This window comes from Lynx rufus, unplaced genomic scaffold, assembly GCF_022079265.1.
Source record: "Lynx rufus isolate CCGP_SWC_20201006 ecotype Redwood Valley unplaced genomic scaffold, mLynRuf1.p SCAF_5, whole genome shotgun sequence".
Taxonomy (NCBI): domain Eukaryota; kingdom Metazoa; phylum Chordata; class Mammalia; order Carnivora; family Felidae; genus Lynx; species Lynx rufus.
Genome location: NW_025814867.1, coordinates 46,285,900 through 46,340,203, shown reverse-complemented (window position 1 = coordinate 46,340,203; position 54,304 = coordinate 46,285,900). Strand labels below are relative to the sequence as shown.

General features: G+C 36.8%; 1 protein-coding gene and 1 pseudogene across 1 annotated transcript; one reads left to right on the top strand and one right to left on the bottom strand.

The window, feature by feature from the left end:
* Positions 1-12,756: 12,756 nt before the first annotated feature.
* AADACL2 (arylacetamide deacetylase like 2) lies at positions 12,757-46,746 on the bottom strand. The gene is made up of 5 exons (XM_047100021.1): positions 46,609-46,746; positions 42,255-42,477; positions 28,205-28,274; positions 26,215-26,386; positions 12,757-13,359 (listed from the first exon to the last, which is right to left on the bottom strand). Exons 1-5 carry the CDS (start codon positions 46,744-46,746, stop codon positions 12,757-12,759), a joined length of 1,206 nt encoding a protein of 401 aa, XP_046955977.1.
* Positions 21,763-23,978, top strand: LOC124526490 (dynamin-3-like; annotated as a pseudogene).
* Positions 46,747-54,304: the final 7,558 nt, after the last annotated feature.

Here is a 54,304-nt window from a genome sequence, read left to right as displayed (position 1 = left end):
ATAAAGAAACAAGATCCATCTATTTGCTGTTTACAAGTGACCCACTTGAGACCTAAAGACACCTTCAATTTGAAAACAAGGGGATGGAGAACCATCTATCATGCTAATGGTCAACAAAAGAAAGCCAGAGTGGGCATACTTATATCAGACAATCTAGACTTGAAAATAAAGACTGTATCAAGAGATGCAGAAGGGCACTATATCATAATCAAGGGGTCTATCCACCAAGAAGACCTAACAATTGGAGACATTTATGCACTAAATGGGATAGCACCCAAATATATATATATCAACTAATCAGAAACATGAAAAACTCATCGATAGTAATAACATAATAGTAGGAGACTTCAACACCCCACTCACAGAAATGGACAGATCATCTATTCAAAAAATCAACAAGGAAACAATGGCTTTGAATGACACACTGGACCAGATGGACTTAACAGATATATTCAGAATATTTCATTCTAAAGCAGCAGAATGTACATTCTTCTCCAGTGAGCATGAAACGTTCTTCAGAATAGACCACATACTGGGACACAAATCAGCCCTAAGTAAGTACAAAAAGATCGAGATCATACCGTGCATATTTTCAGACCACAACGCTATGAAACTCAAAATCAACCACAAGAAAAAATTTGGAAAGGTCACAAATACTTGGAGACTGAAGAACATCCTACTAAAGAGTGAATGGGCGAACCAAACAGTTAAAGAGGAAATTAAAAAATATATGGAAGTCAATTAAAATGATAACACCACAACCCAAAACCTCTGGGACGCAGCAAAGGCGGTCATAAGAGCGAAGTATATAGCAATCCAGGCCTTACTAAAGAAGGAAGAAAGATCTCAGATACACAACCTAACCTTACGCCTTAAGGAGCTGGAAAAAGCATAGCAAATAAAACCCCAAACCGGCAGAAGACACGAAAAAATAAAGATTAGAGCAGAAATTAATGCTATCAAAACCAAAAAAAAAAAAAAAAAAACAGTAGAACAGATCGATGAAACCAGAAGCTAGTTCTTTGAAAGAATTACCAAAATTGATAAATCACTAGCCAGTCTGAACAAAAAGAAAAAGGAAAGGACCCAAATAAATAAAATCAAGAATGAAAGACCAGAGATCACAATCAACACAGCAGAAATAAAAACAATAATAAGAGAATAATATGAGCAATTTTATGCCAATAAAGTGGGTAATCTCGAAGAAATGGGCAAAATCCTAGAAACATATACACTACCAAAACTGAAACAGGAAGAAATGGAAAATTTTAAGAGACCCATCACCAGTAAGGAAATTAAATTAGTAATCAAAAATCTGCCAAAAAACAAGAGTCCAAGGCCAGGTGGCTTTCCAGGGGAATTCTACCAAACATTTAAGGAAGAGTTAACACCTATTCTCTTGAAGCTATTCCAAAAAATAGAAATGGAAGGGAAACTTCCAAACACTTTCTATGAAGACAGCATTACCTTGAATCCAAAACCAGACAGAGACCACACTAAAAAGGAGAACTATAGACCAATTTCTCTGATGAACATGGATGCAAAAATCCTCAACAAGATATTAACCAACTGGATCCAACAAAACATTAAAAAAAATTATTCATCACGACCAAACGGATTATACCTGGGATGCAGGGCTGCTTCAATATCTGCAAAACAATTAACATGATTGATCACATCAATAAAAGAAAGGACAAGAACCATATGATCCACTCAATAGATGCAGAGAAAGCATTTGACAAAATACAGCATCCTTTCGTGATAAAAATCCTCAAGAAAGTAGGATGGAAAGAGCATACCTCGAGATCCTAAAAGTCATATATGAACGACCCAACGCTAATATCATCCTCAGTGGGGAAAAACTGATAGCTTTCCCCCAAAGGTCAGGAACAAGACAGGGATCTCCACTCTTGCCACTGTTACTCAACATAGGATTGGAAGTCTTAGCCTCTGCAATCAGACAACACAAAGAAATAAAACGCATCCAAATTGACCAGGAGGAGGCCAAACTTTCACTCTTCTCAGAAGACATGATAGTCTATATGGAAAACCCAAAAGATTCCACCAAAAAACTGCTAGAACTGATTCATGAATTCAGCAAAGTTGCAGGATATAAAATCAACACACAGATATCGGTTGCATTACTATACACCAACAATGAAGTGACAGAAAGAGAAATCAAGGAATCGATCCCATTTAGAGTTGCACAAAAAAACCATAAAATACCTAGGAATAAATCTAACCAAAGAAGTGAAAAATCTATACACTGAACATTATAGAAAGTTTATGAAAGAAATTGAAGAAGACACAAAAAAATGGAAAAAGATTCCATGCTCCTAGATCGGAAGAACAAATATTGTTAAAATGTCAATACTACCAAAAGCAATCTACATATTCAGCGCAATCCCTATCAAAGTAACAGCAGCATTCTTCACAGAGCTAGAACAAATAATCCTAAAATTTGTATGGAACCAGAAAAGACCCCGAATAGCCAAAGCAATCTTGAAAAAGAAAACCAAAGCAGGAGGCATCACAATCCTCGACTTCATGCTATACTACAAAGTGGTAATTATCAAGACGGTATGATACTGGCATAAGAAGAGACACTCAGATCAATGGAACAGAATAGAGAACCCAGAAATGGACCCACAAAGGTATGGCCAACTAATCTTTGACAAAGCAGGAAAGAATATCCAATGGAATAAAGACAGTCTCTTCAGCAAGTGGGATTGGGAAAACTGGACAGAGACATGCAGAAGAATGCACCTGGACCACTTTCTTACACCATATACAAAAATAAACTCAAAATGGATGAAATACCTAAATGTAAGATAGGAAGCCATCAAAATCCTTGAGGAGAAAGCAGGCAAAAACCTCTTTGATCTTGGCCACAGCAACTTCTTTCTCAACACGTCTCCAGAAGCAAGGGAAACAAAAGCAAAAATGAACTATTGGGATTTCATCAAAATAAAAAGCTTCTGCACAGTGAAGGAAACAATCAGCAAAACTAAAAGGCAACCGACAGAATGGGAGAAGATATTTGCTAATGACATATCAGATAAAGGGTTAGTATCCAAAATCTATAAAGAACTGATCAAACTCAACACCCAAAAAACAAATAATCCAGTGAAGAAATGGGCAAAAGACAGGAATAGACACTTCTCCAAAGAAGACATCCAGGTGGCCAACTGACACATGAAAAAATGCTCTACATCACTCATCATCAGGGAAATACAAATCAAAACCACAATGAGATACCATCTTACACCTGTCAGAATGGCTAACATAACAACTCAGGCAACAACAGATGTTGGCAAGGATGCAGAGAAAGAGAATCTCTTTTGCATTGTTGGTGGCAATGCAAGCTGGTGCAGTCACTCTGGAAAACAGTATGGAGGTTCCTCAAAAAACTACAAATAGAACTACCCTACAACCCAGCAATTGCACTACTAGGCATTTATCCATGGGATATTGGTGTGCTGTTTCGAAGGGACACATGCTCCCCTGTGTTTATAGCAGCACTATCAACAATAGCCAAAGTATGGAAATAGCCCAAATGTCCATTGATGGATGAATGGATAAAGAAGTGGTATGTATACACACACACACACACACACACACACACACACACACACACACACACAATGGAGTATTACTCGGCAATCAAAAAGAATGAAATCTTGCCATTTGCAACTACGTGGATGGAACTGGAGGGATTATGCTAAGTGAAATTAGAGAAAAACAAAAAATCATATGACTTCATTCATATGAGGACTTTATATAGAGACAAAGCAGATGAACATAAAGGAAGGGAAACAAAAATAATATAAAAACAGGGAGGGGGACAACACAGAAGAGACTCATAAATATGGAGAACAAACTGAGGGTTACTGGAGGGGTTGTGGGAGGGGGGATGTGCTAAATGGGTAAGGGGCACTAAGGAATCTACTCCTGAAATCACTGTTGCACTACATGCTAACTAATTTGGATGTAAATTTAAAAAAATAAAAAAATAAATTAAATAAATAAATAAATAAAATATATAAAGATCAATAATAAAATATTGAATATGTTCCTATATACAATAACAAAAATGAGAAAATAAAATTAAAACATCAGGACCATTCGTAATAGCAACAAAAACCATTAAATTCCCATAATTAAATCTAACAAAATATTTGTAAGACTGTGACACTGAAAATACTGTCAAGAGAAATTAGAAAAGACTTAATTCAATTGAGAGATACAGCATGTTCGTGGTTGAAAATGTACTAATTTTAACTTACCAATTCTCCCAAAGATTCAACAATATCTGACTTAAAAATTTCAAAAAACATTTTTTTTTGGGAAAAAACTGACAAGCAGGTTGTAATTTTTTTTAATGCAAAGAGCATAGAATAGTTGAGACAATTTTTAAACAGAACCAAATGGGAGAATTTACAAAACCAGACTTCAAATTTAGTATAAAATTCAGTGAACATGAGTAGAAATAGAAAGTATTTAAAATTAAGTACACAGGGGAGGAAACATGGAAAAATGAAGGGTTTTGTAATCTCTGGGAAAATATCAAGCAACTAAATATGTGTAATTGTGTGGGAAATGCAGGAGAGAAGCATCAAAGGAAAAGACTTCAATAGGGAAGGGCTGGAGAAGGTGCAAGGCCTTAGGACATGTTTACATAGTTGAACGTGGCTGCAGCTCATAAGGAATGCCTAGAGCCATTAACATTGTCCAGGGCTGGATCTTCCTTCACACCTGACCCTTCCTAGTGTTATAGAACCAATTAATTCGAAATTCAACCTTGAAAAGCTAAACCATTAGATTGATTAACATATTTGCTTAGCTAATTTTATGCACGTAGTCTTTAGCAATTATCCTAATAAAAAGAAGCTTCATTCTGGAGTCGGGCACCTATGAGGACCTTCATTTGAATGCACTTTGTGGACTCATCTTTTGCGACTCCGGCCATACTCCCTGCAACATAATTGGGAGTTCCAGAAAGAAGTAGCAGATATATTGTTGGGGCAGGAGGAGAAGGGATAAGTTATATGAAGGTAAAAGGGGCAAAATTTTTCTAAATCTAAAGAAAACTATGAATTCAAAGATCCAAGAAACTCGATAAATCCCAAGAGAATAAAAATATCAATCACAACAAGTCACTTTTTTTATTTGAGACAGAGACATGTGAGTGTGGGAGGGGCAGAAAGAAGGGGGTAGAGAGAGAGAATCCCAAGCAAGCTCTGCACTGGCACTGCCAGTGCAGAGCCCAATGTGAGGCTTGAACTCAGGAAACCACAAGATCCTGACCTGAGTGGAAACCAAGAGTCAGACACTTAACTGACAGGCACCAAGGCGCCCCACAGCAAGTCATATTTTATTCAAAATGCTGAAAAACAGTAATTAGAAACAAGTTTTCAAACTATCCAGAGATAAAAGAAATATTACATACAAAAGGATAAGATTGACCACAGACTTCTCATTATAACATTTGTAAGAAGAGATCAACATCTTTAAAGTTCTGAAGAAAAATCATACTATAATCTTACTCAAAGTTAAAATATTTTCTTAAACTCAAGCAAAATAAAATATTATTCAAGAAACAGAAGCTTGAGAGAAATCACTGCAAGCAAACATACACTACAAAAAATGATAGAAGGACCTCTTCAGAAGGAAAAAAATAAGATGATAACCCTGATTTATACAAAAGAATTAAGAGCTACAGAAAGATAATAATGTGGATCAATACAGATGTTATTTCTCATCTTAAATATGCTTAAAAAGATAATAATTTAAAAAATTATTAATATAATGTTGGGTTCATAACATAAGTAGCACTGAAATATATGGCAACAATAAACAAAAAGATGTGAGAGAAAAATGGCGGTATACCGTTGGAAAGTTCTTACCACTTCCATGAAGTAGAATGTTATTTGAAGTTAGATGTGATAACATAAACATGCATACTGTAAATTCTAAAGCAACCACTAAAAAGGATAAAACCAAGAAGTATATCTCATAACCCAATAGAGGAGAAAACAATTAAATCACAAAAATACTGAAATAATAAAAAATAAAGAAAATAGTAAAACAAAAAAAAAGAGCAAATGTAACAAAGAGGAAACAAATAGCAAGATGATTTAATCCCATACATTGAAGTCTCCAAATATGTCTTATACGTATAGTATCTATGTTATCAAAAAGAAATCTCTCTGACACTACATATTACACAAATGGTATCTCAGCTCTTATCTACTGACCTTCTGTAATGGTAGATGTTTGCACCAGGGCTCTATAAGAGACTAGCAATTGTCCAAAAAAGTAATACTTTGCTCCTACAGCAGAGATTTTGAATCCAGAATCCCAAAAGACACCACCAGATGGCAGTAATTGACTTTATCTGCAAGTGTCTAGTGAACACCTCCAAAATCATGTGTGCCTGCCAGTTGTTGTTCTAGACCCTGGCCAAATTCAATACTATTTCAGTGTATAAAGTTAGTAAGTTACTTATGTTGGTTAATACATCTAGCAATATCTAAATACATCTAACGATATTCAAATAGCCTGCAAGGACAAAGTTTATTTCTTAGTGTTCATCCAGCAGAGACTATTTTATTCCATATATCCATGGAATGTATCCCGAGATCCTGGATCAAGTTATTCTTAGAAAATTTATTGATTAGGTTAGTTCCTGTATTTTATCTAGTTGGATTAACCATCTTCAGCTACTCATGTACATCAACATAGTGTTTGGTTTTTTCCCCAGAGTGAAATTATCCTGCTGTACAACCAGAATGAACACAGAAAACAAACAAACAAAAACCTGGGGAAAAACTAGATACCCCAAAACAAGAAAATGGTTAAATAAATTGTGGTATATTCTGGTAATAAAACATTTTATACCTTGGTGAAAATGAATAAGCTTACATTCCCTGCACTATCTATGGCAAGTATATATATGATTGAGTGAAAGTCATATCTCAAAAGACTACATAACGTATAATTCCATATTTTGCCCCTAAAGCAAGAAAAACTAAGCATATTGTTTATGCCTGCTTACATATATCTAAAAAATATTTTTAATTAAAAAAAAAGAGAATTGCATACCTCCAAATCAGAATTTTAGCTGTTTCTCAGGGGAAACAGACTGGATAGGAAAAACATATAGCTGGATAAAACATATTGGTGATATTCAGTTGAAGTGAACACAATAGCAAATTTATGGTGTTTGTTATATTACTAAGACTTTCAAAAGAGAGAGAAGATAAAGAAGGAAATGAATTCACTATTGAATGGCAGAGGGAATCTGTTAATAAGTGTAAGTCACAAAGAGAGTCCATTTAAGACCTTCCATCCTTTTATAAGCTCTCCCTCACCCCAAGACCCCTGTGCTGCTCAACCAAACTATTCCCCCAGGTTCCAAGGAAAAAGAAAAAGGAGTATTTTTAAAAACGTAGCTTCTTAAATGAGATTCTCTGCATAATTAAAGTGTTACAGCTGCTAATAGAGGTCTACAGAGCAAAAATGGAGACTAGACAAAAGTGGTGGCCAGGAAGGTCTTGTAAGTAGAGGAGTTTGTATGAGCACAAGTCCATAGGTATGACAGTCTGATGTGACTACGGGACTTTATGGTATTTTGAGGACTAGACTGTGAAAGGCAGAAGGGATTCTGCAAAATACAAGCTGAAGACTTCATCAGATGGATCATTTAGCTAAATGGCAATTGACCTTGCTTCTATTCTAATGTATGCATTAGAAATTATCATGTATGTTATAAATTCCCTTCTAAGACCAGCTTTACCTGTATCCCACAAGTCATGTGTTTTCATTATCATTCAAAACATGTTCTAAACATGTTCTAATTTGTATAATGAGTTAGTTTTTAACTCTGAGTTATTTAGTAATACATTTATTACTTTCAAATAGATAGGGATTTTTAAATTTTCATGTTGTTATTCTAGCCTAATTTCACTAGAGTCTGAGAATATGCTTTACCTGGTTTCTATCATTTTAAATTTGAAAATAATTGCTTAATGGCCAAGAATATTTTTAATGTTCAAAGTATACTTGAAAAGAATGTATTATGACATTATTTGCTATTGAGTTCAATATTTGTAAATTAAATCATTTTTATTAATTATGTTGTTGAAATCTTGTATACTTATCAATTTGGGTCTGTTTCTTTTTTTTTTTTTTCTAATAGTTACTCAAAAAAAAAAAAAGAATTCAAATATTCCACTATGGGTCCTTAATTTTTGAAAATCCCCAAATCTCCCCCATGAGAATCCACACAGAAATTTGGGTAAGAAAACCAAAAATCTATGGACAGCATTATATGAAGCAAAACATGAGCCAGAATATAACGTATCCTACAAACCTCTAAGTATGAATGGTAAGAACAATCCACCAACACCTACAAGGCCTGTGCAGCATCAGTGCCTGTACAAGAGATAGCACAGGGGAGCAACAAAGCATTTGATACACTAAGATTTTAACATGTATTCACCAGAAATCTTAGTAAAATTTAGAAAACAGTTGAAACTCTCAGGGATTTGTGCGCCCTATTAGTTGGTGAATACGAGCCATTTGCAATTACATCTGAAGGGGCTGGGATAGTGTAGACCCTACCATCCCTCAACATAAACCAATTAAAGCCTCTTCTGGCACAGAGCTCCACACTGACTAAACTGCTGGGAATAGAATCCAAAGTAACCAGGACAGGGGAAAAGACAACACAGATTAAATGGCCAGAACAAAACGTAGTATTTCACAATAATAACAAAAGAGGGAGCTCAAGAGTCATAAAGTGAGAAAATCTGTAACACCATGCCTTCCCCATACCTTCTAGAAGTTAAGATAATTAGTTTCATGTAAAAATGAGCATCAGAAAATGATTGTAGTTATATATCACTCAGAATTAATAAGAGCAATTTGTAAGAGCAAACATAATAAGAAGCAGAATAAACTCTATACAGGCAATGAAAGCATAAACAGAAAAATTTGCCCAGAAAGCAAAGGAAAACTATATCCTAATGTTTTATAATTATCTGAAGTTATTAACACAATGATCTACAATGTGAAAGAGAAACATAATCCAGAATTATCAAAACTCAAAAATTAATTAATAACACCCAAGAAATAATTCAGAAAACAAAACAAAACACTGTTTCAAAAATGAAGATTAGGCCAGAATCAACACAAAGGAAAATAAATACAGAAAATGTCAGAGGGAAAAACAGCCTTAAATTAGGAAAAAGTTTAAAGTAAAAAGGAATTTAATGGCTCCCATATGATTCCATTTATAAGATAATCCAGGAAAGGTAAACTCACAGAGACTGAAAACAGAACAGTAGTTGGCAGGGGCTATGGGAAACAGGAGGAAACACAGAACAGAGCTGTTCCCTGTCTTCGCTGTACAAAAATTTACATGATACTATGCCTTTGTCAAAACATATAGGCCTATACCTCAAATGTAAAAAAAGTGAGTGCAAAGTAGAGATTAAGAACAAGATTAAAATTATTTTAAAATCTACAAATAATGAACAGAGGGAAAGAGTATCTAACATAGATATGATAAAATTTCCCAGAGAAGAAAAAACAAAAAAAGGAAATGGAACAATTACTAAAAATTATTATTCAAGATGTCACTGAAAGTTTTTGAAGAGTTACTTGAACTTAGATATTAATGAGGTAAATGGCATACCTGGAGAAAAAAATCAAACCAGAAATATCAACACTGATTCATAGTTTAGTAAAAATTATTAGTCTTTAAAGACAAACAAAAAAGAATTTTTTACACATTAATGAAAACAGGACCAAATTACTTCTAGAGGAAAGGTCTTCAGATAATGTATAACTATTTTCATACCAAAAGGAAATACTTATTTATGTATATGTGTGTGTATGTACATAAGTACATGAAATGCTCTGAATATATCTGTCAAGTCCATCTGGTCCAGGGTATCATTCAAAGCCCTTGTTTCCTTGTTGATCATCTGCTTAGTTGATTGTCCATTGCTGTAAGTTTGTTATTATTCATGTACATGCTTGGCTGCTCTCAAGTTAGGGGCATAAATATTTACAATTGTTATATCGTCTTGCTGGATAGATCCCTTAATTATATATTGTAGCCTTCTTCATCTCATATTATAGTCTTTGGTTTAAAATCTCATTTGATATTAGAATGGCTCCTGCAGCTGTCTTTTGATGTCCATTAGCCTGATAAATGGTGTTCCACCCTGACCTTCAATCTGGAGGTGTCTTTGGGTCTAAAATGAGTCTCTTGTAAGTAGCATAACTGTGGGTCATGATTTTTTATCCATTCTGATGCCCTATGTCTTTTAAATGGAGGATTTAGTCCATTTACATTCAGAGTAATTATTGATAGATATGAATTTAGTGCCCTTGTACCACCTGTAAAGTCACTGTTCCTGTAGATGGTCTCTGTTTCTTTCTTGTTTCTTTTGGTATCTTTTCCACTCAACGTTCCCCTTTAATAATTCTTGCAGAGCTGGCTTAGTGTTCATAAAGTCCTTTAGTTTTTGCTTGTTTTGGAAACTCTATCTCTCCTTCTATTCTGAATAACAGGCTTGCTGGGTAGAATTCTTGGCTACATATTTTTCCCATTGAGCACATTATATGTATCATGCTACTCCCTTATGGCCTGCCAGGTTTCTGTGGACAGGTCTGCTGCTAACCTTATGTGCCTACTCTTGTAGCTTAAGGACATTTTGTCCCCAGCTGCTTTCAGAATTCTTTTCTGAAATTCTTTTCTGTCAGACCTGTGCTAGTACAGATGCACCTGTAGGGAACAGCAGGGTGAGGTTTGTTGTAAGTAGTTCCAGCCACCACTGGCGGCACTGTTTTGGTTGGTGGAGTCCCACCAGGTACTGGGTGGGGGAAGATGGCATCACCCCACTCTCCTTTCCTGGCTAGGGGAGCTGCTGCCCACCTCGGTTCAGTTAGACTTCACAGACAAGCAAACCATCTCCCTTCCTATGTCCTACACTTCAATCAGATCCCTGCCTTCAACCCATTTGTGCCTAGGTTGTCAATATGCCCAGTGTGACAGCTCTCCTGTGTTTTATCTCTGGTGCATGGCTTGTATTCAAAATTACTAATCTTAAAGGACAAGGTGAGCCAGAGGCCTGTACACCCCTCCAGAGGAGATCCTCACAGTGCTGTGCCTGGTCCTGTTATGCCCATGAAAATAGGCTGCACAGATGTACAGGTGCCTGGAGTTTATGGTGAAGCATAGCCAAAAGCTGGAACCAGGTTATCTGCCCTATGCACACACTTCTGTCCCCTGCTGTTGAATCATTGCTCAAAGGCACCAGCCAGGTCTTTTGTCCGTGGAGAGGAAATATACCATCTTCCAAATGCACAGCAGGGAAGAGAAACTTTCTCTCCCACTGTGACCCAGGGGCTCCCCACAACCCACTATCCGCTGTCCACTGCTGACCTTCCACCCTCCTTTCCCCAGGAGCACTGCTGCCCTCCCAGATTGACTCCCACGAATGGTAGAGAATTCCAAAACCTCAGAATTGCAGCTCCACTGTTTGCAAATATTGCAATAATCATTTCCTCCCAATTCCCCAATGATTCTCAGAAAATCCTTTTCTTGTGCAAACCCAGTGCCATGCTCTCTCACCCTGTTTCCCTCTCCTTTCTGTAAAAAGGTCTTCCTACTTCTGTGGCACTGCAGCTTTTCTCTCTCCTAATGCACATCTCCACACCTCTTAACCTGCCACATTCTCTCCTTCAAATTATGCAGATTGTTCTCTTGATCCTCAGATCAATTTCCTAGGTACTCAGAATGATTTGATGTGATCTAGCTATGTTTGAGGAAGGATGCAAGCCCAGGGTACCCCTACTACTCCACCATCTTAACTCTTCCCCTCGTTGAGTGCATATTTAGATGTGATTGAATTATAACAAATTATAATGTTGATCTGTTGCCTTTTTAAAACATTTGACTGAAAATGTGAAAAAAAAATGTGAAAAAAATCTAAATCCTACTCCGTGGGAATGTTACCTTACATGGGGAAAAAAAAGGCAGGTATTTGCAAATGCAATTAAGGATTTTGAGACGGGGAGAGGATCTTGGATCACTTTGGTGGAAACACATGTACCTTTCTAAAAGGGAGGCACAGATGAAGGCCAGTGAAGATGCAGCCAAGAAAAATTTGAAGATGCTAACCTTGAAGATAATGTGATCTGGCTACCCCAAGGAATAATGACAGCCATCGGATGAAGGAAGCAAAGAGCTCCGTCTAGAGCCTCCAGAGGGAGTGTGGCTCTTGCCAGCACCCTGATTTGGTGACCCTCTGAGAGAAAACATTTCTGTTGTTTTAAGCCACCAAATTTGTAGTAAAACATTACAGCAGTCACAGGAAACTAATCCAATTACCTTGTAACTTTTTCCCTTTATTTTTCCTTTGCCCACTCACTATTATAATTTCTCTGCCATCTTCTCTAAAGTGTCAGTAACCATTCTTATTCTCAACTTGAATAGGTGTTGGTTCGTATTAGGACCAACATAATTATCATAAACTATAAATAAAAAGGATTATATACATTTTACACACGCAGTTCTAGGAATAACTAGCTCAAGGACATATAGTCGCTGTTATAACTGATTTTAATCTCCATTCAGATAACACAAATGACAATGTTCTTTGTACCACACCTGTGATAATTTGTATATCACAAATTACAACCCATTAACTGGTGGCCCTATATATTTTATATATATTATATTTATAAATTCTTATCCAGCCAACTAATATACATGTCTCTTATCCTGAGACCTAGACGTAAGTACGGTGGTGACACCATGAACAATAAAGCTCCATGGAACCCATTCTCAATATGGTCATGAGTAACTTGAACTCCAACATTTTGAAGTCTTGTAACATACATAAGTCCATCATCCCTTACACAATCATACTGACAGGTAAGAATATAGGTTGATGGCAAATTCTGTAACTGAGAATCATTGGCTAACAAGGGAGATGCTCTGATATCCATAAGTGCTGGCAATGAATAATTATGTCTTCCAAGAACTGGTTCGGTATAAACATGGTTTTTTCTATACTTCTTGGGTAAAAGAGTACTCCAGTTAACAAACTTAAACAGGTGTCTTGATTCCAGAGGCATATGTTGGTTTCTTCTCATTGCTTGGGTAACTGTTTCATCAGTGGTGATATATGAGCTAACGAGTTTTATGCCCAAGTCCTTTGTTAGAATTATACCATGCTCATTTTCTTGGTGAGATGGCAAACAAGAATCTATTATCTGTAAGACAGGGTAAATTAAAGCTTGAAGCTTGATTTTATGCTTTATTTCAAGATCAATCTGCACCTGAAAAAAAACATAATGATGTCCTATAAGCAAAAATTCCAAAACTTCAGGAGGGAGAGATTTAATTTTTAAACGTAAGCAATCATGAGATAAACAAATCTACATAAATTGATGTGATAATATATTATTTTCACAATATTTATAATGACCTTCAGTGGCATAAAAACTTGTCAAGCTCATTTCAACAGTAAAGTTTTAAAAATGTTGGTTGTGTGTGAAAAAGGGAGAGAGATAGAGACGCCCAGGTATAAAACAAATAAGTCCCAGGGATGTCATGTATAGTGTGGTTACTTGGTTAATAATCCTGTGTTGTATATTTGAATGCTATTAAAATAGTAAATCTCAAATGTTCACATCACAAGAAAAACAATTTGTAGTTATGTGTGGTGATAGATGTTAACTTGACATATTACTAAGTTGATCAATCTGCAATACGTACATCTATCGATTATGCTGTATACCTGAAACTAACATGATGTTGTATGTCAATTGTATATTGATTAAAAACAAATTTAAAACAGACAATGTCAGGAAGTGAGGCACTACTGGGCTGTACCCAAGAGCAATTTGAGAGACTGGGAGCAGCAGCCACAGGAATCTCAATCCCAGGTAGTGACAGAAGTAGCAGAAACCTGGCTTTGTAACCACTAATAGCACACACCTTGCTAGATTTGCTTTAGCAATTTGATGCCTTATTGTCAACTGGGTTGGTGCATCAAATGAGTTCATTACATTGGGTAAATGGGAAAAGAGAGAGAGAGAGAGAGAGAGAGAGAGAGAGAGAGAGATGCATACATACATACATAGAATGAGGTTTTTGTCAAAAATCACCAATGCAAATAATCTAAATAGGATAACCCTGGAGGAAACTGACACTATAAAAAAATCTGCAAGAATTATTGACTGAATGAAACCAAAGTGAATGGAAAAAATAAATATAGCTATTGAAATAATATTTTATCATAAATTTGAAAAGTAAAATTAAAAATCAGCATTGCAATTAAAATATTTTAAAACAGTTTAAAGTTTAAAATAATATCATTTGGCTGTTAAGCAAGTTCCCAGCAACATACTGTAAATTTTAAGAAACATTATTTAAATGCAGAAGTACAGAGACAGAAAAGAGAAAAAAAGCCAATGGATAGGTAGCTTACCTTCTGAAAGAATGGTGATATTTGGAAAACAAAGGGATGAAATTATTTTTAAAAACCTTGTTGATATTCCATTTGACATACAAGAAGAGAATGTGGAATATGTAACATGGAGCCCTTTTTTCTTTCCAGAGGTGAAGGGGGGTGTCCTGAGGTTCACCTATGACCCTGAGAACCCTAAAGGAGAACTGAAAATAATTTCCAAAAAGCAAGAGTCTAGGCTAGAGTGTGGCATCTGAGACAATGATATCTGGACAAATGAAAACGCCTGCTGTGACTAGAAGATGTACCTGTAAGTCAACCTCTCACCAGAGTGGCTGGCTGAACTCAAAGGAGGGAATCAATTGAAATCCAAGATGTACCTCAGAAAGGGAAATAGTATCCCACCACCTCTATGATGCTCTCTCAGGGCATTAGAGACTTCACAAGTTTAGAATGAAAACGAGCCAAGACAATGTTTCCTGATGGAAACTCCCAAATCTCTCCCAAGTGCCCTCATGTAGATAGATGATTTACTGAGCCAAAGTCTACCATCAACATCCCACTGCCAATGTCCCAAACCTAGACAAGGAAACAAACAGCCCACATCCACAGGGAGAGGGCAAACAGAAACACACCAACCAACACCTTATCTGGCCCTAACTGTCCTTTCTGGAATGTCATATGAAATAAATTGTTTTCCCACAAATGTGTCACTACTTACTATGTCTATGACCTTACTATATCATTTGTTGCTTTGCCAGTCAATACCTCTTCCTATCTCTCTGTCATCCTTTGAAGCTCATTTTAAAGTTAACTCTTTGAAAATACTGGAAGGGCACCTGCTGGTCAGATCCACCAAGTTTGGCAATTTTACCCTAGTTTTAGCAACCATGTTATCAGTCTAGTATGAATCTTCTTAGATGTTTTCTATATATTTACATATATTTCTAACCAAAAATGTTATGATTATGCATGTAAGTACCTGGTCAAAGTTCACTTCTCTATCTTCAAACTCCTCTAAACTTCCAAAACTCTCTAGCGCTTTCAGGGCAATGATCATTTTCCCCTTACCTTTTAAAAATGTATATACTGGATCTCTCTCCTTGATTTTGAATTCCACAAGCACTGATAATATCTAAGTTGTCATTGTATGTCTTACCAGTTCTAAGATAATAAAAGGCTAAGTATAATATTTTTTAAAAGCAGAGAAATAACTAAATCAAAATTGCTGCTCAGTTTCTAATTCTAAGAGGACATTGTGTTCTCTTAGAACCAGAAACCAGAGGACATACGAAGCAGTAAGAGACTTATAATGAGTAGGTCCCAACAATAACACTTAATTATTGAATTATCTATAGCATTGTTCTTTCCTTCTAGATCCACATGGACTCAAAGACAAATGGCCAGAGTGCAAGAGTGCAAATAAGCATTAATACTGAACCATAAACATTACTACTGAAAAGCCCTGAATGAACCTTCCTATAACATAAATGTGAATATCACATTAATGGATACATATTTCTCATTCTGTGAGCAATCCATATGTACCTGGCTGCAAAAAGTGTGTAAGACATTTATCTCAGGATATTATCACTTCAAAAAGAACAAGAATGAAAATACAAAAGCAAAGAAAAAAATTGAGAGAACACATCTTGCTTGTTGTGGTATCCTTGAGGTTTAAACACTGGTAACTGTTCTTAAATTGTCCACTTAAATTTTTATTATTGTTTTCAGTATAACAAAGACCTCTGGGTAACTCAGTAGAAGGTTACAGAATACATTCAAAAAAGCCCATTCTTATTTTTAATCCCTTCTAATAATTAACATTATTTCAATGAGAACACAATGGATGTGATACATTTCAACTTTTCTTTTGTACTTAAATACCATTAATTCTAAACTCATGAAATCTAAAATAGAATTCTCCCATATAAACTATTCCCTCTGCTCCTCTTTTATTAAACCATGCAATTTAAATTTCTAACTGGTTTTTCAAGTTCCAGGTCATGCCACTGATAGTATTGTTACCATGAGAGTAGTTTATTAACACCATGGTAAAGACTGATCTCCTCAATCTAGAAAGTTGGCAACAAAATTCGAAACCAGTTCATAAAAGCCTTCTGTATCATACTAAAAAGCTTAGAATGACATATAGGTCAGAAGGATTTTCACTCCTGCGTTAATTTCTTTATTCACAACTAGCCCCCATTAGTTGGGAATGGTGACTGAGGGGTAGCTGATAGGAAAGACAGAGAAAAACCACTCATGACTTTACACCCTGCCCAGAGAGCCCTATATCAGTTTACTGACTCAACTGCTTTGAAGCCCATGTATTTGCCTGTCATGAATACTTGTGCCTGACATAAAGCCTGCTCCAGACAGTCTGAAGCATTACTGAATCCTCTCCCATTCCCCAAATGCCCCAAGGCCATCTATTAGGGCAATGGTGCTTTCCTAGAGAATGGCCGGTTCTTCCTGCCCAGCGCATACATTACTGTTCCTGCATTGAGTCCCTCATTATCCACAGCCCAGCTCAAACCAGTCACTGGTTTGCAAAGGTCCTTACCATCTAGCCCCCTGGCTTAGATGTGTATTATTTAACGTTCTGCACATCCACAGCAACTTATCCTGTGCTTGTCAACAATAGAAAGATAGATGTATGTAAAATATTAGTTATATATGGAGTTCCCACATCACTACTGATAATCCTGTTCATCAAACTTAGCAGATCTACTATTTTTTAATCTGGTGCACCCAGCTTCATAGCAGTTGTGATTGCTTCCCTCACTGCTCTTCCTTTTCATTGATCACCCCTACCTCGTACCACATCCAACTTCACCAACACACAGATAGCCAGTATCTGGGTGACCACGAGCCACCATGAAGGAACTCCAATACAAGAGGACTTTTGGCATCACCCTAGAGCACATGTTCCAACTTTTGTAGGAGCTGGAGAACTCCCACATAGAGCCTACTGTAGTCTGAATGTTTATATTCCTCCAAATTCATACGTTGAAAAGCTAATGTCCAAGATGGTGGTATTAGCCCATGGGGTGTTTGGGACTCCTTAACGTCCATCACTTATTTCACCAATTCCCCCACCCACTACCTCTCTGGTATCATCAGTTTGTCCTCCATGGTTAAGAGTCTATTTCTTGGTTTGCTGCTCTCTCTTTTTCCCCATGATCATTTGTTTTGATATTTAAATTCCACATGAGTGAAATCATATATACAATGGAATGTTCCTCAGCCATAGAAAAGAATGAGATCTTGCCATTTGCCACAAAGTGCCTAGAGCTAGAGAGTATTATGCTAAGATAAATACAACAAGCAACAGTATTTTTTAAAATACAATTGTGATTAAAATTTTTCTATGACTTCACGATGCCCTTGGAGAAAAAAAAATCAAAAGAGGCATGATTTGCCCCTGCCATCCTTTCTAACATCACTATTCACCGTACTTCCACTGATGTAGTATCTATGCACTTAGTTTTTTGTTTTTGTTTTTTTTGAACCAGGATTCCAAAAGAGACAAACAGTAACTGCATAAATAGGGAGGGGACAGAATGAATCTGTTCAACTTTTCTCAGCAAGTCGCAAAAACAACTTGATTCCAAGGTCAATAATCAGTTATGGTTCAATTCAGCAGCATGTAGGACCAGTGTCTTTATTTAATCTCTAAATTTTTCCCACAAAGATGTGTTGAGGATAATCTGTAATATCGTGCTGTGTTACACAAGGGGACAGATAAAGAGGCTGCCCTCAGGTAAAACAGGCAGAAGAGAGGCAAAGGTCCAACTCTGGAGTATTCTGAAGGGTGGAGGAAGAAGACAGCAAGAGTACAGGTATGATGGCAGGGTTTGGATATATAAAGATTAAAAAAAAATTATTGTCCCAGATTCCAAAATACTTAGAGTCCAGTTGGGATTGTGCACATGCAACAAATAATAGGATAATCACTAGAGTGTAACTGCTTTGGGTAGTATAGAGGAGGTTCGCCTGTAAGGGTTTCTAGTGCTTATGGAATATCCAGGTGGGGAAAACTATTTGGATACATGGGTTTTGAGCTCATGACAGTGGCATTAGTGGGAGGCATAACTTTAAGAGCCTTCAGCAGATCATTCAGAGCTGAAGTCATGAGACCAAGCAGAGAATGGGATAAAAGCCAGAAGGACCAAACGTTGAGTCCTAAGGAAAATCAGACTCAAAGGAGTGTATAGACCAAGAGTTCATCTCCCATAAAACTGAATGGAAGAGAAGATAAGAACAGGGAGAGTGAGTATTTTAAGACAAAAGTTGGCAAGAGTTTCAAGTGATGAAAAGAAGTTAAAGAACAACAACAAAAATGCCCTTAGATATAGAAATAATGAGATCCCGGACCTACTTAGCCACAGCAAGTTGTACAAATGGCCAGGGGAGAATACAAAGTGATTAAATGAGGAAGGTATACATTAGGAGTATGTAGAAAAAGAGCTTAAAATGATGAGAGTTGAGGGGCGCCTGGGTGGCGCAGTCGGTTAAGCATCCGACTTCAGCCAGGTCACGATCTCGCGGTCCGTGAGTTCGAGCCCCGCGTCAGGCTCTGGGCTGATGGCTCAGAGCCTGGAGCCTGTTTCCGATTCTGTGTCTCCCTCTCTCTCTGCCCCTCCCCCGTTCATGCTCTGTCTCTCTCTGTCCCAAAAATAAATAAACATTGAAAAAAAAATTTTTTTAAAAAAATGATGAGAGTTGAATATCTGATGTTAGGCTGTAGCAAAACAACTTTCTTACTTACCAAAGTGACCTCCGCCTGTAACTCCAGAGTAAGGCAACTTTGTTGTTACTGTGTGTCAAGTAAACAGCTTTCAAATGTTGAAAGGTAATCATTTCAAAGCCAGATGAATTTCAGGCTTAACTTGCACTGTTAATAAAGGTCTTTTAGTTTTACAGAACTGAGCAACCTAGCCAATCTTTTATTTAATCTAGCAAACGTACTAAGTCATTTTTTCCCTGAAATGAAGATGTAAATCCCAAGACAAGATGCTTTTCCTAGACACGTCTTCCGCTTGGCCAACACAGGGAGAGAAAGACCTACTGCTAATCGACCCATGAAAGAAGAATGGAAGAATTTCTCTTAGTCTTAAGAGAGGGATAATCGGTCCAAGATCTAACAAATGATGACAAAGACCTCCTGAGACTACACAGTGGCTTCAGAAAACCATCTTGATTGTGCTGGCACAGATGGATAGAGGTTTCCAGAGAGCAATGGTGATGCAAGATCGAAATTAACAGAGGACTGGTATTTCTACGTTCAGTGGATTTCATGTAGTCCATGTGACACTGATATGTTGTGATTACATGGAGATTAATAAACATGGCAGAAGATAGTATACCTGCTACTGAAAATATCCCAGGTTGAAGGGTGTGTAGTGTCACTTTTTTTTTAAGGCATCATCATTAATTAGTCTCTGATTTATATTTACTCTTAAGACTGGTAAAGAAAACATTAAAAATATTTTTAGAGAAGTGTCAAACATATAAGATCATACGTGGCCATAGAAATATGTAGAGATGTCAGAGAAATATTGTTATAAATCGATCACAAGGCCACGTTGACACCTTATGACAAATGATGCAAATTAGTAGGAACAATATATTTAGAAAGGTTAACCTATAAACAAATAGAGATATCTGATATTACCACTACCTTTTCAAATTTCCTACATAGAATCACAGAGTTTTTAAAAACTGAGAAGAGTGGAACTTAATAATTACTTCAGAGTATTGAATCAATTCATATTATTTTCTAAAATTAAGAAGATGTTTATGTCATAAATAAATAAAAATAATGCATAAATTACTCTAAAATATAATTGGATGAAATGGCCAGGAAATTGAATTTAAATGCTATTAAATTTTTAAAAAATTGCTCCTTAAAGTAAAGATTAAGGAACTTTGTTGAGAGAAAGTTTTTCGACTATAGTGATTATTCAGATCATTGTAATTGGTAAGCAATATTAGTAATTTTAGGACACATTATGTGACTTTGCCAGAAAATCTCAGAATTGTAGGGAAAAGATATTCATTTCTCTTTCAGTAAGTAGAAGAGAATTGAAAAATGGACAAAGTCCAAAAAGAAAATTACAGAATACAGAAGAATCTATTCAACCTCTTAATCCACGAGAACATCTTTTTACACTATGAATTATATATATATATATATATATATATATATATATATATATATATATTTGGTATCCATTAGGAAGGATATATCTAATATGTCGCCTGAAGTCTTCTCAGAGTACACAAAAATACCGATCTCTAAATGAGGTATTCTTACTGAAACTGAGCTTTTCAGGCCATAAATCTGTAACGTACTATTAAACGCTTTGTTGAAACATGAGACTTTGAAAAAAAGGGGGGGGTGGTGGTATAATACTTACAAAGTAAAAGGTGATTTTAATTAGCCAGATAAAGAATAAACCTAGCATGGGGAATAAAACTTTTTGATTAAAATACAACTCATGTAGAAAGTTTAGCTGACCATGAAGAATAAACAACTTAAAGTATGATCATAAAAAACAGGAGGGGCACTTGGGTGGCTGAGTCCGATGATGTGCATATGTATATATAAAATATACATATATGTGTCCGTATATAATTTTCTTCTGAGTGGTCTGAGTATTTTATTTTCATTCCTAATTTTTTTTTTAATGAGCAAGATTCTGGGTTTGTGAAGAGGTGGAAATTTGGGAAGAGTGGAACACATGGAGAGGGTTTCAAAGCTCTGTGCACTTGGCCCATACCTTGCCCTATCCATGTCTTCTCTATCCTTTTATAATTACCTGCTAATCTAGGACATTCTCCCTTGGGGGTTGGGCATTGCAACGAGATGGTCTCTTGTGCTGCACTATGAGGAGAATATGCTGGATTTCTTTACACAGGAAAACAGATTTTTTTTTTAATTTTTTTTTCAACGTTTATTTTTGGGACAGAGAGAGACAGAGCATGAATGGGGGAGGGGCAGAGAGAGAGGGAGACACAGAATCGGAAACAGGCTCCAGGCTCTGAGCCATCAGCTCAGAGCCTGACGCGGGGCTGGAACTCACGGACCGCGAGATCGTGACCTGGCTGAAGTGGGACGCTTAACCGACTGCGCCACCCAGGCGCCCCAGGAAAACAGATTTTGATGGTGTGTGCCATTAAATTGAAGCAGAAAAAGATCAGGTGACCAGAAGGAATGCAGACATTTCCTCCAATCCAATTTATTTATGACTCTATTCCCTACATGTGTGAAATTCAATCCTTATCGCCCTACCTGGATAAAGTGTCCACAGGAAATCAGTCACCATATCAGTCACCAATCAGAGAAATGATTTCACAGTTCATCATGCAGGAGAACTGATACTGGCTGTTACCCCAGCCAATACCAATCTTACAAACTAAGATCATGGAAGATAACTAAATAAGTTGATTCTCAGGGTGCTTGGTTGGCTCGGTCAGTTAAGCGTCAGACCCTTGGTTTAGGCTCAGGTCATGGTCTCACATGCTGACAGCACGGAGCCTGCTTGGGATTCTCTCCCTCTCCCTTTGCCCCTCCTCCGCTCATGCTGTGTCTGTCAGAAAAGAAAGAAAGAAAGAAAGAAAGAAAGAAAGAAAGAAAGAAAGAAAGAAAGAAGGAAAAGGAAAGGAAAGGAAAGGAAAGGAAAGGAAAGGAAAGGAAAGGAAAGGAAAGGAAGAAAGAAAGGGAAAGGAAAGGAAAGGAAAGGAAAGGAAAGGAAAGGAAAGGAAAGGAAAGAATTTGATTCTCAAGGTCTGAAAACTACTGGAGTCATCACCAAACTAGACTTTATAGACGAAGAAACAGATGCCAGAGATGTCCTAGAGAACAAGATGCTGCCCCTTCACAGGGATTATGTGATGGTGGCAAACAGAAGCTGGAAGAATATATATGAGAAGGAGGAAAGGAAATTGTTTCTCTCACATTCAGCTTACAAACATATTGCCAGTCAGATGGGCATCCCATACTTGGAGAAGTTCCTTAATCAGCAACTTACCAACCACATTTGACATAATCTGCCAAACTTCAGGAACAAATTAGAAGGACAGTTGTCCTCCACAGAATGACAGAATGTGAAGTAGGAGCCTACAAACACTTCAAGCCAGAAGAGCCCACCAGGAAGACCAAAGCATTGCTGTAGGTAGGTCAACAATTTGCTGTGGACTTTGAGAAGAGAATCACAGTGTGAGGGGATCAAGTATTTACCCTGGAATTCTCAAAGGGCTTTAAATCCATTGTATTTTCTATGAAGGCTTTCCTTCTGAGACAGTAAAGATGGGGTTCAATGAGAAAGAACTGTGAAGAGAAATAACCTATGCAATCAAAAACATACACTGTATCAGGACAGGGTTGTTTACTCAAGACATGGCATTTTGAGCAATAGTCAAGAAACAAATTGCAAACCCTTCCTTAAGGTGTGTGGATCTGATAAAACAAATATTTATCAACAGTGTCAAAAAGTACACCAAAACAAAAAAAGACTGGCAAACTTCCCCAGACTCTTCAAGTAAATGGAAAGGATGACTGGTGACCACATTTGACAGCAGAAGGGAAGACAAAGTACTAGGTCCTGATATTGATTGACATCCAGTCTCCTACACCAACACTAATCATAAAGATTTCATAACTTTGCAAATGTTCAGCAGAGAATCAGTCAGATTCACAAGAAAAATAGATTTGGAAATTAAGTAATTTGAAAGATGCAGCTAACCATCAGCATCAGTGGCATCATGAAAGGAGGCTCTAAAGGATACTGGTTTATACTTACCCCTGAAAGTTTGTCCTGGTACAAAGATGACAAGGCAAAAGCAAAGAAGTATGTATTTCCCTGGGACAACCTGAAAGTCTGGGATGTGGACAAGAGCTTTATGCCTAGCAAACACATATGTATATTCTTTAATAAAGAACAAAGGGCTGTATACAAAGACTGTTGCTTCCTTGAGCTGGCATGTGATTCACAGGAGGATGTAGGCAGCTGGAAGACGTCTCTACTGAGAACTGGGGTTTCTCCTGATGAATCTTTTACTGCAAATAATGAGAATAGCCAAGCAGAAAATTTTTCCATGGACCCACAAGTGGAGAGACAAGCAAATACCACTCATAACCTGGTAGATTCCTACATGTCTACCACCCACAAATGTGCCAACATCAAATTCCCAAAATGATAATGCATCTGCTAATCAAAAATGTTAAAGATTTTTATAACTTCAGAGCTCTTAGCACAGCTTGGTTCTTTACAGGACCAAAATACTCTGATGAAGGAATCTGCTGAGCAGCCTCAGCACTGAGATGAGATATACCAAACCCTTAAAAAAGCCCTTGTGATCATTGGTGATATTAACACTGGCACTTCCTTCATCCTAGGGATTTATGTGGATGGCTCCTGGAAACAGCACTCCTGTAGGTCACCACCTCCAAGTCCCACAACCTACAACAGACATTGAGTGCTCCCCTCATATGGCTCACATGGCCCACATCTCTCCCAAGGTCTGCCCCTCCCAATCCTCTCCTGCACTCCACTTGGGAGCTACCCCAGTTCCGTTCCAGCTGACCCCTTACTTCTTTTTCCCAACAGCAACAGTTCACTTGGAGTACCTCTGCAAGTTTCCTCTCAACCCACAAGAGTCCCTCCCAACGTTCTAAATCATTCCCCCAAATTTTGAGTGAGGGCAAACCCATGACTCTTTTGAGTGTCTCTTTGAGTCTCTCTTTGCATATGTAACATCAAACTTTGGTGCCGTCAATGATGAAGCTAGTAAACCTTGAGGACTTGGGCTCAGGAAACACAGACAACTAATTGACTTGTGTGACTAGCCCGTGTCTGATTTCCCCACAATCACATGGTGGAAATTACCTAACTTAGTCCCTCCTCAACATCCCTCTATAAGTTTGACTTTTAGGAGCTGAGTGTCATTTGGACAAACGAATTCAGCTTGTGACTTCTGATTTCAGCTGTGAGCTTTCTATTTTCCTCACCATTCTTCTCCTTTAAAGAACAAATAAATATATTTATGATTAGGTATTCTGAGAAAAAAAATTGGAGGAGGAGTTGGGATGCTTCCCAAATGATTGAATGAGGCCAGTATAACTTTATGTCAAAACCTGACAAGGGGTGCCTGTGTAGGGCTCCACATTCAGTGTGGGGTAAAATTCTCTCTCTCTCACTCTCTCTCTCTCTCTGTCTGTCTCTTGGGGCAACTAGGTGGTTCAGCTGGATAAGCATCCAACTTTATCTCAGGTAATGACCTCATAGTTCATGGGTACGAGCCCCATGCTGGACCCTGCAACGGACTCCACATTGGTATCTGCACTGACAGTTCTGAGCCTAGAGCCTGCTTCAGATTCTCTGTCTCCTTCTCTCTCTGCTCCTCTGCTGCTTACACTCTCTCTCTCAAATTAAATAAACGTTTAAAAAAAAAGGATTCTCTTTCTCTACCCCCACACCTTCTTGCCTGTGCTCACTCATTCGCTCTCTCTCTCTCAAAAAAAAAAAAAAAAAAAAAAAAAAAAAAAAAAAAAACTTTGACAAAGAACTTTTAAAAGATAGACATCATCAATCCCTCAAATCTTTAATTTCAGCAAAAAGAAACCAGCAAAATATAATAGCTTTAAGTCATCATGACCAGGGAGGCTCATGTCTGGAATGCAGCATAATTTTACATCTGAAAGTCAACTCACATAACTTACTACATCAAAAGAATAAAGGAGAAAAATCACACTGTAATCTCAATAGATCCATTAAAAACATTTAGCAAACTTAATACCTATTTATGCAAACACTATCATCAAATCAGGAATAGTAAAGACTTTCTCAGGCTGACAAAAGCCAACTGTAAAAAGCTTTCAGTTAACATCATATTTATTGGTGAAATATTGAATGATTTCCTTCTAAAATTCAGAGAATGACAATTGTATTCAATATAGTCCTGGAAGCCCTAGCTAGTGCACTAATTAATAAAAGAAAAGCATAAAGATTAAAAAGGAAGAATTAAAATGGTCTCTAGTGGCAGGAGATATGACTATGTAGAATATCCTAGGAAACATTAAAAAAAAACCCTAGAATTTATAAGTGAAATTTTTAAAGATATGATTGTAAAGGTCAGTGTAAAACGCAAATGATTTCTGAATACTTTCAAAGAGGCACTTGAAAAATATTATTTTACATGAAAATTTTCCCAAATAATTCAGGAATAAATTTAAGAAAAGATTTGTAAGATTTCTACACTGAAAAAGGAAAATGCTGAGGAAAGTGAAGAGGACTTAAATAAAAAATGACATAAACCATGTACTTTAATTGGAAGTACCAGGATTATTAACCTATAGATTCAACACAATACCATACAAAATCCAAATTAGCCTTTTTGTTTTTAGAAATTGACAAGATATCCCAGTATTTTGATGGAAAAGATCTAGAGTATTAGAAACAATTTTGAAGAAAGACCAAAGCTGGAGTCAGAATAGTATCAGGCATAAGAACAGACAAACAGGTCAATGGAACCAAAGAGAGGATTCAGAAATAGTCATATTGATAGTTAAATGATCTTAGACTCCAGTATCACTATAATCCAATGAGAAAGTATGGTCTTTTCAACAAATGATGCTGAAAGAACTGGTAATGTGTATAGGAAAAAAAATGATTTGTGACCTCTACCTCTCAGAATAAAAATAAATGCAACATACCTGTTGAGTCACAGCTGCTGCCAAATTGCCCCCAGAACTGTCTCCTGAAACACAGATTCGGGTGGGATCCACTCCATATTTTCTAAGAATTTTATCTTGAAGAAAAAATTTGACTGCAGTGAAACTGTCTTCAAACTGAGCAGGAAAATGGTGTTGAGGAGCTAGTCTATAGCTTTAAAAAAGAATGATTTATTTAAACAATTTTTTTATAATGTACCATTTATGGTTTTATCTTTCCATGTAGTTTTTCAATACCAAATAGATGCAATTTAACACCAGTTTCTATTTTTAATCTGTCAAAAAAATCACACTTGAGTTTTCCACTAACTCCTTAGTATATGGAAAAAAAAAAGAAAAGAAAATTCATATAAAGGTTTTCAACCTTGTATCTACATTCCACAGATAGCATTGTGTGTGAGGGGTAAGGAGATATTAGGAACTCCCAACAATTGTAAGCATACTTTTTAGTCCACATGCATTTTAGATTGGAGATACTCTATAGTTTATACCATATTCTCAATGTAACTGGTGGTCCAAACATTAAAAAAATTATTGAAAGAGCACCATGGATATTTGAGGACAGCATATCTGAGAGATTATTATCGGGAAAGTGTTACATTTTTCAAGATCGTGTGGATAAAAATCCTACATGCTTGCAATGTATATATCTCACCAAGGATAATGCCAAGGGGTTGATTTTAGATAAAAATTTTGAAATATAAATAACCTTTTAGTATGCAAGGAAGATTGTTTGTTTCTGATGAATTCATTTCTGAGGCAAACTATCACACTATTCTTTTAATGGATACAAATGGATTTTTTCCCCCACTATGTACATGGACCAGTAAACATAGGAGAATGGTTCTATCAGCCTGCTATCTATCAGGGCTAACTTTTTTCCTCATGCTCTTTAGAAAAACAAAATTTGTAAATATCTGTACTTAACATTAAATGTTAGTGTGATGATCCTTAAAATTTTATCATAAACTATCTTTAGAAAATCCTAAACAAAGTATGTCGGTATCTATTACTTTAAATGCAGTATATTTAGACGTTAGGGCGAAGAACACAAATCATAAGGATATGAAAAAATATATAAGCCAGACACAGACATATCACTATATTAAAATAGATTTAAAATGATAAGTTTTAGATTACTTCAAAAGTTATGGAGGTATAAAGGATATATCCTAATGTTATAAATGAGAAGTATCCCTGAAAATAGGAAGTTCTAGCCACTGCGAGTAATCAAAACAAACAGCATTGGCAATCACTCTTTAGATGACCAAATTGTCACTAGTTTTCTCTCTAAACTTTCCTAGCTTCCTAGCTAAAAATCAAAACAAAACAACAACAACAAAAAAACCCAAATCTATGTCACTATTACAGATTAGAAGTCTGTAAGTATGTTTTTGCTACTATGCACTAGGGAAGAGAGGTACGAAAAAATCCCTCCTGGGGATGTCGGCTTCAGAAATACAGACTGCATAAGTATGAGAAAATATTGAACTGTCCTGACACATTCTGATATTTTCTAGCAAAATCCAGAAGGTAAAATTCACTTTTCCTGAGAATGACTTAAAATTCTTAGCTGATCCCAGCCTTTGCCTCCTACATTACTCCAAACAAGATTATAAAACATTTTATTACCAACCCAAATATAATCTACCATCCCAAATTTGTAGGATTTATTTATATCTTCTTATCTAGCTATGTTACTTGGGGCTTAAGTTGGGACCTGAGTTTTAAGTGTCTAGAGCAAAAGTGTATCCAAAAATGCTCACTCAGGGATGTTACTCAGAGATTTCCAAAATCACAGAAGAATATGAGATAGTGGACTCTTCAGGAATGGTTTACATTGCAATGGTGATAAATAAATAGAATAATTTTTTTAAATTGATATTTCAGGCAAAGCTAACTTGATTTGGAAATCAAACCTCTACCTGGTGAAGGCAAAAATCATAGTAGCCAAAGAAAAACATTCTCTTACTCCAATCCCACAACAACAGCATTGAGTTTGTTTGCAGTCCATCTATTCAGGGAGTCATAAGCCTTCTGCCCTGGAATGAAGAAAGAAATGTGAGAGTACTTTTGGTAAAAAAAACAAAAAACAAAAACAAAAAACAAAAAACAGCAACAGAAATGCTTGTAGCTATGAACTTGGAAAGAAATGTGAGTGTTATATAGAAACCTAAATTTCCTGCTCCATTTCATTCAGAGGGACCAGAATCAGCCTGATACAGTCTGGAGGAGTGTCTCCTCTGTCACTGTCTCCAGTGATGAAAAGATGACTTTGCAGATTGGTGTTTTGAGGAAGGGAAAGTAGCCTTGGGCCATTCTATTTTTTCTATTTGCATCCGCTGCCTGTACACAATGATCCTCTCAAGAAAATTTTGTGGCTTGTTGCGTTTTACTCTGCTTGCTTTTTCAGGCAGCAAGTTCCATAGGGAGGAACTGCGTGGCTGGTTAGCAGGGCCAGCCACCACAGATGAGTCAATCTAACTCAGTACCTAAATTCACTTTCTCCTAAAGTCTTCTTTAGAAATAATGGTTATGTTTTGACTGTCGTTTATTTGAATTTTGTATATAATCTTCAGTCGGTTCAGAATTTGGGGGGAAAGAAAGTAATAGATACACTGACTCTGTAAAACCACAGCACTCAATAATACGGTTCCTTGAATCTCCATATTCTTTGCATATGTCACATTAGGAAATGGTGTAATAACCTTGGTATTGAAGACAGAGTCTAAAGAAAAGTAACTTAATTTTGAGAGAGGCTCTGGCGAGTGAGAGATTTCCAAAATCACAGAAGAATATGAGATAGTGGACTCCTGAGGAATGGTTTACATTGCAATGGTGACAAATAAGGAGAATTATTTTTTTAATTGATATTTCAGGCATAGCTAACTTGATTTGGTAATCAAACCTCTGCTTGGTGAAGCCAAAGAAAATTATTCTCTTACTCCAATCCCACAACAACAGCATTGATTTTGTTTGCAGTCTATCTATTCAAGGAGTCATAAACCTTCTGCTCTTACATGTTCATTTTAGCACATAAGGCATCCCCTCTCTCCCTAGTACACATGTGTCTCTAACCCCAGGTACCTCCAAACCCAATTTACCAGTAACCTGGCCACATAACTTTGGCAACTCTGTGACATCTACTACTACTTTATTTACCACAAGATCCTAGAAATTCAGAGAAGCTGTTCCAAGATGTCTCCTGCACATTAACAAAACTTCAAATTAAAAACTAATTAAATACTGGGTATGTGAATACCATGAAAACAGAAAAGTAAATCAACTAGCCTTTTAGGTAGACAAATGTTTTCATTCAAGACTGAGTTGATAATTTGCAAGAAAAGGCAATGGGTGGATGAACACCAAAATGTACAAGACATAAGAAGTCACTGATACCCACAATGAAAGACCTCAATGATATATTTCAAACCTGTCTTCATTTTATCTCCCAATACTTTTTATTTATCATAAAGCAAAAGTCATTTTAAGTTTTTTGTTTCCTATTCTTTATCTCCAGCTGTCCGAAGTCACACCATATTTCTGATAAAACTTGTTGGCTCATGTTTTTCCTTCTTCAATGTCCAATAATTGAATTTATATCACTTGTAGAACCCAGGTAGAAACAGGAAGGTATTAGTATTGAGGGTGAAAAATAACAACCACTGTTTTATGTAAATAAATCGACTAGAGAAAGATATTCTTATATTTCTTAGTTCTCAAAACAACTTCAAGTTATAAAGAAGAAAAAATAGGAAGCCTAGGAAACAAAAAAGGAAAAATGAAATTTATAAATAAATAGTTATATTATATATGTCCTGATCTGTCAAAAAATAGAAGCTATCTAAGTCCTTTCTAGTTTATAAATATAAGCTCTCACATATCTATAAACAATACACAAATATAAAGCCAAGACACAGAATAAAGACACAATAGGAATTTGCTGAACAAAATGTTGGAACATGCATCCTGAATGATAATTTGCACATTTTTTAGGAACTACTGATCACAATCATTGCATTTGTCAATAAAGGGGAAATCAACATGATAATCAGGAGAACTTCCAAGTATTTTCCAAAGTGATATTTTCCTATCTGTGAGCATTTGTCTTCTGCTCTGAAGACCCAGGTAATGTGTATATAGATACTTGGATATTTCATAGACCTTATAAGAACTTTAAGGGTATTAATACATCTCTTTAGAGAAGCATCTGGGCGGCTCAGTCAGTTAAGCATTAGATTTTTGATTTCTGCTCAGGTCATGATCTCACTGTTGGTGGTATAGAGCTCCATGTTGGGCTCTGTGCTGAGAACATAGAGTCTGCTTGGGATTCTCTCCTCTCCGTCTCTGCTGCTCCCCTGCTTACACACTGTCTCTCAAAATAAATAAATTTTAAAAATGCATCTCTTTTGAGACAAATGAGGCCAAATTGGCCTCATTAATTTATCTTTTTATATATCTCAGAATATCTTAAAATGTATTTTATAAAGGAAGCATAATATTCCAACTACAAATGCCTAGTATAAATTAAATTATATGTGAACTCTAATTTACAGAAAACATTAAGGAGATAAAAAAGATATAGAAATACTAGGAAAGCAAGGAGCCAAGATGGCAGACAGCATGGAAGTTTTCTGTGTGTCTTGCGTCCATGAAATACAGCCAGACCAACACTAAATCTGATCTGAGGATTAACACAACAATCTACACAACTTGAATGACAGAATTCAGCAGGTATGTGGCATGGAGAGGTGAACGTGGGGAGACAGAAACCGCAGAGGGCAGGGAGCTGCTTTTCATGCAGGGAGAGGATGGAGATGGTGGGCGGGGGGGAAGAATATGTGAAAAGCACCGCTCCCCAAAAGCAGCTGAAGAGAAAGTGGAAAATTGGAAACAGCCACAGGGACTGAACTAAAAAGGGAGAAAGGAGAAAGGAGAGGGTTTAAATTCCATTAAGACTATAAACAGGAGGAGTGCAGAGTCTGAAACTCCACAGCTCGATACTAGCAATGCTCTGGTGGGAAGGGTGAAGCCCCAGGAGCAGAGTTGGGTCCAGAAGGTTCTCAGGCCACACGGGGAGAACAGTTCTACTGCTGGCAGGACATTTGCTGGAGGCTGTGAGGCCACCTGGTCCCAGAAGACCCCAGAGAATGGCCCCATTCTCTGGCGCTAGAACAAGATCATTTGGGGTGAAGCCTGGTGCCAGATGTCTGTTGTGATTTTCCAAAATCCCTGAAATGCTGCTGCTACACTATCTCACGAACTTTTTCTGGGGTGGGCTGGCACCTGGCCACATTCTCAGGGCACCGGCAGCAGCAGGGTCCAGCAAGTGTTCCTACGTGCTGCCAGCACCCAGCCATTGTTCAATAAGACCCTTCACAGAGGGATAGAGACAAAGCCACAGTCCCTCAGAAGGGGGGGCTGGGGAAGGCAGCTGCATCTGAGAAAAAATTCGGAAAGGAGGTGCTGCCTGGGGCTTGGTCATGGACAGTGTGAAAGGGGGGAGTGGGTGGAACCGAAGATGAAGGATGGGTGCGTGATTGCTGATCAAGGAGAACAGAGTTCCGATACTAGAGACTGGGTAGCTGGGTGTCGCCATTTTCATCACTCCCACATATGCAAATATGCACCTACAAGCGCCACAACAATCCACTCCAGTAGGCTAGCAGCGCCATCTAGTGGAGGATGGAGAATGCCAACTAGCAGAGCTGTGACACTACGCCCTGCCCAACTGGGCCACCCTCACTCTTCAAGAACACAAGTCTCACCACCTACTTAGTTTATGGCCTGTCAAGTGCTTCATACTTTGACTTCTAGGGGAAAACGATGTAATTTCAGTCGTATTTCAGTCTGTTAGCCAGTCCACCTATCCGATTTTCTTTTTTTTCTTTTTATTGAATACAGAAAGAGAAAAAAATCATTTTTATTATCATTTTTTATTAAAAATACTTTTTCTTTAAATTTTTTCTACTATATTTTTTACTTTTTTGTAATTTTTTCCAAACTCTATTTTACTACCGTCATTTCATTTTAGTCTACGTCAGTGTATTCATTTATTAAAATTTTCAAACGATTTCCTTTTTTTTTCTTTTTTTCCCTTTTCTCTAATCTATCAAGCACTTTCAACACCCAGACCAAAACACACCTAGGATCTAGCATCATTTATTCCATTTTGTGTGTGTGTGATTGTTTGTAATTTTTTAATTTTAATATTTTTTTAATTTTAATTTTTTTAATTTTAATTTTTCTACCTCATTAATGCCTTTTTTCCCATCAAAATGACGAAACAGAGGAATTAACCCCAGAAGAAGAGCAGAAAGAAACAACAGCCAGGGTCTTAACCAACACAGATACAGGCAAGATGTCTGAACCAGAATTAGAATCACCATAATAAGAATACGAGCTGGTGTCGAAAATAGATAAGATCCCTTTCTGCAGAGATAAAAGAAGTAAAAGCTAGTCAATGAAATTAAAAAATGCTAAAACTGAGCTGCAATCTCAAACAGATGCAGCGGTGGCAAGGATGGATTAGGCAGAACAGAGAATCAGCGATATAGAGCACAAACATACGGAGAATAATGAAGCAGAAGAAAAGAGGGAGACTAAGGCAAAAGAGCACGATTTAAGAATTAGGGAAATCAGTGACTCACTAAAAAGGAACAACATCAGATTATAGGGGTCCCAGAAGAGGATGAGAAAGAAATAGGGGTAGAAGTGTTATGTGAGCAAATCATAGCGCAAAACTTTCCTAACCTGGGGAAAAACACAGACATCAAAATCCAGGAAGCACAGAGGACCCCCATTAGACTCAACAAAAACCGACCATCAGTAAGGCATATCAGAGTCAAATTCACAAAAGACTCAGACAAGGGGAGAATCATGAAAGCAGCAAGGTAAAAAAAAAAGTCCCTAAGCTACAAGGGAAGACAGATCAGGTTTGCAGCAGACCTATTCACAGAAACTTGGCAGGCCAGAAAGGAGTGGCAGGATATATTCAGTGTGCTGAATCAGAAAAATATGAAGCCATGAATTCTTTATCCAGCAAGGCTGTCATTCAAAATATAAGGAGAGATAAAAAGTTTCCCAAACAAAAATTAAAGGAGTTTGTGTCCACTAAACCAGCCCTGCAAGAAATTTTAAGGGGGTCTCTCTGATGGGAGAAAAGATGAAAAAATAAACAAACGAATAAATAAAGACCAAAAGCAATAAAGACTAAAAAGGACCAGCGAACTCCAACTCTACAAGCAACATATTGGTAATAAGTTCATATCTTACAGTACTCACTCTAAACGTCAATGGACTAAATGCTCTAATCAAAAGACATAGGGTAACAGAATAGATTAGAAACCAAGATCCATCTATATGCTGTTTACAAGAGACCCACTTGAGACCTAAAGACACCTTCAGATTGAAAATAATGGGATGGAGAAGCATCTATCATGCTAGTGGTCAACAAAAGAAAGCCAGATTAGCCATACTTATATCAGACAATCTAGACTTGAAAATAAAGACCGTATTGAGATGTAGAAGGACATTATATCATAATCAGGGGGTCTATCCACCAAGAAGACCTAACAATTGTAAACATTTATGCACCAAATGGGATAGCACCCAAATATATAAATCAACTAATCACAAACATGAAAAAACTCATCGATAGTAATACCATAATAGTAGGAGACTTCAACACCCCACTCACAGAAATGGACAGATCATCTAATCAAAAAATCAACAAGGAAACAATGGCTTTGAATGACACACTGGACCAGATGGACTTAACAGATATATTCAGAATATTTCATTCTAAAGCAGCAGAATGTACATTCTTCTCCAGTGCGCATGAAACGTTCTCCAGAATAGACCACATACTGGGACACAAATCAGCCCTAAGTAAGTACAAAAAGATCGAGATCATACCGTGCATATTTTCAGACCACAACGCTATGAAACTCAAAATCAACCACAAGAAAAAAATTGGAAAGGTCTCAAATACATGGAGACTGAAAAACATCCTAGTAAAGAATGAATGGGGGAACCAAACAGTTAAAGAGGAAATTAAAAAATATATGGAAGTCAATTAAAATGATAACACCACAACCCAAAACCTCTGGGACGCAGCAAAGGCGGTCATAAGAGCGAAGTATATAGCAATCCAGGCTTTACTAAAGAAGGAAGAAAGATCTCAGATACACAACCTAACCTTATGCCTTAAGGAGCTGGAAAAAGAACAGCAAATAAAACCCAAAACCAGCAGAAGACAGGAAATAATAAAAATTAGAGCAGAAATTAATGCTATCAAAACCAAAAAAAACCAGATGAAACCAGAAGCTAGTTCTTTGAAAGAATTACCAAAATTGATAAATCACTAGCCAGTCTGAACAAAAAGAAAAAGGAAAGGACCCAAATAAATAAAATCAAGAATGAAGGACGAGAGATCACAAACCAACACAGCAGAAATAAAAACAATAATAAGAGAATAGTATGAGCAATTTTATGCCAATAAAATGGGTAATCTGGAAGAAATGGACAAATTCTGAGAAACATATACACTACCAAAACTGAAACAGGAAGAAATGGAAAATTTGAACAGAGCCATTACCAGTAAGGAAATCGAATTAGTAATCAAAAATCTGCCAAAAAACAAGAGTCCAGGGCCAGATGGCTTTCCAGGGGAATTCTACCAAACATTTAAGGAAGAGTTAACACCTATTGTCTTGAAGCTGTTCCAAAAAATAGAAATAGAAGGAAAACTTCCAAACTCTTTCTATGAAGACAGCATTACCTTGAATCCAAAACCCGACAGAGACCACACTAAAAAGGAGAACTACAGACCAATTCCCCTGATGAACAGTCCTCAACAAGATATTACCCTACCAGATCCAACAATACACTAAAAAAATTATTCAGCACGACTAAGTTGGATTTATACCTGGGATGCAGGGCTGGTTCTGAAAAACAGTTAACATGATTTATCACACCAATAAAGAAAGGAAAGAACCATATGATCCTCTCAATAGATGCAGAGAAAGCATTTGACAAAATACACAAAGCTTTCTTGATAAAAACCCTCAAGAAAGTAGGGATGGAAGGAACATACCTCGAGATCATACAAGCCATATATGAACAACCCAACGATAATATCATCTTTAATGGGGAAAAACTGACAGCTTTCCCCCTAAGGTCACGAACAAGACAGGGATGTCGACTCTCGCCACTGTTATTCAACATAGTATTCAAAGTCTTAGCCTCTGAAATCAGACAACACAAAGAAATAAAAGGCATCCAAATCGGCCAGGAGGAGGTCAAACTTTCAGTCTTCTAAGATGACATGATACTCTATATGGAAACCCAAAAGATTCCACCAAAAAACTGCTAGAACTGATTCATGAATTCAGCAAAGTTGCAGGATATAAAATCAACGCACAGAAATTGGTGTGTTGACTGGTTGCACAGAATAGGTTGCATTCCTATTCACCAACAATGTAGCCACAGAAAGAGAAATCAAGAAATCGATCCCCTTTACAATTGCACAAAAAAACCATAAAATATCTAGAAATAAATCTAACCAAAGAGGTGAAAAATCTATACACTGAAAACTATAGAAAGCTTATGAAATAAATTGAAGAAGACACAAAAAAATGGAAAAAGATTCCATGCTCCTGGATAGGAAGAACAAATATTGTTAAAATGTCAATACTACCCAAGGCAATCTATATATTCAATGCAATCCCTATCAAAGTAACACCAGCATTCTTCAGAGAGCTAAAACAAATAATCCTAAAATTTGTATGGAGCCAGAAAATACCCTGAATAGCCAAAGCAATCTGGCAAAAAGAAACCAAAGCAGGAGGCATCACAATCCCAGACTTCAAGCTATACTACAAAGCTGTAACCATCAATTAATATATATATGTAATCATCAAGACAGTATGGTACTGGCACAAGAACAGACACTTAGATCAATGGAACAGAATAGAGAACCCAGTAATGGACCTACAAACATATGGCCAACTAATCTTTGACAAAGCAGGAAAGAATATCCAATGGAATAAAAGACAGTCTCTTCAGCAAATGGTGCTGGGAAAACTGGACGGAGACATGCAGACGAATGAACCTGAACCACTTTCTTCCATCATACACAAAAGTAAACTCAAAATGGATGAAAGACCTAAATGTAAGACAGGAAGCCATCAAAATCCTAGAGGTGAAAGCAGGCAAAAACCTCTTTGATCTTGGCCACAGCAACTTCTTACTCAACACGTCTCCGGAGGCAAGGGAAACAAAAGAGAAAATGAACTACTGGGACCTCATGAAAATAAAAACTTCTGCACAGTGAAGGAAACTTTTGGCAAAACTAAAAGGCTACCAATAGAATGTGAGAAGATTTTTACAAACAATATATCAGATAAAGGGGTAGTATCCAAAATCTATAAAGAACTGATCAAACTCAACACCCAAAAAACAAATAATCCAGTGAAGAAATGGGCAAAAGACATGTACAGACACTTTTCAAAAGAAATCCAGTTCTGGGGTGCTCGGGTGGCTCAGTCAGTTAAAGCATCCAACTTGGCTCAGGTCAAGATCTCAGAGTCTGTGAGTTCAGGTCCCGCATCAGGCTCTGTGCTGACAGCTCAGAGTCTGGAGGCTGCTTCGGATTCTGTGTCTCCTTCTCTCTCTGCCCCTCCCCCATTTGCACTCTGTCTCTCTCTGTCTCTCAAAAATAAACATTTAAGGGGCGCCTGGGTGGCGCAGTCGGTTAAGCGTCCGACTTCAGCCAGGTCACGATCTCGCGGTCCGTGAGTTCGAGCCCCGCGTCGGGCTCTGGGCTGATGGCTCAGAGCCTGGAGCCTGTTTCCGATTCTGTGTCTCCCTCTCTCTCTGCCCCTCCCCCGTTTATGCTCTGTCTCTCTCTGTCCCAAAAATAAATAAACGTTGAAAAAAAAATTTAAAAAAATAAATAAATAAATAAACATTTAAAAAATTAAAAAAAAAAGACATCCAGATGGTTAACAGACACATGAGAAGATGCTCCACATCTCTCATAATCAAGGAAATACAGATCAAACCCACAATGAGATACCACCTCACACCTGTCAGAATGACTAACATTAACAACTCCGGCAACAACAGCTGTTGGCGAGGATGCGAAGAAAAAGGATCTCTTTTGCACTGCTGGTGGGAATGCAAGCTGGTGCAGCCACTCTGGAAAACAGTATGGAGGTTTATCAAAAGATTAAAAATAGAACTACCCTACAACCCAGTAATTGCACTACTAGGTATTTATCCAAGGGATACAGGTGTGCTGTTTTGAAGGGATACATGCACCCCAATGTTTATAGCAGTACTATCAACAAGAACCAAAATATGGAAAGAGCCCAAATGACCGTCGATGAATGAATGGATAAAGAAGATGTGGTGCGTGTATATCTATATCTATATCTATATCTATATCTATATCTACACACACACACACACATACATACATACATACATACAATGGAGTATTACTCAGCAATCAAAAAGAATGAAGTCTTGCCATTTGCAACAACGTGGATGGAACTGGAAGGTATTGTGCTGAGCAAAATTAGTCAGTCAGAGAAAGGCAAATATCATACGACTTCACTCATATGAGGACTTTAAGATACAAAACAGATGAACATAAGGGAAGGGAAACAAAAATAATATAAAAATAGGGAGGGGGACAGGGGCACCCGGGTGGCTCAGTTGGTTAAGCATCCAAATTCGGCCAGATCATGATTTCACAGTTTGTGAGTTCAAATCTCACGTCTGGCTCTGTGCTGACAGCTTGGAGCCTGGAGCCTGCCTCAGATTCTGTGTCTCCTTCTCTTTCTGCCCCTCCCCAACATGTGCTCTGTCTCTATCAAAAATAAATAAATGTAAAAAAAAATTAAAAAACAGGAAGGGGGACAAAACATAAGAGACTCTTAAATATGGAGAACAAATAGAGGGTTACTAGAGGGGTTGTGGGAGGGGGGATGGCCTAAATGGGTAAGGGGCATTAAGGAATCTAGTCACGAAATCACTGTTGCACTATATGCTAACTCATTTGGATATAAAGTAAAAAAATGAAATTAAAAATTAAAAAAAAATACTGTGAAAGCATTTCGACTAAGAATCCCTCTAGAACAACAACAACACAAGTTCCTTTCAGTAATTCAGTATATTTTTTCCAGAAGACATTTATCTGTTTAACCTTCATTATAAGGAATGTGCTTATTAGCTAGATGCTCAGTGGTGATCCCACTTCCTGGAGAGAGGCTAACCCAAACATGCAACACGATTCTAAAATAAAACAAGGATTGCTGCCAGCAGGTAAACACAAGCTGCAATGGACACATGGAAACATTACTAAAGTCTTTTAGAGCCAAGGAAAAGTACACACACACACACACACACACACACACACACACCACACAAAATGATACTTTACTTAAATATAAAAGGGTGACCAAAAGTCTTCTAGCAGTAAGATGGGAAGAACATACTAGAAAAGCACAGGCAGAGATAGAAATAAGAATACACAGGTCGGTGGGGAACTAAATATTAAGTTCAGTATGACTGAAACAAAATTATGAATGAGAGCATTGGCAAGTTAAATATGTAAGAACCTGGAAATCTGAACACTATGCTAATGGATTTAAATTTATTAAGTGATAAAAGTGAAGAGTTTAGACAAAGAAATCATATAATCAGACTTGCATGTTAGAAAGATCCAGTATACTAAGTGTAGAAGATGAAATAAGGTTGAGCAGGGAAGAGGCAGAGACATCAGGGAAGATTATCTGTAAAAGATGACGAAGTACTAAACTGTGTTAATGAAGTCAAAATGTTCAGAAGTACAATGAATGGGATATGGTAATTAGATGTAAGTGCTAAGGAACTATAATTAATTGATCATAAGTGCTATTTACTGAGAGCATTCAATGTTGCTTTAGATTGATAGTGGTTCTTTTGTTTGTTTCTTCTGAGGCCATTTGGACACAAGACAATAAATTATACTCGATCATGTGGAGCTTGAGATGTCTGTGGTTTGTCCAGTTGTAATGTCTAAGTGATAGGTGTATATGTGGAATCAGGACTCAGGAATAGTGTCAGAGAAGCAGATTCAGGACTGGATGTCAGCAGCATGTGGGTATTTGGAGAAGATCAGGGATTGGAAAAGAGAGTATGTACAGTCAAATCCCAAAGATAGGGAGAGAATTCTGGGGGACAAGAATATTCATGAAGAGTAAGTATGGGAAACCTGTTATTTTGTTTGCTTGGTTTGTTTTTAAATGAGAGAGGGAGGGAGATGAGAAAACAATGAATAACAGAGGAAATCTAGGAGATACTTTGTCATAGAAAGAAAAAGGAGCAGCAGTGAGAATGTCAAATAGGAGAAGAGACTAGTATTCATCAAATGCACTAGAGTAGAGAGATCGAGGAATTAATTAAGGGTGGGTAAAGAAGGAAATAGGGAAGTCCTAGAACCTACAGTGTATAGAAATTGGTCTGAGAAGGAAAGGGAAATCAAAGGGACTAATGAGACAGAGGAATTCATGGCCAAGTGGAAAAATATTTTTTCAAGATAAAAATGAGCATAACATGTTTTTCAAAGTTAAAAAGCAAAAAAACAGAGTATTGGTGGAGATACACTGATGAAGCCAAATAAGAAGGAAAGAGATATATGATATGGAGCAAAGGGAGAAAGAGTCATTTTGTCAACAGATTTTGTCTGATATTCCTGTGAGAATATTAGAAAGAAGTGAGCCAAGGATGGATATGGTGGATAACAAACTTACAGAAGGGGGGATTGAGCCAAGGACACAGCATTCAAAATGTGAGGGCATACAATCCTTCATACCCTCTTTCCTCTGAAATAGCAACAAGCTTGCTCTCTAGCTGAGTGGGAGGCACTGGGAGGCCTAGAGTCAAACAGGCCGTGAGTGACACACGAATGAGAGACAGAACTCAGATACATGGGACAGGATTTCTGAGCCACCGCAGGGCACAGGTCATTGATCTCCACAAGCAGTCAAGCATAGTGTAGTGCCCGGATCAGTATCATCAACAGCAACTGGAAATTAATTTGAAATGCAAATCATCGGTCCCCACCATTACTTGTTGAATCATAAATTCTGTAGGCCAGGCCCAACAGTTTTTAACAAGTCTACTAGGTCATGCTGAGACACTAAAATTTGAGAAGCATTGTCTTAGGGCTTCATACATTACTAGAAGTACGACATGACTGTCCTTCCCTTCCTTGTCACAGTGTGTGCTTTAGAATTCACTTTCCAGAATCTTTTAAAATCTTTGAGAAAGAAAGCAATCTTTATGAGGACTTCCTGAAGGACATTCAGAATACCTGCTTCCCTGGATGTTATAAAATTCACCTATGAATCACATCTTTCCAAGAGTCTTGATCTTTACCGCATCCTATTACCTGCTCCTAGAATTGCTTTGACTGGGCTGCCTGGGTGGCTCAGTCAGTTAAGTGTCCCACTCTTGATTTCAGCTCAGGTCATGATCTCATGGATCATGACTTTGAGCCTTATGTTGGGCTCTGTGCTCACAACTCAGAGCCTACCTGGGATTCTCTCTCTCCCTCTACCCCTACTGCATTCTCTCTCTTTCTCAAAATACATAAATTAAATAAAAAAGCAGAATTGTTTTCACTAATTATTGTCTTAGAGGCAAGCTATCATCCTATACTTGTAAGGATGATCGTAAATTCAATAGTGACTATTGGGATGGTTTTCAGGAATCTACCAACCAACCAACCAAGGGACATGAACACAGGGACCAAGCCCCACCCACGAGTTTTGGTTAAAGTTGAATATTGCCTCCTGAGCTGGAATTACAAGGACTCAATTTTTCCCAGCTTATCCTAACCAAAACCCAAACCCAAATCCCATCATCCTTCTTCAAGTGAGGACCTGTGGGGTCATCAAATGATTTTCAAGTGAGCCTGGCCAACTAAACTCTCTAACCTCCATTTAAATCACGTAAATAATTTTCTTTTGACAAGTCACTATGAAATTTTACTGACTATATATTATTTCTAATTTGTTAGTTGTCAGAAAGCTAGGAAGGAGAAATCTGGAAAGCCAAAATTTCAGTCTAACTGTTTTGGCCTTTTGTATATTCATCTGAGTGTTTGTGCCTCATCAATTTTCCATGCCAATTTTCTCTGTGACTAATCCTCATAACTTTTGTTTGGTGAAGTGTAGCTTCTTATATGCACATATTTTTATAAGGTTCTCACTATTTAGAATCCAATGAGGCTTAGAGAAAGGCAAAAGCTTAAAAAAAATCACTTCTTACCTGTTTATCTTTCCTCCATTCTCTTCATTTGTTTAATTAAATAGAATGGTGCCTCCTCCTGATATACCAGCACCATTCTATCAAAGAGTTTTCCAAAGCTTTCATGAAGGAAAATTTATTCATGTTTTTGGTTTGAATCTTCTACCTATTCCTCTTAAATCATAGCCAGAAATGAACGGGGAAATTAGACTTCATAAGAAGGAGTTTAATGTAACCTATGTCTATTTTGTGTTTTCCTTTAAAAGAATTGAGACTAGCTATCATTCTAAGCTTTACTAACTGTTAGCATTATTGTTATTGGTATTTACAAACTTGATCTTGTAGCAACCAACAACATGTGATTCCGATTTACTGTTTACAACATCCATATCACTTCAACGTTTCTGCTCCTGAATATATTCTAATGTCACAGAAAAGAAGTTGTACTAATTGACTCCTTCATGTCTTATTTTCATTTGATATGAGCTGATTCAATATGGAAGCTGAGAAGAAAGAGCTTATCAAAACCAAGCAAAACAAAAACAGAAATAATGGTCTGCCTATTTTTCTCCAAACATATGTCTACATCTGTTCAATATCTAATATTTATAGCTATACTTATCCCTATTATACATATAAGTATGTACATTTATATTAAATATTTCTTATACCAAAAACATATTGCCAGTTATAGTTTTTTCCTTATGTGATAAACTTACTGAAACTTCCAAAGCAAAAACCACCACCATGAATATAGATGACAGCTGGTCTTCGGATTTCTGACTTTCTCTTTGGCAAGTACAAACGTACTGGAGTATCAACAAATATTGTATCGGTCACTGTGACATTTTCATCTGAGAGTGGCTGTGTATAGTCCAGACTGAATATCATGGAAATTAAGTCCCCATGTTTCATAATACCTAAGTTTTCAAAACACATATCCTGTAAAAGCAAAACAAAATTGAACATTTCATCTTATATTACACCAAATTTGTAATATTTATTTCCAAGTAATACTGTATAGACTTTATTCCATACTTTTTTGCCTTTGAAAATCTAAAGTATCCTGTATTTTATTAGTAACTGGGTCATTCAAAAGCTGTCAATTAACTGGAAGTTATTTTATAATTGTAAATTCTTACCTGGAAAATTTCCAGGTCTTATAACATATTTTCTTTTCTTTTTGTTTTATAGGAATGTTGTCATATTTTTCTTCTTTATTGCTCATTTTATCTAATCCAAAATTTTAAAAGTTCTCTTATGCTCACACTAACAGTTATTTAATGCCCTGGTTATCTTTTTTTTATTTTTAATGCTTTTTATTTATTTATTTTAATCCAATTTAGTTAACATTCAGTGTAGTATTGGTTTCAGGAGTTGAACCCAGTGATTCATCACTTACATATAACACCCAGTGCTCAGCCCAACAAGTGCCCTTCTTAGTGCCCATCACCCATTTAACCCATACTCCCAATTACCTCCCCTCGAACAACCCCCAGTCTGTTCTCTGTATTTAAGCGTCTCTTATGGTTTGTCTCCCTCTGTTCTTATCTTATTTTTCCTTTCCTTCCCCTATGTTCATTTGTTGCATTTGTTAAATTTCACATGAATGAAATCATATGGTATTTGTCTTTCTCTGCCTGACTTATTTTGCTTAGCAAAATATATTCTATCGCTATCCATATTGTTGCAAATGCAAGATTTCATTCTTTTTCATTACTGAGTAGTATTCCAATTTGTGTGTTTGTGTGTGTGTGTGTGTGTGTGTGTGTGTGTGTGTGTATGGGTATGGGTATATGTATATATACACACACACATACCCATACACACATACATACACACCATATTTTCTTTATGCATTCATCAGTTGATGGACATTTGAGCCTTTTCATAATTTGGCTATTGTCACTATTGCTGCTATGAACACTGGAGTCCATATGCCCCATCAAATCAGTACTTTTGTATCCTTTGGATAAATGCCTAGTAGGGCAATTGCTGGATTGTAGGGTAGCTCTATTTTTAATTTTTTGAGGAACCTCCACACTGGTTTCCATAGTAGCTGCACCAGTTTGCATTCCCACCAACAGTGCAAAACTCTTCCTCCTTCTCTGCCTTCTTGCCAACATCTGTTGTTTCCTTAGTTGTTAGTTTTAGCCATTCTGACAGGGGTGAGGTGGTATCTTGTTGTGGTTTTGATTTTATTTCCCTGATGATGAGTGATGTTGACCATCTTTTCATGTGTCTGTAAGACATATGGATGTCATCTTTGGAAAAGTCTTTGTTCATGTCTTCTGTCCATTTCTCCACTGGATTATTTGTTTTTTGGGTGTTGAGTTTGACACATTCTTTATAGGTATTTCATATTAACCCATTGTCTGATATGTTATTTCCAAATATCTTCTTCCATTCTGTAGTTTGCCTTTTAGTTTTGCTGATTGTTTCCTTCATTGTGCAGAAGCTTTTTATCTTGATGAGGTCCCAATAGTTTATTTTTGTTTTTGTTTAATGCCCTGTTTTCAACTTTAAATAGCTGTGTCCTAGCACCCAACCCCCATCTCTCAAACCCCATATTTGATAGCACTGAAAAAAAATATCTCCCTGTTATTTCTGATAACTTTTCTAGGAAATTCATGACATGTCACTGGGCAGTTTACCCAAAAGAAAAAAACTTAAAAATACATGGTCAATAGTACATCAAACACATTCCTACAATTATTTCAGAGTATGGTATTACAGGGTCTTAGAGAATATCTAATTCCTATACTTTAACAATGAGGAAGCATGCAGAAGCCCTAAGTTGCAGCCAGTAAAGGTCAAAGCCAAATCTGCACTCATTTTTCCAGACCAACCACTTATACCATCACTTACTGAGTATATGATCTGAAGCAAATTACGCTCTACCTCAATTTTTTTATCTATACAATTGTAATCATAATAATAACAACAAATCCCTCAGTGGGCTGTTGTATGATCTAAGTGAGTTAGGACTTCTAATGTACATAGAGGAGTGCCTACTACATGTACGTATTTAATGAATCTTGCCTTATTTAAGTATTCTTTACTACTAAAAATTCTTAAGTAATTTCATGCTAACTGAATATAATCAGGTAGAGTGTCCTTTAAGGCAAGATTTTGGGAAATGGGTAAATTAAGCTAATTTTTCATTTACTGAAGCAAATTTTAAAAAGTGAATTGCTTTTTCTTCTCATTTCTCAGACATTTTATGTTTCTGAGCTGGTAAGTATTTTTGAATAACAAAAGTATCACCTTAGAGATTATTTTGTGCTGTTCTACCATACATTATCTGTAATTCTCAGAGCAATCCTCTAAAGTATTTATGATTAATATCCCCATTTTATAGGTTAAAAATGTACAATGGAGGATTAAGGAAAGTTTAGAAGATTGGACATGCTTTCTTTTACCAAACTCAGCCTTCCAAGTTAACATATGACTCCATAGCAATGCATTTTATTTATCAAGATTACTTCCTCAAAAACTTTACTTTTCACTTCCATTTCCTGTGATACAGTAATGTATCTTCTGGTATCTCAACTTTGAGTTACAAAATTCAGTACTGACAAGAATATTTTTTTTTTTGAGAACAGCCAAGGACTGTTAATTTTACTAGAATAATCTTGCAAGTAAATACATGGGTGCTCTTCTTAGCATCTTTGTAAAAATAAAGAACAATCCATATACAATGTGAAATCTATAAAGTGCATAATTGTGTTATAGATGGACAATGGTGGGAATAATTTGTAGCTGAAAAAGGAAAAGACTATGGAGTCGGCACTTGTTTCCCCACATCTTCTTTCATGTTACGTTAAATCAAGGAGTAGAAGCATTGGAGAAAGAAGCAGTTATGCTTAAGGTCAGCCGCTAGAAGTGATCAGGGAGAGAAATAGCAGGACTAGGCAGATGCAGACAGGAGATGGTTGTGTTTTCACAGAACCACTGTCTGCTGTGCAAAGTACCATGGGACAGCCTCTCCTTATATCATAGATTGTTCTCTCTTCTCTAATCATTTGCTGCTGCTTTGTCTTCTCCTTTCAGCTTCTTACTGTTTCCGTCATCAAACGACCTTTCTGGGAGCCACTTGGTTTGGCAGAGAGAGTACAAGTTTTGGAATGAGGCATTTGTGGCTTCAAATTTTGAAGTGGTCGCTTTCTAGCTGCGTGAGCTCCTCTGAACTTCTTTTCCTCCTCTGTAAACTGGTCCAAATAGTCGGAAGGTAGTGGGGATTCAGAGAAGTATACATTACTGAAAACCTGTGTATTCTAAGAGCTGAAAAATGCTATCCTAACCATATTTCTCCCTTACCAAGAGCTGTTTTTGCTTGAATTCATAATCGACCCTGCATATTTCAAGTCAGACAATCTCTGAAATCTAGAAATTTTGATTAAAGATAAGCAATGGAGTGGCACCTGGGTGACTCAGTTGGTTCAGTGTATGACTTTAGCTCAGGTCATGATCTCACAGTTGATGGGTTCGAGCCCTGCATTGGGCTCTGTGCTGACAGCTCACAGTCTGGAGCCTGCTTTGGATTCTGTGTCTCCGTCTCTGTCTCCCCCTCCCCCACTCATGCTCTGTCTCTGTCTCTAAAACATGAATAAACCTTAAAAAAATTTTAAAAAAGATAAACAGTGGAAACCAATGAAATACTGAGAGCCCTAAATTAACACCAAATAGGCACAAGTCTCAATAATGTTGATAAGTATCACTTATATATAAGTAAAATATAACTGGAAACTCAAATATGTTAAATATAACTCAAATGTAAGGTATCAAGTAAGCTTCAAAGCTTTCCTGTCAAGAATACCACTTATGCATATCACAGTATACACAAACTTTACATCTGGATACAAACTCCTTAGAAGCAAGAATTCTGTCCCACTCTGTTTGCACAGATGTAGATATAGCTAGTTTTATAACTTTAGTTAATTTTGTGTAATTTATTTTTTCTAACAAAGAAGCAATGGTTATTTCAAAACAGTAATTTCTAAAAAGTTCATAAGAACCGATTTGTAGTCAACAAGACATTCCAATATCCAGAATAAAAAATGTTAATCTTACCATAAATGTGCAGGTTTTAGCAACTGTAAATAAGGCTATTACTTTCCAGTATTCTTCAATGTTGCCTGGAATGGTGATATAAATGTAAGAAGCACAGAGAGCACAAAACAGTCCCAAACAGAGAGCTTTGAACCCCATAATATCCCTTTCTCCAGTCTCTTCACAGTGCTGAGAAAAAGAGATTCTGAGACAGATACTGCAAGACATTAGTTCAAGCCTTAATTATTATTAAGCAACTCCCACAGTGTTTCTTCACCCTATGACGCTGTCATCTTCCTAAAGCATGATAGGTATGAGTCAGAGCCTAGATGAGAATTCTTAATAAGCCACAAAATCCAATTTTGTGATGGGTTGGTTGCAGCATTTTTTAAGAAGAGGTTTAAAAAAAAAACTAGCTAATATTTCATCAAGATCCTGGCTCATGAAATTAGCATGGATTACTAACTCTGTTGCTTGTTGTGCTGGACCAAAATTTGAGCTAAAAGATAAGGGGTGTGGGGACTTTTCCACATGACATTATTCATCAAGTTGGAACTTTAATAGAAGTACAACAAGGCTCGGTATAAGTATCTCAGGAAACACTTTTTAAAGAGATTGTATAGTGACTTTATTCTAATGGTTAACTGGTAAATCTTTAAAATCAATCTACACCAAGTAGCCTAGTGTGGCAGGCAACCACAAGCGCAAATATTGGACTTACGCTTGCTGCAACCCAAGATAGCCTGAGAAGCTCCTGTCCATAAAGCTGATCATTTCAATGTTCTTTAGAGATGTAAGGCACTGGAGATTTTCTGTCTGATCTGTTAGGCCCTAGGAATTAAAAGAACAGTCATAAATCAATAAATCCACAACTCTCAAGCTCATTCCCAGAGATTGGGACTTAAAGAAAGTAAATTTTAGTGATAGAATTAAATTCAATCAAGAGTCTAATTTAAGTATATACTGGACCTCTTGAAAGCATAAGTATTAACTTCAAAGTCTCTCCTAAACTTTATTACTACAATTTTTATTTTTTTTCATTTACATTGCAGTTTCCCTGAATCCCCCAGGAGTAATTTAGGAATATTATTTGTTTTTCAAACTACAACACTATAAAAAGTGCTTTCACTATTAATAATGCATTTAAACTGGAACTTTCCTGGAGAAACTGGTACTAACAGACCTACCCTAATTATGTAACTCTTTGATCACATTCAATTGCTAAATACATATTTTTAATAAATTAATGTATAAACAAGTTAAGTGATTAATTAATGCTTACGAATATTGGGAAGGGGGAAATCTCAAGTTCACCGACAACAATGAAGTTTGAAAACCAAAATCAGGAGTGGTCATTGATTACAAAGACTGAGAGGAGAATAGAGTTAAAGTTAAGATAAAGTTTTTGCCTTCACATCATATGTCTCTCCTACTCCACCCCCACCCCATGCACATATGCATGCACACACACACACTCACAGAAGGGGACTGGGAAGAAACAGAAATAATGTTATCAGGCTAAATATTTGCTGTACCTGTGTGAACATGAAGGCCCTAATCAGAAGCAGTTAGGGGATATAATCAAAGTATGCCAAGAAGTATGCAGAAGGTGTTTGGAATCTTTCAAAAGCCAGATATCATGTAGCTGATGTGGTTTTTTCTCATTTTTGAAAAATGAGCAGAGGCATCTGATGTAATGACTGAATTACTTTGATCATGGCAGTTTGCCTAACACATAGTAAGCAATCAAGAAATATTACCTGTTATTGTCATGACATGGTTTTTTCTCATATTTGGAAAGATGAACAGAGGTATCTGATGTAATGACTGAATTACTTTGATCACACAGTTTGCCTAACACATAGTAAGCAATCAAGAAATATTACCTGTGTAATATTACTAGTATTATTTTATTATTGCTGACATCAAAGAAAAGAGGTAACTTAAGAATATGGGATCCTCCAAGAAGACCCAGATCTATGTAGTGAGGTTATAGCGGGACTTTAGATCTCTGACTGTAGTCAAATGTTAAAAGCATCTGAAGAGCTAGAGAGAGGGGTGAAGACAAGGAGAAAATGCCCCCCAAATTTATTTCACTTTGCAGTTCCTTAGATTCAGCCCTAGGTTTCTAAAGATCTCTAACTTTCACAATTTTGCAAGTCCCTTGGGTCACCATTGTTCAGTATGGAAGGAGAACATATCAGATGCACAACATGAAGAAGGAATAAAACTAATACCATCTCCTCCAAGATTCAATGGCTGTGGGTCTTTTCCTACTTTAAAGAGCTGTCAACAGCATCATACTAGGTCTGTCTTTAATCTTCATTTTATTTTACTCACTAAATGAAAGAAAGGTAGTGTTTTTTGCATACAATAGTTTCTTTTGGCATTTTTTGGCCTTTGGCTTGTGAGATTACAAAAACACCATGCACTCAGTTGACAGCAAAGTGTGCTTAGTTTCCCCACAGGTTTCCACCACACAATATTATAATCAGTCAACTAACATCTGTGGAGTATCATCTCAATTCTATGCAGATTGGACAATCTCAAACATCTTTATATTTTTCCCATTTCCTCCAAGATAAAATCCAAATTTTTCCATAGCACATTGTATGTTTCTAGTCATCTTCACAGAGTCTCTCCTTTGATCCTACAATCCAGGTCAACTTCAACTACTGAAAGTTATCCTATAGCAACAAGCCGTATAAGCCCTCTGGAGCTTTTGTCGTATCTCTTTTCCTAGAAAAAGCTTCTCAAGTTCTCTCTGCTCATACCTGCTTATCAAACACTTTTCCTGCTTTGAATATTCAAGGCAGTCACTTCTATGATGCTTTTTGTGATCCCTGACAGATAGGATTGATCAATTTCCCTTTCTTTACACCCTCCTAAAGAAGTGTAGACTTTTGCCATAGTCCCAGTAACACTAAACTGAATTTACATAGTAGGCATGAATCTCTCTTAATGGTATGTACAAATATTTCTTTAAACCCTGTTGTAGACTGAATGTTTCTGTTCCCCCAAAATTTACATGATGAAAATTTAATGATCAAAGTGATTGTATTAGGAAGTGACCTCTGGGGAGCTGATTATGTCATGAAAGTAGATCCCTCATGAGTGGGATGGTGCCCTTATAAAAGAGACTTCAGACAGCTCCTTTGCCCCTTTTGCCAGTGAGGACACAACAAGGGGATGGCTGTCTGTGAACCAGGAAGCAGTCCCTCACCAAACAGCAAATCTGCTGAACCTTGATCTTGGGCTTTTCTGACTCCAGAATACTGAGAAATACATGTTTGTCTTTTAGCTACTCAGTCTACAGTTTGGTTTTGTTTGTTTGTTTTTTTATAGCAGACTAAGACAAACCACAAACAACATTAACATCAATGTATTATGCCAGTTAGGCATTACAAATAAAAAATAAATAGGTCAGGGACAAGACAAGGATCCTGCTTCACCTCTATTACTTGACACTATACTGGAAGTTCTAGGTAGAGCTACCAGATAAGAAAAGAAAAGCCCATCCAAATTGGAAAGGAAGAGACAAACCTATCTTGATTTGCAATTTACATGGTCTTTTTAAAAATGTTTATTTTGAGACTGAGAGAGAACAAGCAATGGAGAGAAAGAAAGAGAGAGACAGAGGGAGAGAACCCAAAGCAGGACCCACACTGTCAGTGCAGAGCCTGATGTGGGGCTCAAACTCACAAACCGTGAGATCATGACCTGAGCTGAAATCAAGAGTCAGACACTCAACTGACTAAGCCACCCAGGCACTCCTGCAATTGACATGATCAGAGGTATAGAAAACCCAGTAAACCCACAAGAAAGATACCAGAGTTAATAAAATAATTCAGCAAAGTTGCAGAGTACTAGACCAACATATAGCTGTTCACTAGCAATTACAAAGGAAGTTAGGAAAGTAATTCTGTTTACGATAGCAATGAAAAGACTTACATACTTAGGAATAACTCTAACCAAGGAGGTGAGAAGCTTGCATGTTGAAAACTATAAAACAGTGCTGAAAGAAACTTTAAAATACATTTAAAAAATAGAAAGACATAACATGCTCATGGATAGGTAGACTTAACATTGTTAAGATGTCAATACAACCCAAAGTAATCTATAGATTTAATGCAATTCCTATCAAAATTCCAACAGTCTTTTCCACATAAGTGGAAAAGCCAATCTTTCAGTTTGTATGGAATTGCATGGGGCTCCAAATAGACAAAACAATCTTGAAAAATAATAAAAGAGTTCCATACTTCTCATTTGGGGCCAGTGGAAGTTACTACTGAATCAGAAAATATCTGAAAGCAAGACACTCTACTTTTTAACACTTCATAAAAACTGAAGCAGGAACTCTTGATATTAGAAGAAAATATCTGACTGTCTCTTTCTACAAGTTCAAAAAACCAAATTAAAAAAAATGGTGAAGAAGAAAAGTATCAAAGTCCAAGTCTCATACAAAATATACAACATAGACAAGAAAACTAAAATAGAAGAAACAGAAAGAAATAAACACAACTAACCATTTAGATCAAGAAATGCAATGTGGAAAAGGAAAAAATTAAATATTAAAAAGAAAAGAAGGGGTTGCCTGGGTGGCTCAGTTAGTTAAGCATCCGACTCTTCTTTTTTTTTTTTTTTTCAACGTTTATTTATTTTTGGGACAGAGAGAGACAGAGCATGAACGGGCGAGGGGCAGAGAGAGAGGGAGACACAGAATCGGAAACAGGCTCCAGGCTCTGAGCCATCAGCCCAGAGCCCGACGTGGGGCTCGAACTCACAGACCGCGAGATCGTGACCTGGCTGAAGTCGGACGCTTAACCGACTGCGCCACCCAGGCGCCCCAAGCATCTGACTCTTGATTTCAGCTCAGTTCATGATCTCAGGGTTTGTGAGATCAAGCCCCATGTTGAGCTCTGTGCTGACAGTGTGGAGCTTGCTTGAGATTCTCTCTCTGCCTCTGTCTCTCACACTCTCTCCCGCTCTCTCGCTCTCTCTCAAGAAAAAAATAAATAAAACATTCTTTAAAAATAAAAGAGATAAATGATATTCAAGGGAAAGTGACAAATTTAAAGATAGGCAAAGAAATGACAAGTTGGACAATTGCAGTTATTAAAAAAATTAAAACAAGAGAAAAATATTAAAAACTATAATTGAAGAAACTTTCCTAAAATTAAAACAAAACCTTGAAAATACATAATTAGAGACTGCTTTTGTGTACCTGAGAATATTGAACCAGAATAGCCAACAGCAAGATATATTCTTGTAAGTTACTATACTGAAAAGAACAAAGGAAAGAAATTATATCTTCAGGCAAAAAGTCATTTGGCTTATGAAGGAAATAATTAGACTATCATGAGAACTTAATTATCATTATTCATGTCAGGAGAAAATATAATACATATATAACATACTTAATAGAAATAATGTGACCAAATAATTTAATATCTGGAATTATTCAACATATAATAAATCAGTGTGTTGTACCAAGAGTGTTTCATAAGAAATCTAGTAGAGAATGAGCTTCATGTAATCAAAATTAATAGTGAGACAACCTAAATACTGCTTAACATTATTAAATATATTGTTATTGTAGAGTCAGTGTTCAATTATGGTTAAAAAGGGGCGGGTGTAGTAGTAAGGGCATTGTAGTCTAATAGCACCAAAAGGTGAAAGCAGATCAAGTAAGGAAGAAAAGAAAGAGCAGAGAGAAAAAAAAATTTAACTGTTTTTAGTCATCAAAATTAGTGGTGGTGACGTTCATATTGTTATTCTAAGACCACTAAATTTGTAAGGTGAGTAAAAACAAGTAAGAAATTGTGGGACAGGGGTGTCTGGATGGCTCAGTTGGTTAGGCACCAGACTCCTGATTTCCATTCAAGTCATGATATCACAGTTCGAGAGTTCAAGCCCTATGTGGGGCTTTGTGCTGACAGCGCTGAGCTTGCTTGGGATTCTCTCTCTCCCTAACTCTGCCCCTTCTCCGCTAAAACTCCTTTTCTCTCTCTCTCAAAATAAACATTAAAAAAAATTGTGGGATGTCTTTATTCTCTCATATATATGTTTCCCCAAGTGCCTAGATTCTTAGGTTGTCAGTGTGGGAAAAAAGGGAACTGATACTAAAGAGATCAAGTAAAAACCCTATGGTCTTGAATTTGAGATGGAAATAACAAACTGCAATTACTATCAGGGATATCAAGAATTATTTTTTCTTTTAAAATAGGTATTCATAAAAATTCCTAGTTTTGCCCGCTGAATAACCCTACTGCTCAGATTGTGGTATTGAAATATCACCACCATTAAAATAAATCAAATATTAAAGGAAAACCAGGGATCTGGGATTAATGGCTAATCCAAGATCCCTTTCATAAAATGTGTAAAATGAGCCTGGAAAATATTGACATATCAGGTTGCAAAGAATATCATACCAAGAGTCATATCAAGAGGACTGCAAGGAGCTTCCACTGGCCCAAAGAGGGAATACTGAACTACTTTAACACGAAATTAATCAACATGGGGCACCTGGATGGCTCAGTCAGTTGAGTGTCCAACTCTTGATTTTGGCTCAGGTCATAATCACATCACTTGTGGGGTCAAGCCCCGCATAGGGATTCTCTCTCTCCTTGTCTCTCTGCCCCGCCCCTGTTCCCTTGCACTCTCTCAAATAAAATAAATAAACAAAAAATGCTTTAAAAAAAGAGAAATTAACCAATAAAATAGGCTTTAATTCTCAAGTGTGTACTGATATGTTATTTTTTAATTAATCGGTTGATTACATCCTGAAGATAACAGGGAATCAATTCGTTATCTTGAAAAGAGGAAATGAATACAAGGAAATAAATACTAAAAATGAAGGTAACCATCTTGTATAATACTTTCAAGGTAATGTATAAAAGAAATAATCAAATTAAAATATCATTTTGCAATCTCCACTGAATTAATAAATCTGTATTTTCAGCCTCGATGGCTTTTAACCTAACATGTAGTGACAAATACGTGTTTCCTGATGAAATAAAGCCCCATCAGATATATTCTTGCTAAACAGATTGAACCTAAGTCTGGTCAAACCTCTGGATTCCAACTGATAATTCCCAGGAAACACAGAAGACAGAGGAACATGGTAAAATGCCAAGAAGTGTGCAGTCAGCAAAATCTAGACTGTAGGAAACCGTACAGGCTGAGATTCTTCCACAGATAAATTAGAAATAAAGTGTACTTGTAGGAGAGCCCAGTGGCCAAAGGGAAAAAAAAAAAGTATGAAGCGTACTTGGAGATTGATTAAGAACACTGCCATGTTTCAAGTTGTGAAAGAATATAGTTTCTAGGGATTCATACTTGGGTGATAATATTATATAGAAATGCAGTGAAGCTATAACGAAAATTCAGAACAGCGGTTCCATTTGGAAAGAGGGGAGAGTAGTGATTTAATTGTGACACAAGGATGGGCACATGGGTAACTTGGCAAAGTTGCATTTCTTAACCAGAATGGCGGTTGATACGGGTCTTCACAGTATCCTAATTCATTAACTATACACTTGTTTAATGTGGTTTATCATATCTGTGTTTGATTTTACAGTAAAAAGTATTTTGAAATAAACATAGTCTAACAACATATAAAAAAAATTAACTCCATAACCTAATATAAGACATAAAACTATTCAACTAGAAGAAAACATGGGGAAATTGGATTTGGCCATGATTTCTTGGATATAAT

Coding starts and splice junctions, on each gene's coding strand:
- AADACL2 (XM_047100021.1), bottom strand. CDS start 46,746: ATGGGGTTCAAAGCTCTCTGTTTGGGACTGTTTTGTGCTCTCTGTGCT. Junction 26,387..28,204: donor GCTGTTGTTGTGGGATTGGA/GTAAGAGAATGT, acceptor TCTTTTTTAAAG/CTATAGACTAGCTCCTCAAC. Junction 13,360..26,214: donor CAGCAGCTGTGACTCAACAG/GTATGTTGCATT, acceptor GTTTTTTTTCAG/GTGCAGATTGATCTTGAAAT.